The 72089-nt window shown below is 42.5% G+C and overlaps 2 protein-coding genes across 3 annotated transcripts; one reads left to right on the top strand and one right to left on the bottom strand.

Moving 5' to 3' along the window:
• Nucleotides 1-38537: 38537 nt before the first annotated feature.
• LOC122027048 lies at nucleotides 38538-40342 on the top strand. Of its 2 annotated transcripts, none has more exons than XM_042585860.1 (2): nucleotides 38538-39114; nucleotides 40168-40342. In XM_042585860.1, exons 1-2 carry the CDS (start codon nucleotides 38613-38615, stop codon nucleotides 40206-40208), a joined length of 543 nt encoding a protein of 180 aa, XP_042441794.1. In that variant the 5' UTR covers nucleotides 38538-38612; the 3' UTR covers nucleotides 40209-40342. The 2 variants fall into 2 exon arrangements, with proteins under 2 accessions (XP_042441794.1, XP_042441786.1); XM_042585852.1 differs by having other exon boundaries at nucleotides 38538-39213.
• A 273-nt stretch (nucleotides 40343-40615) lies between these two features.
• On the bottom strand, nucleotides 40616-45133 carry LOC122027039 (G-type lectin S-receptor-like serine/threonine-protein kinase At4g27290). The gene is made up of 8 exons (XM_042585841.1): nucleotides 44937-45133; nucleotides 42792-43970; nucleotides 42575-42697; nucleotides 42322-42467; nucleotides 42021-42231; nucleotides 41567-41804; nucleotides 41334-41484; nucleotides 40616-41242 (listed from the first exon to the last, which is right to left on the bottom strand). The coding sequence occupies exons 1-8, from the start codon at nucleotides 45049-45051 to the stop codon at nucleotides 40958-40960; spliced, it is 2448 nt and encodes an 815-aa protein (XP_042441775.1). The 5' UTR covers nucleotides 45052-45133; the 3' UTR covers nucleotides 40616-40957.
• Between the last annotated feature and the right edge of the window lie 26956 nt (nucleotides 45134-72089).

The raw sequence follows: 72089 nt of genomic DNA, 5'->3' as shown, positions 1-72089 counted from the left end.
CGTCATATAGGAGGGATAGATCCCATCTACATCACTCACATCCCTTTGCATAATTCGTTACATACCCAGTAATCGCCTTTATAGTCCACCCAGTTACGGGTGACGTTTGACGAAACCAAAGTACATAACTCCTTATGTAGGGATCAATGGTGACTTCTGGTCTAAGGACTAGTAGTCATACTAATAGCCACATGAGAAAGTATATGACACTCATATAACGATCCATGATACTTTCTCATGGCGGGTCATTCAGTATAGATTCTCCAATGCATACTCATGTGTCAACTTGATATCTCTATATCCATGACTTGTGAGATCAAGTCATCGAGTTGACCTACATGCTAGTCTTATTGCATTAACATTGTCCCTGAATGTTAATACTCGACTAGGAATGATTAAGAGTAGTGTTCCCTATATCATCTCACTATCGGTTCAACTAACTGATTGATATAGGTGAGAACCTTCTACTCAAGGACGCTATTATACTTAGTTTATTTGGCACCAATACAAGTAAGTATAATAACCAAAAACAAATGCCTTTATTTATATAGGAATATGATACAATAAGTTCATAATACAATCATCAAATGATTGGCTCTGGGGCTCTAACTAACACCGAGATTGTCGTCAAATAAATCTAGGTGTCCAATTCCGAGGTCTTGGCCCTGGTAGACCGAGGTCTGCTCTTTTAGGATTGGTAGCTCACTACCCCAATCTATTAGGGAACGCGCATAAGATGGTACTACGCCTGGGCCCAAGAAGAAAGTTGATTATTATTTTGAAGTATTATAAGTATAAGTTTTTGAACAAGTAAAGTAAGTTTTACATAAGTATAAAAGTATTAAAGAAGAAGTTTTTAAAGAAGTGAAATAAAAGAATAAGTTTAGAACAAACGAAATAAGTTTCATTTTGTTTTAAAAGCAGCAAGTTGAGTTTTCTTTTATGCTAGCATGTTATTTATATTAGCTTACTGTTCCTTGCTATTAGAAGAGTATGAGTAACTGTACATGTTTAGCATTTCAGTATGTTTGTTTCTTTTACTAGTAGATAAGCATGAGTAGTTTTCCTTTTGAGCATTCAGTTTTAGTTTTCAGTATATTCACATGCATATCGAGTTTTTGTGAGTTAGATAGCGCTTACTAAGCATTTTGCTTATAGATTGCATTTCCTCTTACTGCAGATAGAGGAAGGCGACAAGGTGGCGCAGATGATGTGTGATGCCAAGGCTATGGAAGTCTTGGGACTAGAAAGGAGTTCCTTTAGTCTTCTTTCCTTATTCTTTTTTTGTTTCCACATTTTGGTTATTGTAAACATTTGAGACTGTACTTTACACTCTGGGTCATTCGAGTTTATTCTTGTTCTAGGTTGCATATAGGATGAGTTCAGTTCAGTAAGTAGATATTTGTGTGTTTGATACTTATTTAACTGCGTGGGTGTTTGATAAATGTTCCAGCCGCCTGTGGCTGATGTATACTATGTTTGTATCTCAGTTTAAGGTCACCGGTACAGGGGAAACTCTGTCAAAATTTTTCGGTAGAGACTCCTCGTGATTTCGATCATACCGGTTAAGTAGAGTTAGTAGTTAAGTAACGGTCATCATTAGAGAGTAGTATAGTATAGTAAGAAGGATGGTCGATACATAAAAATCTGCACTATAAGCTTAATTAAAATATGCATTATAGGCTTAATTAAAATCTGCACTATAAGCTTAAATAAAAATCTGCACTATAAGCTTAATTAAAAATCTGCACTATAAGCTTAATTAAAATATGCACTATAAGCTTAATTAAAATCTGCATTATAAGCTTAATTAAAATCTGCACTATAAGCTTTCATAAAAATCTGCATTATAAGCTTAATTAAAATCTGCACTATAAGCCTACATAAAAATCTGCACTATAAGCTTAATTAAAATCTGCACTATTGGCTTAATTAAAAATCTGCACTACAAGCTTAATTAAAATCTGCACTATAAGCCTACATAAAAATCTGCACTATAAGCTTAATTAAAATCTGCACTATAGACTTACATAAAAATCTGCATTATAAGCTTAATTAAAATATGCACTATAAGCCTACATTAAAATCTGCACTATAAGCTTAATTAAAAATCTGAACTATAGGCTTAATTAAAAATCTGCACTACAAGCTTAATTAAAATCTACACTATAAGCCTACATAAAAATCTGCACTATAAGCTTAATTAAAATTGCACTATAGGCTTAATTAAAAATCTGCACTATAAGTGCTTCTCATGCTTCGAATTCAAGAAGAACAAAGGTCCGAAACTACTCCTACTGCAGGTGAGAAGCACTTACCTTTGCGTTCTTGGGCTTACAACCGGAAAGAAAACTTCTAGGGTTTGCAGGAATTGCAAGCTTCGACCCCTCCTTCGTGCTCACGGTTTCCCCTTGACGAGAGGATCACAACCATGTGAAGATCTCCCGGAAATCTCCCTTGGCCGGCCACCGGAGAGGAACCCTAGATCCCCCCCTTTTTTCCTTCACCCAAACAGGAGACGCTGTGCCATCGGGAGAGAAAAGGAGAGGAGAGGTTTAGGTTTTGGAAAATAATCCCTAAGTTCTCCCTTTTTATAACTTAATATTTCTGTTAACTATATTAAATAAATTCGTTACCTTTTCTAAATAGACAAATCCAACATCAACTTATCCCTTTTATAATCCAATATTCTGTTAACTATCTTAAATAAATTTGCTACCTTTTCTAAACAGACAAATCCAACATCAACTTATCCCTTTTATAATCCAATATTCTGTTAACTATCTTAAATAAATTCATTACCTTTTCTAAACAGACAAATCCAACATCAACTCCAAAAATACCAAACGAACTCCAAAAATTCATTACCTTTTCTTATCCCTTTTTGCAACTTGTTTCTTTTGGTAAAAATACCAAACGAACTCCAAAAATTGTATAAAAATACTCTAAAAATCTCTAAAATTTTTCTAAAGCATTTCTAAATATTTTTAAGTATTATTAGGACTCGAAATGAGAAAATTTGGGTTGTTACACTGTTCCGGCGACGCTGTGAAGCTCCGCCAATAACCTGCGACTACGTTTTAATTTTCTTATTGTCGGTAATTCAGTTTTATAGTTCTTGTACTAATCTTGTAATTCTTTTTACGAACTATTTGTCGATTACCCAACGAAAGCACTCGACGAGTGCCAGCCTTGGAGTATGACTTGATAAAGGCTCCGAACCAAGTAAAAAACTTGGTGTGTTAACATTGTTCTTATTTTTCTATTTCCGTTGCTTACTCAATTCAATTTATAATTTTCTGACGCTCGCTATTCACCCCCTCCTCTAGCGAACTTTACGATCCAACAGATATAACTACAACAGTTATAACAATTATGGTTTAGTAGTTACTATAATATTTAAAAAAACCTTTTAAAAGGACTAAAATTATTTGGAGTCTCTGAAAAAGGCTTTAAAAGACTTGAAACTAGGTTGTTATGGATTTCACCCAATAATCAATCGTAGATATCTAAAAGAGTTTTTATTTGATATATTGTACGTTATATTATAGTCTTTCAAAATTTATCTTTTCTAATATTCACATTATACAAATTATAAAATTATAATTGCTATAATTAAGTTTGTAGCTACTATAGCATGACCCAGAATTTAGGCCGGAGATGTGTGTCGTAAGCGAACAGTAGACAAGAAAGTATTTATATTATTTTACCAGAAATAGAATATCCTTTTGATAAAATATTGAAGTGGAGCGCCATTAATAAAAAAAACATCCTTCTAATTCTTTCCCATGAATCATTATCCACTATTATATTAATAAAAAAGTTTATTTTTCTCTACAATTTTGTTGAATTTTTGCAACTAATAATTATAATAAAAAATTCACTTACCATTTTGGATAAATAATATATGATGTACGAGAGAATTATAAAGTATAAAATAGTGTTAAATACTATCACTAGGTCGAATAATCTTAGTCAAAAATTAAAACAACATCTTTTTTTTTTTACAAATCTTCAAAGGGACTCTTTTTTTTTTTTTTTGATTTATTATGAAAAGGATGTCCCACCCTAGTTGATTTATACTTCTCTCCTTAATCTACTATTCATCCGAGTTTGAGTTGTTTTTAGACCGGTTCAAGGTTGGCCGGGACAAGTGGGCAGAGAAAAGCCAATATACATTTAAGTTTTAGTTCAATTCTTGAAAAAACAACCCAAACATTTTAAACCCTCCTCCTTCAAACTCCCTTGTTCTGCCTTTCATCGTTGTCGCCGATCAACTCCCTCATTGCCGGCTTACTTCGCTTACCTGCTGCCTTTAATCTATAATGTGTTCTCCCATATATGTGCTCATATTCTATTATCTATCTTTTAATTATCTGTTGCTACCTCATCTTATTATTTAAGATTTAAATTTTAGTGTCAATTCAGTTCCCATTCGAATTCCTAAACATCTTCCTCCTCAATCCAAATGTCATTATTATAGCAGATAAATGTTGCAATAGTTACAGAATCATAGCTACTACAATGTTCTTATTTGTGGTCCTACCATATTATAGCAACTACGATTTAACAACATTATGGTCTAATCACGTTGTAACAGCTATAATTTTGTAGCTGCTACAACATTCTTATATAATCATGTTGTAGTAGTTATGAAATCGTAACTGCTACAACATAGTGGTCAAAACTAGCTGAAATATTATTTTATTATTCAAAACTAACATAGTAATGTGTCACTAAAATATTGAGTATTTGTTTATAGAATTAAATGATGTTTAATACTTCAACCTCCCATAAAAGCTTTACTTCTCATGTATATCATAAGAAAATACAATGGAAAAGTAATGTCTCCCAATTTAAATTGTTCATAATAGCACTATAACCATATGACTGACAGATGGAGTTGATAAATAGAAACTCATTTGTCTGGGCCCTAGATATACTGTAGAATGCAAACATCATAGACCTTATATAAAATATATTTCACAATTGGGATTATAATGCTAAGTATTTCATCTTTAAAAATCAAAAGATAAGATTCACAAGAAAAGATATTGTATTGATTCTAGGACTTCCAGACTATAGCGATGAAGTTTTTTTACATTTAGATATCGCCTCCACCCCACTCCACGTTCAACATTTCATGGATAGGGAGTGTCCAAAGAATGAAGTAGAGAACAAGCTAATCAAATCAACAAACAACCATCTCCTGAATCTGATCTTTTATTTTGTCAATTTGTTATTTTGTATTTTTTTTTATATACATGTTATTTACTACTACTAACAGTATATATGGACTACTAGTAGAATCACTTCTTAATTGTGTAGATATAATTGGTGTAAGACTATATATGACTATATCACCCTACAAATGGAGGGTATTAGTATGGTGCACTCACTGAGGCCCAAGCCATCGAGCCTTGAGGGAAATCAAACTCTAATGCTGAAAGGATTTGCACAACTACTTACTGTAAGTTATTATATTTTACTGTAAGTTCATTGATTCAAAATCTATAACTATACTTATTATATTATAGGTTTAGATGTGTGAACATGTTAGAATCATAGAGTCACACAAGAACATTACCCTTCCAAGAATATGACGATGAAACTACACAATCTCACGTGTAGCTACAATAAAGATGATGATTGGCGAGTTACCTTTATCAAAAATAATAGCAACTTTGGTTCCATCAGATTTAGAGAAGCATCTATAATCAATTGATTTCCTAGCAGATGTGGAAGAGCAAATTGATAATCAAATTGAAAAACTTTGCCAATGTATCTTTTCTTGAGCAATCAGAGGATGTTCAGGAGCATGTAGCATAGGATGTTTAGAAGGAGCATATAGAGAGGATGTTCAGGATCAAGTTGTAAATGATGATCAAGAGCAAGTTGAATGTCAATGCTGCAATGTAAAAGATGATCAACTTGTTGAGATACAAACTTTGGTTGCTAAATTTAGTAAGGGAATTGAATAGGAGGATACAAAAATAAGACAATTGCTTGATTTACTAGATAAGAGTGCCAGTAATGTTGACATTAGTATTGTTGAGAAGGACAAGACTATAGGTGAGAATGACAATTTTAACTGTAAAAGACATAATCATAAATAAAAAAAGAAAAAAAAGTAGAGCTCCAAACACTGCTATAGAGAAGGGTATCATAAGAGTCACGAGCAACCCCTACCCTAGATAAAGAGGCCATAAAGCCTAATTCGCCAACACATACAAGAATAAAGAGTTGTGCCAAAAAGAGTATTTGACCACTATCGATAAAATTTGAACAAGCCTCCAAAAGAAAGAGAACTGATAAAAAAACAACTAAGGGAAAAGAGAAAAGCAAAGAGATTGTTCAACACAAAGTTCAAAAACCTCATCTCCCATCATACACTGAAGCTACAATTTCATCAAATCAACAAATCAAATGTGCTGAGATTTAGAAGATCAAAATCAAAATATTGAAGGTAGAGTTGATTATAGTTAATTCTTTTTATTGCAATGACATATTTATCTATGTATTTTTTTAGCAAGTGAAGACATGTTTTAAAAAGAATAAAAATGATGTGGTAGCAAATGCATTATTGAAGCTCAGTCAATTAAACTGAGCTGGTTGGTAGCGTAGATGCATAAATATGTAAAACAATAATGATTAATTTGTTGAAGTCTTAATAAGTGTATATTAAAACAAGAATAGTATTATTTTCATCTTTTACATGTTGTATTAACAATAATACATTTGAATATTAAATTTTTACTATTAACACTGAAAATATTTGAATGTAATTTTTCGTAGCCACTATAGATGTAATAGTTGTCAATATTATTCAATAATAATAATAGTGATAATTTATTATTATAATTTTGTTTGTTTATGTCAAGTTACGGTGTTGCCAGTATGATCCAACTATATTTTCTCATTTGATATGTAATATTTCATGATAGTATTTGATTGGCCTCGATACACCTATGGCGATTATATAAATGCATATTTTACAATTATAGCAAATGAAATTAAAATTTCTAACACACCATATTATCCATTCATATTTTGTGGGGTTGGGTTTGATGTAATTAAGTATTTGACTATTTGAACTTAATCTTATTTATTTATTTTTGGATTTAGTTCACTAAAAATTGATCTTGTTTAATAGGATATATATACTTTCTATAATGCACGCTGACGCACTACAACAAACTATGAAAACTGATGAAGATAAGACCATTCGATATATCTTCTGTCCTCTTGATAATCATGATGATCATTGACATTTAATGGTCATAGACTTGAACGAAGGTGAAATAATTCATTATAACTCTATCGACGCTATAGAAAATTACACTTCTATCTTTGAGAAAATTGTAAGTATTAAGTTCTATATTCTATTACAGTAATATTTTGATATGTATTAATTACTAATGTCATTTATGTGTAGGTGGAGTTTTTTAAGAGTTTAAATTGGTCATACTTTTACATTTAGCATTGAGGTTTAGCACCTATTTCCGCAAGAGAGTTTAAATCCATTCAAGTAAGTAGTTCCACACAAAGGAAATCATAAGTATTTGTTTATGTTTCATATTCTTAATTGCAATTAGATTCTTACAAGTTAAAAAAAATTATCTTGTAGGTTAGATTGTGATTTTTTTGTGATGCGCTATGCTAAGATTTTGATGTTTCAGAGATCAACTGAATTCAAGCAAACTGAAATAAAACCTTATAGATTTAGTATTGGACATAAAATTATAACAAATAAAAACTAGTTGGTGCAAATTTGACGTTGTTGTTTATAAATATTAATGAAAAAGAATAAAATTGTATATTTGTATTAAAAAAAGTGATATGATATTGTTGTTATAATATACTATTTGCATGATGTTAATTTGGTTGTATCAAATTTAGTTGAATGGATCAATATTGTTGTAGTTGCTACAATGTTAAGTCTATCTTGTAGCAGCTACAGAACCGTAGCTGCTATAAGGTGGTCTTAATTTGACCAATTACGTTGTAACAACTCCAAGTCCATAGCTACTACAATGTTAAGTCTATGTTATAGTAGTTATGGAATCATAGCTACTACAACTTGGACTCTATGTTTCATATCACGTTGTAGCAGCTACGGTTTCATAGTTGCTACAAAATTAAGAATGTGTTGAGTAGTTACAGAACTGGAACTGTTACAATGTGATATTGATTTGTTCAATCACATTATAGTAGCTACAAGTCCATAGCTACTATAACTTAAGTCTATATTATAGTAGATACAGAACCATAGCTGCTATAACTCGAATTCCATGTTTCATATCATGTTGTAGCAGCTATGGTTCCATAGCTGCTATAACGTTAAGTCTGTGTTATAGTAGCTACAGGATCGTAGCTTCTGTAATGTGGTATTGATTTGTTCAATCACATTATAGCAGCTACAACGTGAAGTTTGTGTTGTAGAAATTATGAAATTATAGATGCTACAACTCAAACTCCATGCATCATATCACATTGTAGCAACTATGGTTTTGTAGCTGCTACAACTTAAGTCTGTGTTGTAGTAGCTATGGAATCCTAGCTTCTATAATGTGATATTGATTTGTTTAATCACATTATAGTAGTTATGAGTTCGTAGCTACTACAAACTTAAGTTTACGTTATGTTGGTGCAGTTGGCACCAATGATCAAATCTGAATTTTGATGAATGATAAGTAGATTAAAGTTAAATATGTTTATGATCTAACCTTTTTACTGAGTACGCAGGGTTGACTAACTTGATGAGTCAAGAGGACTAGACACCAGACATGAAGTTTAGATGTGAGATTTTGGCAGGAGGTCGGGATGTTTGATTTTAGATGAGTTGAAGTCCGGATGTGCGATTCCGGCAGGAGGTTAGTATGTTTGATTCCCGATAAGTAATCCAGATGTGCGATTCTGGCAGGAAGATCTGGTGAGCCAGTTGGACATCAGGGAAGTAACTTGATACTTGGTAAGTGGAGGTAAATCACTAGAGGAGAGTGATTAAGTGAGGACGCATCTTGATTGAGGGGATAGTAGGCGTCGGTCCAATTTAGGTCCATTTCGGAAACCTTAATTGAGACCTTGACTAGTTCCTGATCTTGAAAGGACATGAACTAATTATTACTCCTTATTTTTATTGTGCTAACTTTGTCTTACAGGGTATATTTTATTTATGTTTGACTAACATATTTTGCAGGGTAAAAGAGCATAAAATACCTTGGGTGAACAGTACCCGAGGCACCTTCCAGGCGACAGAAGGCGCCTTGAGCTGTTTATAGAATGCGCCTTTGAGAGCTTGGAAGGTACCTTTAGTCGAACAATGTTGAAGACTTTGACGATGATAAGAAGCTAAAATTGTAGGATAAACTTTTGGAGTTGAAGGTGCCTTCGGTGCTATGGAAGGCGCCTTGAATGCTCAATAAAAGAGCATCTTGACTAGCCACTCATATACAACTCTTCTACAAGCTTCTACACATCCGTTTGACATTTCGACTGCTCCAGCTTTGTGCTACTACTCTGCTACACACTACTACACCTGACTTACACTGAGAAGCTGACTAATACCGAATCTAATCCGATCATCTACAAGTGTTGGGTAACGAAAGTAAATTCGGTACTTAATTTAAGCAGAAAAAGAAAGTGTAGCATGTTACACATGTCCTGATTTTTATTGTATTCGATCCCCTCTTCCAGTAGTTTCGGAAGAGTTTATTAGTGAATTATACATCGATAGGTTCACGGGACCTGAGTCTTGGAGTAAGAGTCACCGAAGTCTCTGAACCAAGTAATCGAATGTGTGTTTCTCTTTTTCTTGGTTTCTCTTTATTCCACTGTATTTGTACTTAATTTTAAAAAGAAAAATAAAAGTTTTTAAAACCACGTGATTCATCCTCTCTCTTACATGCGTCTCGATCCAATAAGTGGTATCAGAGTGAGGTTACACTCTGAATTGGTGCAACCACCAATAAAGTCGGGGAACTATTTCATTTCTTTTTGGATTTCAGTTTTTCATATTTTTTGTGAATTGGTAAAGTTTACCTCTTCAGATACTTATTTCTCATTCAGTTTTAACTCGAAATTGGTGCAACACCACTCGAGTCTTTCATATTTTTTTTTAACCTCAAACTCTGCTAATCCAAGACCTAATCTTGGGACATTTATTCTCTTCTATTTGTTTTGCAAGATAAGTTAAATAGCCCAACTCGAAGGATACAACACCACTCATCCTCTTTTCTTCAACAGAAATGATTTTCCATATTAGAGAAGAGAATAAAGGTCTACTTGAAGACGAACATTTAGCAATAGTTCACCATCTGATGAGGATATAGGGCGCCTGTAGACGAAGCAACTAAAGTACCCCTCGATCCAGAAAGATGGAATCCAGAAGATAAGAACAAGGCCCATATCAACTCAAAGGCATTAAACACGATCCGGTGCAGATTCACGAAAGAAGAACTCAACCGAGTTGGCCTGCACAAGAACGTAAAGGAGTTATGGGACAAATTCATCGAATTACACGAAGGAACCAACGATGCTAAGATAACTAAACATGACCTTCTTCTAAAATCTTTATTTAATATCAAAATACTGGACAGAGAAACTGTACGCTAACTACACACGAGGATCAAGAATATCCTTAATGGCTTACTGCTACGTCACTGCAAGTGCACGGTTTCATCGTCAGTAATAAAAAAACATCGATCTCACAGTGACTGATTATAAGCACTAGAGATGTCTCATGAAGAATTAGCTAAACAATCAATCAGATAAAAGTTGTGTTGAGCAAGAAACTAGAAATAGAATTAAGAAAGTAAATGAAAACTTTGGTTTTGCGGGTGTTCTCGGAGTTCAATTTCGTTGTCATATTCATGAATGTAAGATGGTTCACCAACTAATATCCTCAATTAACATGAATTTGTAGGAAGTTGTCGATTATTTCCTGTAGAAGACAACCGGCAAGGGACTTTGATCGACACATTAGCCACTAAATAGATATGATTCCTATGAAGTCCGTTAGCGGGACTACCTGTCTCTAGCGTCCCTCGGTCATACAACACAGAAACACATCTCTAATTAATGTACATAATGATGAAGATAATAATTTCATTCATCCATCCCACCTCCTTATAGAAACTTGCTTACCTTTCAAGATGACACCCTAGATGTTTGTTAGGGAGACTGCCTGTCACTAGCATCCCTCAGTCATACGATCTAGGGTATCCCTCTGTAGGATCCACAAGCATCACAAACATTCAATCAAACATGATAATTAAGTCCACACACATGAATCTACACAAGATCAGATAGATACAAAACATGCTAACATCATCAAGATAGGGAATTAGCATATCCATGAGTTCTTACATCGAGTCACACCACAATTACTCCCTTAATCCTAGAACAATAGATCTACTCCATGGCACAAGAAATAAGATTCGAAGACATAAAGATTACAAGCATTCTAATCCCAAATACAAGAGAAGAGAAGAGAAGAGAAGAGAAGAGAAATGCTTATCCAATGGCGATGAGTGATCTTCGGAACCAATCCTGAGCTTCCAGAGTCGATGTGGAGAAGGTGATAGCCTCGGATCACCAGATCAAGGCTGGAGATGATGGAGAATAGCACCAAGATGGATCTCCACAAAGGGAGAGCCTTCCTCCCTTAAAAAGGGGAAGAAACTCCCTTTTATAGAGCTAGGGCACGGGCACCACACGACCCGTGACATGGCTGTGTGGCTCTCACACGGCCTCCTGCATTCTGTTCTCGGCCAGGTGACACAGTCGTGTGGAGATCACACATCCGTGTTCTACTTTGTCTCTGGATGGCCTACACGGTCATGTGGCTTAGACAGCCTAGCCATTCTTGGCCTCTGGAAATCCTGCACGGTTGTGTGGACCACACGGCCAAACCTTACTTGCTCTCTAGAAGTATTACACAGTCGTGTGGGTCACACATCCAACCTATGCTTGCTCTCTGGAGATATTGCACGGCTATGTGGATCTACACGGCCATGCTCTAGATATGCTACTAGGGTGACACGACCGTGTGGAGGACACACGACCATGACTTGCTCCTGCTCTGGTGAAGACACACACGCAGTGTGCACCACATAACCAGAGTCATTTTTTCTCCTTGCTTCTTTGACATGGCCATGTGGATCACATGAGTGACCTTTGCCCAAAAGCTTCCAAGTCCACTCTTCCGCTCCCGCTACTAAGGTTTCTCTTTTATGTATGATTTATTTCCTTCCATGGTAAATGCAAATATTCTAGTAACCTTGCTTTGTATCTATTTATGGATTATACTTGTTGAGTCAGTGGACTCATATTATAACCTTGAATAGGTGAAGGGAGTGGCATTGAGATGGTGTTAGAAGATGTGAAGGTGGAGTGACTGAGAGGAGAAGATGGAATACAAGACACACTATCTAGGGCCACTATGCATGATTTTCACTCAAAATCTTTGATTATATTGAGATTGAGAACCTTTTCTTAAATAAAAAAAAATCTGCAAAATGTTTGGTTATCATTACTATGTCCAAATTATGATTCATAGATATGAGTTGTTTCACTGTGTCTTGGAGTAAGAATCGCCGAAGACTCCAAACCAAATAAAATCGAACGTGTGTTTTTCTTTTTTCTTGTTTTCTCGTTATTCCGCTGCATTCATACTTTGTTTTAAAAAGAAAAAGAAAATTTTTTAAAACCACGTGATTCGTCCCCCTCTCACGTGCATCTCGATCTAACACGTTATAGCAGCTATAGAATTGTAGCTGCGATAACTTAGACTCCATGTTTCATAACACATTGTAGTAGTTATGGTTTCATAGCTACTATAACTTTAAGTTTGTATAGTAGCAGCTATGGAATCGTAGCCACTATAACATGGTGTTGATTTGTTTAATCATGTTGTAGTAGTTACGATTTCATAATTGTACAACACAAGTTTGATATCCCCTTCTTTGGATGAATCTGTCACATGTGGTGACTAAACAAATACTTTTGCATGTCCATCAATAAGCCAAGCTATAACTCTAGAATTGATATTTCAACTTCCTAAATTAAATTTCACCAACTCCTCCCTTGCAGCTCCTCCTTTGTTAGTCTACGTTGGAGTGCTCAGGTTACTTTGGCATTGGCCTTGACCTTCTTTATTATACTTGTGTCTCAGTTCTCGCATGGTACTGGTTTTCCCGAGAAGTCGAGTGGGAGAAAGATGCCAGTTTTGATGATTATTCACATCTCGAACTGGATTTTTAGGTAGGACTCCATTCGACCCTTCCAGTAGCCGAAGTCTTCGCCGGAGAAGAGTGGCGGATGGGCTGTGTTGTAGCCTTCTTGATGGGCCATTGTTGAAAAAATATCTTGCACACACAAAAAACAAAAAAACTTGTTCCAAGACTCAGTCTTGGATTAGTAGTGTTGGATTAATAAATTAAAACACGAACTCGAGTGGTGTTGCACCAAATTTGAACGAAAATTTTGATTGAAAAAAAAATAGATCAGAAGGCGACAATTATACCGATTTTGATTGACTCTGAAAAATTAGAAAATTATCACGAAAGAAAGAAAAAATTACTTGAATGGTGGTTTCACCAATTTGAAGTGACCCCGCTCTGATACCAACTGTTGGATCGGATCAAAAGTGCTAGTGGGGAGGGGGTGAATAGCGCTCGTGGATATTTCGTTCGTTTCGGAAAACTCGCAGCTGAAATAAGACAAAGACAAATAGAACCAAGACACTAAGGATTTTTACTTGGTTCGGAGCCTAGGGTGACTCTTACTCCAAAGCTCGCACATAAGAGTGCTTTCGATGGACAATCACTAATCAATCCGGAATTACAAAAGATTATAGTTATAGTACAAGGAATTCTTTAAATGAAAACAATACTGAAAGCTCTGTATGAGAAAATCTTCTAGAAGAGTCGTCGTCGAAGCTTTCTGGTGTTGTAGAGGCATTTTCTGAGTAGCTCGAAGAAGCGGAAGTTGTTTGTTGTGTTATTCTGAGGCTTCTGGTCGAGACTCTTTATATAGGCGGTTCTGGGCGCCCGGAACCCCTTCGGGCGCTAGGACCATGTGGCTCGGCTACTCCACTCGAGCCATGTTAGCTTCCCGATAATTTTTGGGTTCCGAGCACTCGGACCGACTCTGGGCACCCGGACTAGCTCGGGGTGCCCGGACCAGTTCCAGGCACCCGGACCAGTTCCGAGCGCCCGAACTAGCTTTCTCCAACACCTTTATTTTCTGCAAAATAAAGTTACTCCAGGTAAAAATAATATATTTAATATAAGATTTGACAACCTCTGACTATCCAGTTCTGACTTTGAATTTCCATCCGGAAACCCTAGGTCGAACCGACACCTACAGTTCCCTCACCGGGGAACTCGTTCTCACCTACTCTACTCAAGAGAGTTTACCTGTTGCCAGTTAATCCTCCAGACCAATTGGACTTTTGCTCAGCGTCCGAAGCTTCCGGTCTTCGTGTTGGACATCCACTCTACGACCCGTCTAGTCTTTCACCCGGTTAGCGACACTAGGATTTCAACCTAGGGTTACCACCCCCTAGGATTTTACCCGAAGCTCTCGACCCACCAAGACTTTCCGCCTAGGGTTACCACCCCCTAGGATCTAGGGTTACTACCCCCTAGGGGTTTCCCTTTGCCTAACCACAGCTAGGACTTTTCCTCACCTAGGGTTACCAACCCCTAGGACCTAGGGCTACCACCCCCTAGGGGTTTCCCACCTGTCTAACCGCAGCTAGAACTTTTACCTAAGTACACTTTAAACTTTTCTGCAATCTCAATCAAACTCGTTAGATAATAAAACAACTTAACTTTGGACCCTTTGACATAATCAAAACACAGGTTCGATCGTTAGATGCTTCCCGCACCAACAGGAATATCTGATAAATATCGTATCGAATGTTTTAGGTTCGATCTTTACTTGTTTTGCCTTGGGTACTTCGACCTTTGCTAAGTACCCCCACACTTTCAAGTATTTGTATGATGGCTCGCAGCCTTTCTATAATTCATATGGTGTTTTATCATTTTTCTTATAAAGGATTTTGTTGAGAATGTGGTTTACCGATAATATAGCTCCCCCCCCCCCCCCCCTCCCACAAGTTTTGGGTAAGCCTGAATTTATCAACAAGGTATTTATCATTTCCTTTAGCATCTGATTTTTACGTTCGGCAATACCATTTGATTGAGGTGAGAAAGGTGTCGTTTGCTGATGGATAATGTCATATTCTGAACAAAACTCATCAAACAGTACATCATATTCTCCACCTCTATCGCTATGAATTATTTTAATTCATTTATCAAGTTGATTCTCAACTTCTATTTTATATGTTCTAAAAGCTTCTAAGGCTTCGTCTTTACTTCTTAAAAGAAAGACATAACAAAACCTCATGCAGTCATCAATAATAGTAATAAAATACTTTTTATCTCCTCTAGTTTGCATGAACTTTAAGTCACTTAGATCACTATGTATTAACTCTAGAGGACTCATTTGTTGGTGTAGCGGAATCCGACAAGAGGGGGATGAATTGCCTGCACAAATTAAAACTACCCTCCTCGGAATTTTCAACTCGAAAGTACAATAGCAATAGTAATAAAATAATTAAAGCAATAAAACAAAACAGAAAGACAGAGAAGACCAGGAGTTAACCTGGTTACAACCAAGAAGGTTGTTAATCCAGGGCGATGAAAAACACACAGTAGAAAAATCTCCTTCTCTGAAGGCGGAGAAGCCTTTTATACTCTTAAAGCTCAGAACTATTGCTAGGAATTGATTACAGAGTTGGTGGAACAGTTGATGTCTAATTTCTAGTTCCAAAGGCCTTTATATAGCCTCTAGAAATCCTATCTCGGATGTCTGAGCGCCTTTAATAGGGGTCCAAGGCGCCTCCATCAAGAGAGTGGATAAAACTTTATCCAAAAGCTCAACGTTCAATTCTGTCAGGTCCGAGGCGCCTTCAACAGGTGTTCGAGGCGCCCTCAAGCTGGAGGCACCTCCAAGCCTGATGGAGGCACCTCCAAGCTGGCTGGTAGCTTTTACAGCTTGCTTGCTTCTTTGCTTCATCTTCCGAAGTCTCGTTCTTTTGGGTGATTCCGGCCAACTAAAATAGGGCTCACCCGAACCTAATTTTCGGCCTTCTCCTCGAGCAGTCTTCCTCCCAGCTTAACGTTGCTCGAACGCCGCACACATTTTTCTCGCCCACCGGTGTACTCTTCCGCAGCTCTCTCGTCCTTCGGACGCACCGAGCCCGTCGACTCCCATCCCGTGCCTTCCTTCTCGCTAGCTGCGTCTTCCGCTCGACTTCATGCGCTCCTAAGCTCCTGCACACTCAGACACAGGGGTCAAACACAAAGCAGGACCTAATCAACTTGGTTGATCACATCAAAACACCCGCGGGGTCCAACAATCTCCCCCTTTTTGATGTGCATCAACCCAAGTTCAAGTTAGGGTAAACAATAGACAAATAGTAATTTTAAAGAGAATTACTAAATTAACATTTTAAGTGTAAATTTGCAATAAGTAAAATTGCAACTAAATAAAAGTTTAAAAGAAAAAAATTTTGAAGAAAAAAATTATCTCCTCATAGACTTGTACTAATCTCTCCCCCTTTGATCACAGCAAAAACGGGGTAAGAGTATGATATTTTAAAAATATTTAGCAAATTTTTAAGTTAGAAAATTTTCAGTAAGATGAATTTTCCAAAATTTTCTAAACAGAATGGAATTTTTTAAAATAATTTCTAAGTCAAAATTAATTTTTAGAATTTCAAAAAGAATTTCTAAGTAAACTGAAATTTTTGGAATTTTTCAAAAATATAAAAAAAAACTTTCAAAGCATTATTTAATTCTAGTTTAATGATTTTTCAGAAAGTTAATTAAACATTTTATTTCAATATTTCAGCTTCCAGGTCGTGGCGAGACACTAGGCCTTCTTGGTTATTGGAGTAACAATGTAACGACCCAATTTTCCCTATTTCAAGTTCTAAAAGTCCATAAAAATATTTAGAAATACTTTTAAAATATTCTAGAGATTTTTAGGAATTTTTAGAGTATTTTTATGCAATTTTTGGAGTTCGTTTGGTATTTTTACCGAGAGGAGAAAGTTAAAAAAAAAAATTGTAGAAGCTAGGTTTCGAACCCAGCTCCTCGGACCCAAGCACAACCGGCCCGACCAATCGAGCTAAGCTCGTTTTGTTAACTAAATATGGGAATAAATTTATTTAAGGTATAGTTTCGATTTAAACCCTAGTATAAGAAAGGAAAATTAGGTTTTGGGATTTCGGAAAATCAGAATTTCCTCTCAAAAATCCTTTCTCTTCTCACACGGCGACGCCGACTCCTGCTCGGGCGAAAACCGCAGCCTCTCCTAGGGTTTCCTCCCTCCGACGGCCTGTGAAGTTTTCTCTCCGACGAACCCTCGCGGATCCGAGCTTCCCTCGTGGAGGAGGGTCTGTGGGCACAAGGGAGGTTGAAGCTCCGAGCAAACCGGAACCCTAGAGTTCTTCCCGTCGGTTGTAAGTCCAAGAAAATCACGGTGAGTTGCTTCTCACCTGCAGTAGGAGTTGTTCCGCGAGTTTTGATTTGCGAATGAGCTCTGATTTGGTATTTCTGCGCCTTCCTGTTGTTCGGCTAGTTTTCTTTTGGTTCCTGCGATTTTGGGTGTTGCTGCCGTGGGTTTCAAAGAAGGATCAAGAGATGGTTTAATTTAATTGAGTATCTAGATTGAATTGAATAACAAGAAATAGTTACATATATGTGCAGTTGTATATAGTTCTGTATCTTAAAAGATTTCGGAGCATGTTTCATGAAGCTTGTATTATTCTTTGTTTGCTGCCGTGAAACCAAAAGGAAGAAGAGAAGGATTAGTTTAGGTTAGGCATGATGAACAGTTACAAAATTTAGGTTTTTAGTAGCAATTTATCCTAATAGCAGCACATTGGTATCCTGTTTGGCTGTCTATTGTGGTTTTCATGAAGTAATTAAACCTTGAATTGTTCCTTACCAATCTGATTAAGTATAATTGGAAATTTTAGGTCGCTTTACAATAAGGGTTAAGCTAAGAAGGTGTTATTAAAGTTTGTTTTAATTTTATAGCAAAAAGAAGTTGATGCTTCATCTTTGGTTGTCAATGCTTTTCAAATTGTGCTAGAATAAATTAGATAGTTGTGGCATAATCTACAACCTAAATGTAGCATTCCATTTTTAGTTACCCTTGGCCACCTTAGGCACTTGAGCAGTTTTATTTGTGTTATTTAGAGGGCACGAACAACCTTTAGTCTGAGTACATAGTATTAGTTTTATTTGCTAATAATTAAGCATGATTAGTTTAACATGAGCAGTTTTATTTTAGAATAGGTTTTATTTGCTAATTTAGCATGATTAGTTTTCCTGATTCATATCTGTTGTAGCATGCTTAGAGAGCTCAGTTTGTTTCCCTTATGAAAATAAGTTAAGTGTTAGGCATGTTCTGTTTCATTTACCTTAGCTGAGCATGTTTGGTTTTCATTTACTTTAGCTAAGCATGTTTGGTTTTCATTTTTCTTTAGCTGAGCATGAGCAGTGTTAGATCCCATTTTTATGCTTTTCTTATGGATTTGAGTATGAGCAGTTCTCTTTATGTTTGTTGTATGCGAGCATGATTAGTTCTTTGCTTTGCTGTTTACGAATATAAGCAGTCTTCCTTGTTTTGCTATTAGACTTTATTCATGCACTGTAGTTGTAGAATTGAATAAGCATTTTATTGAGCTTAAGTGCAGATTTTATAAATAAGCTATAAGCAAGAAAGACCAAGGTCTAGACTTGATTTCAATTCCAGAAGATTGAATATCAAAAGCGCACACAAAGTGTTTGCGTAAATGCCAAGTAAGGGCAAGTATAAAGAAGTTATAGTTAAAAAGAAAGTATTTTACTTTTAATGTCATGTACCGGACACAAGGTCCAGGACACAAGGTCCAAAGGGTGGGCTCCTATAATGCCCCTAGGCACAAGATCGCCTAAAAGAACCTTAGTAGTTTCGGGATTAGCTACCTCGACTCTTATTAAGGAATGCGCGCAAATTGGTACAATGCCGGGCCCAAAAGAAGTTTATTATTATTTTGAAGTATTAAAGTATAAGTTTTGAAACAAATGAAACAAGCTTCAAATATGTTTAGAATTAGAAAGTTTAGTTTCTTGTTATTTGAAGCATGCAGAAGTAGTTTTATTTGTTCTTGCTATTAAATTATTCAGCATGTTTAGCTTTATTTGCTTCCAGCATGCAGTTATAGTTTTAGTGGTTTATGAGCATAATTAGCTATACAATGATTAGCATTTCAGTTAGCATGATTTCCTTTGCTATTTATGAGCATGAGTAATCTTATATGTTAGCATTCAGTTCAAGATTGTAATTAAGTTTATTCCGCATTTGTAGTTGGGTTCTATTGATGGAGTGATATTGTTGTTTGCTATTTGATCCGGCGGTTAGAACAGGGGACCCCCATTCTGAGGGGTCAATGCCACGCAGGAGTCAAAGGCCCAGGTGGCCGATCGGAGGAGGGGCCGACCCCCCGGCCGACCAACCGGTGAATAGCCGATGGCAAAAGTTGCCCCGACAGAAGTCGGGGTTCCGACGCTCAATTAAACAGTAGCAGAGAGCCGAGCGGAAAGCCTAATAGAAGGTGGCACTGCTACAGTCCCTACATGACATCCTACCAAAAATATCCCTAGTATATCGATGCCAACGGCAGGCCGGACGGGATGTGAGCTCCGTCCGGCCAGCACTTAAGATAAGGGCCGTCCGGATGGACTTCCCGTCCAGCCTGCTGGCCAGACGCCCTGGCCTGTGATCGGTAGAGAGGGATAAGAACATCTTATGACAGTTGTCAAGCCCTATGGCTAGGCCGTACTACAAGTCTGACAATGGGGTGTTCTGTTGTCCCATCGACGACGTGCTGGGACTGTAGCAGTATGGCGTCAGGTAAGCTTTCTGACAGACACATACCGAGGTATGGGCTACGGACACGTATGCGCCTCGGTGGACGTGCAGGAGCTCTTTCACCGCGCTATATAAAGAGCCTCATACTTCGCCGGAGGTACGCTTAAGACATCTTTGAAGCCACCTTTTTCACTACTTGCTTGCCTGACTTGAGCGTCGGAGGGTCGCCGCCGGGAACCCCTTCCCGGCCCGACTTCTGTGCAGGTTCGCCGGAGCTTCGTACGACTAGCCGGAGATCCATACCAGCAAATCGGAGAGCACCACGTGCCCAGCGTCCGTTGAGTCAGCATTCAGACAGGATCAATTTATTTGGATTTATTTGGCGCCGTCTGTGGGAACGCTCCTGCATCCGAACGGAAAAAATGGACGAGACTGGACGACAACACACGGTAACGCTCTCCACGGAGGAACTCGACGCTCTGATCGAGTTGAGGGCCGCCAAGCTTGTGGAGCAAAAACAGAAAGTAACAGCCGAGCGGCCAGGGCAGCAAGCAACCTCAGCCTCTGGTGGCCGGGCGGAAGCACCTCAAGCCACCGTTGCATTCCACCGGGCCCTATTCCGCACCCCCGAAGCCGCACCCACTCATAGAGATCGGGGATCTTCTTCGGATGAGATGCCGAGACGAGATGACAGAAAAGGAAAAGCCCCTCGAGCGGACTCATCACCCGAGCGGATTAATCGACAATTTTCAAAGGCTATCCTCCGAGACCCTCTGCCCAAGCACTACGTGCCTCCGACGATCGGCGAATACAATGGAACCACCGATCCGGATGATCATTTAGGCAAGTTTGAAAATACGGCAACCCTGCATCAATACACAGATGGGGTGAAGTGTCGGGTTTTCCTCACCACCCTATCTGGATCGGCTCAACGCTGGTTTCGGAGGTTGCCGGACGGATCCATCACAAGCTTCAAGGACTTCCGAACGGCCTTCCTCCATCATTTTGCAAGCAGTCGGCGTTAACCTGTTCGCCATCAAACAAGAAGCCCGTGAATCGCTCCGAGCTTACATCCAGCGGTTCAACAAAGTGGCCATGGATATTCCAACGGCCACCTCGGAGACCATGATGAATGCCTTCACACAAGGCCTAGTGGATGGGGATTTCTTCCGATCGCTCATCCGAAAGCCGCCCCGAGACTACGACCACATGCTACATCGGGCCAACGAATACATCAACGTGGAGGATGCGCAAGCGGCCAGGAAAAAAGAAACTCCAACCGAGCGGGCTCCTCCTGCTGAGCGAAAATAGCACGCCGTTCATCAGCCGCCCCGAGGACCGAGGGCCAAAGCAATCCGCTCCCCCCATGCCAGGTCTCACGTGCAAGAGGTAGCTGCCGCCCGGCCCAAGCCAAAGAAGAAATGGACCCCGATGTTTTGCTCCTTCCACCGGACGGATACGCACAACACAAGGGATTGTCAAGTCTTCCATTCGTGGCTCACCCCGTGCCTCGGAATGGCGGCCGACGGTCTCCCTCAGTCGACAGGCGACAAAGAACTCATGAAGCCGATCGGACGCGAGCTGATAGGCGACAGCAACAAACTCTCGATCGACATCGCTCCCCAAGGCAGGAGAATCGTCGAACGTCCAGAGAACGGTCTCGACCATCTGCTCGGGAGGAAGAAAATAGAAGTAATACTTCCCGAGGTGAGATCAATATTATCGCTGGCGGGCCGACCGGAGGAGACTCCAACCGAGCAAGAAAGGTGAGCGTCCGGCAGCTCCAGATCCATGCAGTCGGCTGCAGCCGAGAGCGGGCGAGTGGACCCGAAATCAGTTTTGGGCCTGGGGACTTGGAAGGAATTGAAGTGCCCCACGACGACGCTCTGCTCATCAAAGCGGTAATAGCCAACTACACTATTCACCGCGTTTTTATTGACATAGGAAGCTCGGTCAACATCATATTTAAAAAGGCGTTCGATCAACTACAAATTGACCGAGCCGAGCTGCTGCCCATGACAACCCCGCTCTACGGGTTTACGGGCAATGAAGTCCTGCCGGTCGGGCAAATACGGCTAGCCATCTCACTGGGAGAAGAGCCGCTTAGGAGGACGCGGACAGCGAACTTCGTGGTGGTGGACTCTCCCTCATCCTACAACGTCATTTTGGGACGACCGGCGCTCAGCGAGTTCCGGACGGCCGTCTCCACCTTCCACCAGAAGATCAAGTTCCCCGTCGACGACAAAGTAGGAGAAGTACAGGGAGACCAATTGGCAGCTCGGCGATGCTACATTGAAATGGTCCGAGCAGAAGCAAGTTCCGCTCGGAAATCGCCACGGATCGAGGTGAATGCTATAACTGAAAAACCTCCCTCTTTAGTTTATGAAGAAAAAGAGGAAGTGCAGATACACCCAACCCGATCGGAGGCTACGACATTCATCGCGTCCGATCTGGAGGCCAACCAGAAGGAGGAGGTGATCCAATGCCTCAGAAGAAACCATGATGTCTTCGTCTGGTCGACACATGAGCTGCCCGGAATTTCACCAAGTATTGCGCAGCATGAGCTCCACGTCCGACCGGACGCTCGGCCAGTCAAGCAGAGAAAAAGAGATTTCAGCGCCGAGCAGAACGCCATCATCCGGGCGGAGGTGGAGAAGCTTCTGGAAGCCGGCCATATACGCGAGGTGCAGTTCCCGAGCTGGCTGGCGAACGTAGTATTAGTCTCCAAGCCGGGCAACAAGTGGAGAGTATGCATAGATTTTCGGGATCTCAACAAAGCCTGCCCGAAAGACTTTTATCCTCTGCCCCGGATAGATCAGCTAGTGGACTCTACGGCCGGCTGCGAATTAATATGTATGCTCGACGCTTACCAAGGCTATCATCAAGTGCCGCTCGCCCGTGAAGATCAAGAAACTTATTGCTATAATGTGATGCCGTTCGGATTGAAGAATGCGGGAGCCACATATCAGCGCTTGATGAATAAAGTGTTCAGAGAGAAAATCGGGCGAAATCTGGAAGTGTATGTGGACGACATTCTCATCAAGTCCATCCGAGCGGCCGATCTCTTCAAAGACATGGAGGAAACCTTCCGAACGCTACGCAAATATGGAGTCAAGCTAAATCCCCAGAAGTGCCTGTTCGGAGCAAAAGGAGGGCGTTTCTTGGGGTACATAGTGACCGAGCGGGGCATCGAAGCAAATCCCAGCAAGGTGAAAGCTCTACAAGACATGCCGCCTCCAAGAAATACAAGGGAAGTGCAGCGTTTGACCGGTCGGATAACTGCTCTGTCCAGATTCATCTCCAAAACGGTCGACCGGAGCCTTCCTTTTTTCAAAATCTTGCGCAAGGCCACTAAGTTTCACTGGGATGAAGAATGCGATCGGGCGTTCGAAGACTTGAAGGCATATCTGAACTCCCTCTCGGTATTAGCCAAGCCGGCTGCGGGTGAGCCATTATGTATTTACTTGTCTTCAACCGAGCAAGCAATTGGTTCGGCATTAGTGAGGGCGAGCGGAGAAGAGCCCGTGTATTTCCTTAGTCATATTTTAAAAGATTCTGAATCTCGCTACACTAGGCTCGAGAAGCTGGCTTTCGCTCTGGTCCTCGCCGCTCGGCGTCTTCGTCCATACTTCCTGGCGCATACCATCATTGTCAAAACCAATAGCCCGCTCGGGCGTGTATTATTGAATCCAGAAGCGTCCGGGCGGCTCATTAAATGGACGATAGAGTTAAGTGAATTTGACATCCAATACCAGCCCCGCTCGGCAATCAAAGCGCAGTCCTTGGCTGATTTTGTGACTGAAGTGCAGAATTCAGAGCCGGAAGCCATGTGGAGAATATTTGTGGATGGATCGTCCACTCGACTCGGAAGCGGGATTGGAATACTGCTGCTCTCCCCTCAAGGAGAAAAGATGCATTTATCCGTCTGGCTGGATTATAAAGCCACAAATAATGAGGCAGAGTATGAAGCCCTCATAGCTGGCTTACAGGCAGCTCGGTATGTGGGAGCCGGTCGGGTAACGCTTCATTCGGATTCACAGTTGGCCGCGTAGCAGCTCTCTGGTTCCTTCGAAATCAACAGTGCTCGGCTCAAGCTCTACGCTGAAGCCTTTGAGAAACTTAAGGCCTATTTTAGAGAGGTCATTGTCCAGAAGATATCCAGAGCAGAAAATCAAGCGGCCGATGAGTTAGCCAAACTTGCTAGCTCAATAACGTCGATTGCCATACAGCAACCGATCGAACAAGTATTATTGGTGGCGCATGTCGACCGTATGGAAGGCCTTACGTTCCCAAGCGATTGGAGGACACCCATCACGGAGTTTCTGCGCTCGGGCGCCACACCGTCCGATCAGAATGAAGCCCAGCTGCTAAGGAGGAGAGCCGGTCGGTTCACGCTCATCGTCGATCAGCTTTACAAGAAGGCTTTACAAGCTCGGAGGACTCGGCTTACATCCTCCAAGAAGTACATCAAGGATCATGCGGAGGACATCCGGGCGGACGATCGCTGGCTAAGAAGATCCTATTGGCCGGATACTTCTGGCCAACCTTACAAGCAGACGCCGCTCGGACCGTGTCGACGTGCCTTTCGTGCCAGAAGTACCATAACTCCTACCACCGACCGGCAGAGGAAATGAAGGCATCGACGGTCTCATGTCCGTTCGATCAGTGGGGAATGGATATTGTTGGTCCATTTCCTATGGCGACCGGACAGCGGAAATTTCTGCTAGTGGCGGTTGATTATTTTTCCAAGTGGGTGGAGGCCGAGCCGCTGGCCAGGATCACCGAACAGATGGTTAAAAAGTTCATATGGCAGCATATCATCTGTCGGTTCGGCATCCCTCGCCGACTGATTTCCGACAACGGACGGCAGTTCACCGGAAAGTTGCTCGAAGATTGGTGCCAAAGCTATGGCATCGAGCAACACTTCACGTCCGTAGCATACCCCCAAAGCAATGGTCAAGCCGAAGTAGCTAATCGGGAAATTCTTCATATTCTGCGCGCTCGGCTCGACTATATGGGAGGAAGCTGGGTGGATGAAGTGTCGGGCGTCCTATGGGCCATCCGAACGACTCCAAAGGAAGGAACGGGCGTCACGCCTTTTCATCTGGTATACGGCGGCGAAGCGGTGATTCCCATCGAAGTTGGCGTCGAGTCCGCTCGGATCCAGAATTATGACGACAACAACGCCGAGCGGAGGAACATGGAGCTGGATTTGGTTGACGAGGAACGAGCCAAGGCGTCCGTCCGGCTGACGGCGTACCGTCAACGGATGAAGTAAAACTACAACAGGCGCGTAATCCCAAGATCATTCCAGGTCGGCGATCTTGTCTGGAAGAAAGTGAAGCCGGTCGGCGACGTCGGTAAGCTAGAAGCTCCGTGGGCGGGTCCTTTCAAAATCATCGAAAAGCTCCGCTCGGGCGCTTACTATTTGGAGGATGAAGACGGACGACAGCTGGACCGACCTTGGAGCGCAAATCATCTCCAGCCTTATCGAGCTGGGTGAAAGGTGCACTGATGTAATTCATTTTTGTGTATATTCTAGTCGCCCATGTCCTTGTAATGCAGGAAGAAGAAATAAATTAAAAGGATGGCTAGTATGCCCGCCGAGCGGCTGTGTTAAAGGTTAGCCGTGAAGACCGTCGAGCTCCGACGTTAAATATCGAGAGATGAGCCGACGTCTATAAACTTCCGAGCGGAAGACCGTCGAGCTCCGACATTAAATATCGAGAGATGAGCCGGCGTCTATAAACGTCCGAGCGGAAGACCGTCGAGCTCCGACGTTAAATATCGAGAGACGAGTCGGCGTCTATAAACATCCGAGCGAAAGACCGTCGAGCTCCGACGTTAAATATCGAGAGACAAGCCGGCGTCTATAAACGTCCGAGCGGATAGCCATCCACGTGATGCATTCCGGCGATAAGGGCCGACCGACGCCAGAGCCTGTTCTTTAAGGGCAACATACGACCGAGCGGCTCGCTTAGCAAAAATATATGAAAAACTCTATGAGGTAAGGTGCAAAGCAATAGATGGTTAATAGGAATTAAGGTGAACGACAATTATTTCGCGCGCCGAGCGGCTACGCAGTTGCATGGCAAAAGACATTTTTTGAAGACAATCGGATTGAGTCCGCCTTAGAGTTTGAAGCCGAGCGGCTTGAATCCGTGTTAGAGTATGAAGCCGATCGGATGAGTTTAAAAGAACACTTTAAACATGACGAAAGAAAAATTTCTCGCCAAAACAAAAGTTGCAGGAACGGAAAGATGATCTATTTGCGTCAAACGCTGGGCAAGCAAAAGGAATTACAACAAAAATAAGTTTGGCCGAACGACGATACAAAAAGGTTGATAAAAAACACGCCTCACGCGTCAAAATCAAAAAGAGCATCTGGAATGGCGCCCATCACGGTAGCCAGATCCTCTGGGGGGATGGTCAGCTCGGCGGGAAGGTGGCCTTTGGTCTTCAAGTAATCCACCGTCGCCTTAATCACCTCTTCGAAAGTGAGGGAAATCTTGTCGGTGAATTTCTCTCCGAAGTCGTCCGAGCGGACAAATGCCTTCCTCACTTCGTCATAGCGAGCCGACTCCCCCTCCTGATACTCTTTGAGCGCAGCTCAGGAAGCATCATTGGCGACACGGAGATCCTTCAAGTCTTCTTCAAATTTAAGAAGATCGGCCGAGCGGCCCTCCTTCTCGGTGGCCAGAAGGGCATCCAGATCCTTGATGCGTTGCTCTAGCCCTCTGATCTCCACCTTCATTAGGTCCATGTCATCAATGGCCTTGTGCTTCCGAGTGGTCGCCGTCTTGATCTCCTTATCCCGTTGTTTGACTACAGCTTCAAGCCGAGCGACCTCGCTCGACAGATCGGAAGTGCGTCTCCGTTCGGCTTCCAAAAGTTTTTTGCTCTTCTCCAAAACAGCCTTGGATTGCCCTTGGTTTGCCTCCGAAAGTTTAAGTTTTTTCATTTCTTCCTCCAGCTCAGCCAGTCGATTGTTGACTGCGATCTGCTCTACCCAACTCTGCGAATGAAGGCAGTTAAGTTAAAAGCGCAAATAAAAAATATCAGTAAAGCAGAAAGGCATACCCCGGTCGCCTGCTGCAGGTTACTGTCCCCTAGTTGACTGGGGGGCATAAGCGCGACGCGTACGCGCGCGTCCTCCCAAACTTTGGCGAGCGGACTGGTGAGGGTGATCTGCTGTTCGGGAACAGATGGCCGATCGACGGCTAGTAGGTATTCCTCCGAGGGAAATCTGAGGACAGTTTTTATCACCCTCGGGCCGCTCGAGTCATCTTGAGACGCAGCAGCATGGCCAGAGGACTCGCCGATCGGACGGTCGCCCAGTCGCCTAAGACGGCGTAGAGTCTGAGTGGTGGAAGGTTGAGCCTCAGCGATGGTCGGCGGCAAGTCAAGCTGAGTCAGAGTGTGCTCCGAGGAGACCGCCTCAAAAACCACAGGAGCTTCATCGCTCCGCTCGGCAAGCTGCTCCCCTGGAGGAGGCTGTTGAGCGGCTTGCTCTAGCCGACGGCGTTTACGAGTCACCAAGGGTGCCTCATCAGCCAATCGGCCCTCCTCCTCAGCCTGGACAGATGTGATATGGGCCACGGCCTCGTCAGTGGAAACGCGGGCGGCCGAAGCCTCGGGAGCAACTTGAGTTCCCTCGCTCCCTTCAGTTGTTGAGCCGGCCAGAACCAAACCCCGTTCGGCTGCCTCCTTGTCCTTCACCGCCTCAATATTGGCGGCTTTCAGCTTGAGCTTTTCGGTTGCCTTTGCACGCCACATAACTTCAGCTGCAGAAACAAAGAATAAATCAGTTAGAACAAAAGAAAAAGGGGAGATAAGAATCGCTTACTCATGCTACAAGGCAGATCGGCTTGGATGGGGGACAAGACGAATATATACATCACTCCAGGGAGGAGCAACTTGTCAATATCGTAGCGTTGGCCGACCAGCTGGTTGGCCGCATGAAGATACGCCGGATGGCTCTTGAATTTGCCAAGACCCGGTTGGTTCGGCACCGCCGTCTGCCACTTCGTTCGAAAGGCCGGCCGTTCGGGAAGACGCATAAAAAAGAAATGCTCCTTCCAATGCTTATTGGAGCTCGGCATATTGGTAAATAGGACGAAACCCGACCTAGATTGAAATATGAAGGTCCCCCACTCGGATTGTTTTGGGTAGAAGAAATAGTGGAAGATTTGGGGGTCCAGGGGGATATCATTCAACTTGAAAAGTACTATCACCCCGCTCAGCAACCTAATCGAATTCGGGACTAATTGGCCGAGCGGGAGGCGAAAGTGGTTGCATATTTGGATGATGAACGGATGTGGAGGAAAGCGCAACCCGGCCAAAAATTGATCACGGAAGAAGCAAATGGTGTCGGGCGGCGGGTCATTCGGCCGATCGGAAGGAGTGGCTACAATTATTTCGTGGTCGGTCGGAATTTCATACGTCCGAATAAGACGCCATGCGTCTTCTTCATCGAATCGGCTCTCCATAGTCGTATACCATAGACCAGGAGCGCCGACTATAGGCATAGAAGTACTCGCCATGGTCGAAACAGAAGCGATAATCGACAGAAAAACTAAAAGAAAATGCCGATAGAATGCAAAAGGAAGCAATACAGGAGGCGGGTAGCAGAAAAGGAAGGCTTACGGGTGCTAGAAAGATCGAGGAAAGGAAGAAGATGGCTAGCGCACCAAACAGGCAGGGAATGAGGATCGCCGGAGCAGAGAGAGCAGCGTGAGGGCGAAGTCGATGAAACAAGAAGGCAGCGGAGAGAATTGGCCGCGAGATTTATAACGTTAGCGTCGAACGGCCGTGGCCGTCCGATTCAGGTCACGGAGAACGAGGTTATCATCTAGCCATTCATTTTAAACGACTGCTGTCCCATCGGAGGTAACGCCACCGCCATACGCTGACAAGAGCAGGGTTACCACGTGTTAGCAGGACACTGGTCGCATTTAATGAATGCACCTTACCGTGCGTAGCGCACGTGATTGGCAGTGAGTGAAAGGATTTGATAGGAATTTCAAGGGAATACATGGCATGAGCGAGACACCACCGACCGTATGTGCAACTCTATGCCTAGCCGAGCGGACTAGTATAGCGACCGTAGTCCAGTCAGATCGGCAGTCCAGTCAGTCGGACTTCGCCTCCTTCGACTAGACTTGAGGGGGAGGCAAGTGATCCGGTGGTTAGAACAGGGGACCCCCATTCTGAGGGGTCAATGCCACGCGGGAGTCAAAGGCCCAGGTGGCTAATCGGAGAAGGAGGGGCCAACCCCCCGGCCGACCGACCGGTGAATAGCCGATGGCAAAAGTCGCCCCGACAGAAGTCGGGGTTCCGACGCTCAATTAAACAGTAGCAGAGAGCCGAGCGGAAAGCCTAATAGAAGGTGACACTGCTACAGTCCCTACATGGCATCCTACCGAAAATATCCCCAGTATATCGATGCCAACGGCAGGCCGGACGGGATGTGAGCTCCGTCCGGCCAGCACTTAAGATAAGGGACGTCCGGATGGACTTCCCGTCCAGCCGGCTGGCCAGACGCCCTGGCCTGTGATCGGTAGAGAGGGACAAGAACATCTTATGACATTTGTCAAGCCCTATGACTAGGCCGTACTACAAGTCTGACAATGGGGTGTTCTATTGTCCCATCGACGACGTGCTGGGACTATAGCAGTATGGCGTCAGGTAAGCTTTCTGACAGACACATACCGAGGTATGGGCTACGGACACGTATGCGCCTCGGTGGATGTGCAGGAGCTCTTTCACCGCGCTATATAAAGAGCCTCATACTTCGCCAGAGGTACGCGTAAGACATCTTTGAAGTCACCTTTTTCACTACTTGCTTGCCTGACTTGAGCGTCGGAGGGTCACCGCCAGGAACCCCTTCCCGGCCCGACTTCTGTGCAGGTTCGCCGGAGCTTCGTACGACTAGCCGGAGATCCATACCAGCAAATCGGAGAGCACCACGTGCCCAGCGTCCGTTGAGTCAGCGTTCGAACAGGATCACTATTATTAGGGTAGTTTCCTTCTTTTATTTGTGATATTATACTGCGTGGTTGTGAAAATATATGTTCCAGCCGCCTGTGACTGAGTATAGTTTGTTTGTATTGATGATTTAGTCATCGGTACAGGGGAGACTCTGCTGAAATTTTTCGGTAGAGATTCCTTGTGGATTTTAATTATACCTGTTAAGTAGAGTTAGTAGTTAAGTAACGGTCACTCTTAGAGAGTAGTAGTAGTAGTAAGAAGGGTGGTCGTTACAAACAACCACTTCCTTAGACAAAACTTCATAAAGAAATTCTTTGTTTAATTTTCTCTCTTGAAAGCCTTAATTAAATAAATTAATTTAGCACAGATTTCAGAACCCAATAGAGGTTCCTTCCTACAGGATTATTCAAAAATTTAGGGGGTACATAGTTCTTGGGCACTCTTATAAGTTGACCCTGATGGTTTCTAATGTACCAATTCAATTTTTCATAAATTCTAATTTTTGATCTTGGAAATTTATTTAAACATGCATTATTTTTTTAATTTTTCAACTTCAATTTTTAATTTTTCATTTTCTGATTTTAGATTATCGTACATCTCAAGTGGACATGTTTTTGCTAATTTCATTTTCAATTCAGTATTTTCTTTCTCTAATTTAAATAGATCTTTAGAAAGAGATTTGATAAATTTAAACGACTGAGTAGGGGTTAGAGCACGTACCTTACTTACCTGACTTGGTGATGCTCCCCCTTCACTGCAGCTTTCCTTTTCTGATGTTCCTCCCCCTTCATCTATGCTCATTTCTAAGGTTGACTCTTCTTCTAGTTGATGGCTTGCCATTAGCACTAATCCCGAGAATTCTTCGAGATCTGACTTGGAGGATGACGAATCTCACCAAGTGGCCTTCAGAAAAAAAAATGTGGAACCACCACATCAACGACCCCCTAGAGTCGGTCCCACGGATATGAAGGGAGGTAAATACAGGTACACAGCTGAAAGCGCATAGCCGGGATGCTAACCCCAGGCAATGACACCCTGAGGATCGAACCCTGGACCTTTCGGCCACGAAACCATGCGCCCCCAGTTGTGCTACGCCCTGGGGACTCACCAAGTGGCCTTCAGGTTCTTGTGCTTGGAGGATTCTGATTTCTTGTACTTTGTCTTTACCTTCTCTTTCTCCTTATTCTTTAACTTTGAGCAGTCATCCTTAATGTGCCCTTCTTCGTTGCAATTATAGCAACGGACTGTCCTTGTCTTTTGATGATGTTTACTCGACTACGATCTAAATTTGTTAGATTTAAAAAACTTATTAAAACGTCTTACCATTAACGTAGCTTCATTTTTGTCAATCGACGCGTCATAGTCAGAAGCATTTGTTTTTGCCTTTGAGACAATGTTCTGACTAGTCTTCTCTACTCCATTGGGCTCTGCAACTCGAGATTCGTAAAGTTCAAAAATAGAAAACATATTTTCTAAAGTAATTACCTCGAAGTCCTTAGAGATGTAAAATGTATCTACTAAGGACGCCCATTCTGGAATTCTGGGGAAGGCGTTGAGAGCGTACCGGATCGAGTCCCGGTTCATTACTTCTTCTCCAAGATTGGTTAGTTGCGTGATCAGCTCTTTGATCCTTGCTTGGAATTGCGCTACCTTCTCGCCATGGTTCATCCGGAGGTTCGTAAGTTGAGTCCGGAGGATGTCGCGCCTCGCTAGCTTTGCTTCCGAGGTACCTTCGTGAAGCTCTAGGAATTTTTCCCAGAGGTCTTTCGCGGAGTCGTAGCTTCCGATTCGACTTACCTCTTGTGGTGGCAGCACGCTAAGCAGGTGGAACTTTGCCTTTCTGTTGGCGACAAATTCGGCTTGCTCTTTCTTGCTCCACTGATGCTCTTCTTTGTCTTTCGGAACTTCAAAATCATATTTCATAGTTAGTAAAATATCGAAGTCGGTTTTAAAGAATACCTCCATCCGGCGTTTCCACGTCGCGAAGTCTCCGTCGAACTTCGGGGGATGAATATTCGCTCCGGCCATCGTTTTGATCGTTGTGCTTCAGTCGGCGGTTAGTCCTTCTGAGGCGATCTCGCTTTGATACCACTTGTTGGTGCAGCGGAGGCCGACAAGAGGGGGGTGAATTGCCTGCACAAATTAAAACTACCCTCCTCGGATTTTCAATTCGAAAGTACAATAGCAATAGTAATAAAATAATTAAAGCAATAAAAAAAACAGAAAGACAGAGAAGACCGGGAGTTAACCTGGTTACAACCAAGAAAGTTGTTAATTCAGGGCGATGAAAAGCGCGCAGTAGAAAAATCTCCTTCTCTGAAGGCGGAGAAGCCTTTTACACTCTTACAGCTCAGAACTATTACTAGGAATTGATTACAGAGTTGGTGGAACAGTTGATGTCTAATTCTTAGTTCCAGAGGCCTTTATATAACCTCTGGAAATCCTATCTCGGATGTCCGAGGCGCCTCCAATAGGGGTCCAAGCCGTCTCCATCGAGAGAGTGGATAAAACTTTATCTAAAAGCTCAACGTTCAATTCTGCCAGGTCCGAGGTGCCTTCAACAGGGGTTGAAGGTGCCCTCAAGCTGGAGGCGCCTCCAAGCTGGCTGGTAGCTTTTCTAGCTTGCTTGCTTCTTTGTTTCGTCTTCCGAAGTCTCGTTCTTTTGGGTGATTCCGACCAACTGAAATAGGGTTCACCCGAATCCAATTTCCAGCCTTCTCCTCGGGCAGTCTTCCTTCTAGCTTAACATCCCTCGAACGCCGCACATGTTCTTCTCGTCTACCGGTGTACTCTTCCGCAGCTCTCTCGTCCTTCGGACGCACCAAGCCCGTCGGCTCTCATCCCGTGTCGTCCTTCTCGCTAGCTGCATCTTTCGCTCGACTTCCTACGCTCCTAAGCTCCTGCACACTCAGACACAGGGGTCAAACACAAAACAAGACCTAACCAACTTGGTTGATCACATCAAAACACCCGCAGGGTCCAACATCATTAACCTTTCCACCGAATGAAAAGGTAGTCTCATCATTTTTGCTTCCATGCACACTTCACATTTGTGTGTTTCTTCCACATTAACATTTGGTAATAAATTTAACTTGACGAGATGTTTCAGAGTATTATTAAGGACATGCCCAAGTCGATCATGCCATAAATTAAAACACTCAACAACGTAGTTGGAAGCTTTTATTTTATTATCATCAAAATCACGGTGTACAGTCATTACAACCATTTTGAACAGACTCTGTTCTAAGTACCCCTTACCTATGAACACACCATTTTTCGTAAGTACAAAGTTGTTTAACTGGAACACTAGTCTGAAAATGCCTTAACAAGTGTTGATCTAGAAACTAGGTTCTTCCTAATGTCGGGAACATGGAGCACATCAATGAGCGTTAGCTCTTTCCCAGACGTCATTTTTAGAACAACTTTCCCGAGTCCGACAATCGGGGATGTCGTGGAATTGCCCATATAGAGCTTTCTTCCACTTATTGGAGTATAATTGGAGAACATCACCTTATCAAAACATATGACGTGTTGCTCCAGTATCAATCCACTACTGCTTAGGGTTATCCGTTACCATGTTGACTTTAAACACGACTGTAGTGAGATCCAATTCCATGTTGTCAGAAGTTGCGACCTAGTTCGCAGCATCCTTCTGAATCTTGGTTGGTTTCTTCAGGTGTCTGCAATCTTTGGACATGTGTCCTGGCTTTCCGTAGTTGTAGCATGTGCCCTTGAATTTCTTGCCTTGAGCCTTCTTTTTGGATTACTTCAGTTTTTTGGTGTTTGGCTCAGCCAGGTTGGACATCTCATCGACTGCCCACTTCGTTCCTCTAGAGTCGGATAACTTTCGATTATCTTCCTCTATTCGTAGCCTCAAGATTAGGTCTTCAAGTCCCATCTCTTTTTTCTTGTGTTTTAGATAATTTTTTAAATCATTCCACGACGGAGGAAGTTTCTCGATTACCGAGGCTACTTTGAACGACTAGTTCAGCTTTATGCCTTCGGCGTCCAAATCATGCAGTATCAGTTGCATGTCTTGGACTTGAGATGTCACACTCTTGGAATCCATCATCTTGAAATCTAAAAATCGTCCGATGATGAATTTCTTTAATTCGGCGTTTTCAATTTTGTATTTCTTTTCAAGTGATTCCCATAGTGATTTTGCTATTTCCATCAAACAATATACGTTATACAACGTGTTGTCCAATGCGTTGAGAACATAGTTGCAGCATAAGAAATCTCCGTGCAACCACATATCGCATGCAACCTTACTATCGGACTTACCTTCTGTAGCAGCTAGCGGGTCTTCATGCAAAAATCGTACGAGGTTTAGCGTTGTTAGGTAGAACAACATCTTTTGTTGCCATCATTTGAAGTCAGTTCCGTTGAACTTCTCCGACTTTTCTCCATGTGGAATGGCAGTCAAACTGTCGTTCATCCCAGCCATCAATTTGCACAATATCGTTTTACAAGTATTAGGTCTTGAACAAGCTCGTGCTTGTAGTCATTTTATGACTGTCAGCATTACCGGAGATTGCCGCCGGGAGGATGTAAACTGATATTGAATATCGTCAAGGCTAGTGTTCAACACTATCTCTGTAAAATGATATTTCTTCACTATAGGTTCTTATGAATAGCATCAATTCGTTTTCCAAGATACAACAACGTTATCTTGAAATAGCAGCACTTCAAATTTTGAGATCGACGAAACTTATCATAGGCTTTTTGGACTCCGAATGCAGAAGATGGGATAAATGAATTGATTTTCTTTTCTCTTATACTGTTTTTCTATGTTTTTTCCAACATCTGGAGGGTTCTATTTATATAGAAAAGAGGTGAGGATTCATTTGATCTGTTTAATCTAGAGGGTTGTATCCTTTCAGATAACCCTTGATTTGAGCCTTCAGATCTGAAGGGTTGTAACCCTTCAAATCATTTTTTAATCTCAGCCGCCAAATTAACTCATTCAATCTGATGGTTCAGATCAGGTATGGTCGCCAATGGTCAGATTGCAACTCTTCGTGATCAACACTTTAGATTGTGTCACTTATGATTCATCACCCTCTTTTATTCAATGGTTGACATTCGTTTTGCCCAGTCATATCTCCCTCTCCTGTGCCACATAAGCACATGACACATCATCCAAGTGACATGTCATCATCACCTAGAGCATAAATTTTAGCTCCTCAATGCTCCTCGTAACGATGTGAAGTGCAAAGTGCGCCAATAAAGCGCCCATTGCATGCGTCGAGTGTATGTGCGACGGACTCCCAGGTGGGAGCAACTGCTCGCCCATGGGAAGAGAGCACTTGTGCTTTTTGTGTTAACTATATTAACACAACAGTACTGGAAGCAGTCACTCTTGGAATATTCAGATGTGGGACTATTCCCCATCTACTTCCTTAACGTTATTTTGAGCTTAACTTTAAACAATTAATTTCTCATTCACCCATAATCGATTTTGAGCAAATTAATAGTCTATATTCATCTATGTGAAGTGTAGATTTCGATTTATAAGTTAATTCTGACTTTCATTGATTGATCACACCTTGATTTTTCTTTGCAAAAATCATATTGGTCGTTTTAAGACCCAATATCCATCACTATGTTGGTTAGTTTTTATTTCATTTATTAGAGTTGTTAGATGTGCTTGCTTATTTTTGGTATTTTTTTTATAGTTTGTTGTTAGCATGCATACTATCATATTTTGATATTCCAAAGGCTAGTAGTCGCCCGTGATTTACCTCCTCCGTGTTGGCCCTGGGACGGGTTGGCGAGGGCGAGCATATTCACCTTTTTGCCACCATATTTTGATATCGTGATTTCAATTTGAAGCATACATGCATAACTATGTCCTTTAAGCAAAATCTTGATGATACTATGTGGATGCATTTCCTTGTTTTTGATGATTCATATTCTCCTTATCATGTAGTAGGATTATAGAAGCATAGTTGATTTGATGATGATTCACAAAGATGCCTATTTGTTTAGTTTCATCGTTTCACTTACACTTATTATTTGTATTCAAAGGGTTGATTTAGTATGGCATGGCCACGATTCATCTTGTTTTACTAGTACCTTGGCAACCATAGATGACCCTCTTGCAACATCTTAGTTACTAGATTATGCTTGGATTTATGTCAACCTCTTTGGAAAAAATCAAAATCTCAAATAAAAAAATGAAAAAAAAATGAGAAAAGAGAAAATGGAAAAGCAATAACACATTTTGAGTGTCAAGAATGGGATAGAAAATAGTTGTCATAGGTGGAAATGATAGAATGCCCTTTTGAGACCGAGTTAGGTTACTTAGGAAATATTTGTTAATTTCTCTCAATACCGAGCATACCTTTAAGACTTGATGTTAGGAAGAAGGGACAAACCTCATGTATGGCAGATAAGTGCTTACCGCTAGAAACCTTGAAAATACAATGAAATGCTGACTTTGTTAAAGACAGAACTTGAAAACTCTAGGAGCAAACTATGCACTACACACTTTCTTGTTAGGCTTAGTGAAACAAATTAAATGTCTTCGCTTAATAATAATACTACATGATAAAAGTGGATGAACTTGTTGGAATTAGGAGATGTCATTCACATGTGTTTTTAATATTGATGTTTGCTTGAGGACAAATAAAGAATTGGTTTGGGGGATTTTGATGTGTGCATTTTATATCGTGTTTTTATCATAGTTTGACATGCATCTCATTTCATTTCATATGCATATATCTCATGTTTTCATCTATTCATTCTTCATTCTGCTACTTTTCTAGTTCGGAGAATTGCTCATATTTATTTTCTTTAATAGGGTGCGAAAGGGAATGAAAATAGAACTAAATGAAGCATTTAAAGCACTCAGAGTTTGCCATGGTCGTGGTCACCATTTGGTAGCATGTATCCAACTCTAGCTCTTCACAACCTCCTCCACGGGCCAAATTTCAATCGTCATTGTTGTTGCTATGTTTCAGTTCTTCACAGTTTCTGCCATGGGCCCTGCCATGCTCATGGCCATGCCCGTGGCAGACTCCGACATTAGCCACGACTGTGGTGAGTTCCAGCTCAACCATAGACGCCACCACGGGCTTCGCCACGCCCATGGCAGACTCTGGTAGACTCTGACATTAGCCACAGAGGCCGACATGGACTCCACCACGCCCTTGTCGGGCACCCGGGAAATAGGGTATAAAGCCATTTTCATATTCGAAATAGGAATCTTGATTGGGAGTCAGCTAAGGGCTCCTAGATAACATAGGAGAGTGGATTCAAGGAGATTCAACACCCTCAACGTCCAGATTGGAGATTGGAGCATCCAGATTCAACTCTTTGCAACGAAACTAAGTTGTCTTCTTCTTCGTATTTTTGAATTTCTGAACATTTCCTTGTTGTAATTGAATTCATGATGAATTTCAATTGCAATCCCATGATTATAGAGTAGTCTCTTTGATTCTAAGACTAAGGAGTAACCTTTTGGGAGGTAGACACTTATTTGATTAGAATCTCTATGATTGCATGTTTCTTGTTCGATGAAATGTATGTTTATGATCCAGGCCTACTATGTACACACGATCTCGATGCCAAAAGTACAAAATTCGTATCACTCAAGGATTTAGGGATGAATTAAAAAGAGAATTCAATCCTCTGACGCATAGAAACCTAAAACGTGATGAGCAATAGACTATTATAGAACTTAATAGATTTATACCAATTCGTTGCCACATAGGAGTAGGTATCTCAGGGGTTGCGAGATCACGTGACAGAGATCTCCCTAGGGAAGTAATCTCCAAGCTCTATCACTCAAAGTTGCCAATGAATTGGAACGGATATACAGGTATAGTCCCAAGAGTTCACATCGAATACATAGAATAATCTACCTACCTAAATTATCATTAAGGATATGAAACTAAATAATAGATTAGATGTTTATATTTATTGAGGTAAAATCAAAATCTTGAAATCGTTTCTTCCAATAAATTTCACTCTTCTTTCTTTTTCTTCTCACTTAATTATCTGATTTCTCTTTCAATTCTTTGATCTTTCACTATCAATTTATAGTTTTCTCATAAACCAAACCGAAATTTTGTCTAGACAATTATATTTAAATAGTAAATTAATATGTGATCATCAACCTTTGTGCATTCAATTCTTATATTACTTGACGACATAAATCGTACATTTACGATTCGACACACATCATATATTAATGAAGAAAGAGAAAAAAAAACTTAATTAATAATAATAAAATATGATATAATTTATTTAAATATAGATAATAATATAATAAGGATGAATTCGAATTTTTAATCTATAGGTTTAGTATGTTAATATTTGTATTGAATTTTGATAAAATATCTACAAGTATTAGAATAATAATATGTTTTTAATTTTCTTATAAGGTAAATGTAAGAATATTTTGTTAATGAAAATACGACAAGCCACTTTATAATATTTTTTTAATATAGATTAATGACCGCGTAGTAAACAATTAAAGGACTTATCCATTTGGAGATTTCTATTTAAGCACAGAATTTAATTCTTGTTTTTTTTTCATTTAAGATTAATGAAAAAAATCATTTTAGTGTGAGCGTTGTTAACTATAATTAAGCACTTCCAATTGCTAAGTGTGTTTCACGTCTCTCTCTCTCTCTCTCTCTCTCTCTCTCTCACGCACACAAAATCTCTGTTTTCTTCCGATGGCAAAGCTCTCTCCTTTCCCCTTCCTTGCATTTCCGACAGCCTTCTTCGCCTTCCTTGTCTACTCCTGTTCCTCTTCCTCCTTCTCCTGCTCGGCGGCGGAGGCCTCTGAAGCTACCACCATCCACGACCTCCTCCTGAACCACGGCCTCCCTGGCGGGCTCATACCCAAGGACGTCGAATCCTTCTCCCACGACGCCACGTCCGGCCTCCTCGAGTTCCGCCTCTACCGCCCCTGCTACGCCCAATACTACGACGGTCTCGCCTACTTTGATAGCGAGGTGCGGGGCAACCTCAGCTACGGTGCGCTGCGCGGGGTGGTCGGGTGGTCACAGGAGGAGCTATTCCTGTGGCTCCCGGTCAAGGGGATCGTGATCACCGATCCGTCCTCTGGCGTCATTCTCTTCGACATCGGGGTCGCGCGCAAGCGCCTCGCTGTCTCGGCCTTCGAGGTTCCGCCGGATTGCCACCCGGTAGCGGAACAAGCGGCCGCCAGAATAGGTGAGTCGGCGAGATCGAAAACGAAGCGATCTTGGTGGCCGGCGGTTCGTTTCTTGCTGGATTAGGATTCGATTTCGGTGACCGTTTCGAATGCGAATGGTGTGATTGCTGCTACACTCGTTGGCCATCTATTTCCTTGATATTTTCTACTCTTTCCTCTGAAACGGAAGTTTTAGTGTTTTTTTCTTGTCAATATCGTATTTACTAAAGATTGAATTTTCTTTTCCTCACTGCTAATCCGTCGAATGTGTATTCATAACCAATGGTGTGATTTGCGTAGTTTGGTTCTTCAGTGCAAGATTGAATTTGTATGACTCCCGTTTTACATGTGTCAGTTTCTTAATTACATCAGAAAGTTCTTCCCTTTCGTATGTAATCTAGATCTGATGGTGTGGTTACAAACCATTGGTATTTGGTATGTTTGTTTTGATGATCTTCCTTTGTTGCTCGAGATGTATGGTTAAAAAGTTAACTTTTGGCTTTCCTTTGGCCGATCAGTCTTTCTTTAGTGTTTGTTTTCTGCATAATAGTGGAATCTGATTTTAGTATTGATCTAATTGATTCCAGAAACGTTTCCTTTTGCATGTTTTGGCTTTTACTTCGCCAGATAGGTTGAGTTCGATGCACATGAGTCTTCCTTATAAGCAACTTGTTAATTATTAGCTTGATTTCGTTGTCAATGGGGCACCAACTTGCTTGCCAAATGCTTGGAAACTAGTTCAACCCGTGCCCTTCATCCTGTCATGATACTTCCTTCATCCTGTCATGATACTTCCGCATACGTTAGAAAAAATATTTATTTAATTAATTCTGCAATTCCATTCCCTTAACTTTTCGTGTTCTTCCTATCTTATGGTTATTTTCCCTCTTGGGTAGCTCCTCTTCCCCGTGTTTGTTGTGCAGTCCTTTTCTCTACTTTTGTTTCTTTCTTGTGCTGATTGTGTGTGGCTTTGTTCTCTTCTCCTTCAAGTCTATTCTACCAAGTATCAATATTATTTCACTACTATTCGAGATAAACTCATTAAATGTGTTGTTCTCTTGCTTGTTTTGCAGAGTCATTGGGAAGATCTGGAGGAATTCTTCATCAGAGATAAATATCAGAAGAAGAAAAAAAAACAGCACTCCAAAATTTCCCTTTCAGCATTCAACATTCATTTCTCTTCTAAGTTTATCATGTACTGTAAATGCAATAATGTTCTTTAAACCATTTCATGGCCTTTTCTTCATCTCTTCAATCGATCAATCAATAAACGGGGGAAAAAAGGAATAGTAATATCTGAAGGTATTTTTTTTATAGGAATGGTGAGCTGTGCCAACTTAATAAGCTGTTCCACATTAAATTCCAATAGCTTTCATGCTATTGACGGCGAGGCATTAGTTGATAATGGTCCAAATCATCAATAATGGCATTTTGTCATATTCCAGGACAAATATGGTCATTCTTTTAAATCAGTATGCTGGTCCAGGTCATGTGTTGGGTTCTTGATTTTTCCAATAATGCAGATATGCATCTTGCAGTGACATGTACCATATATAATGCTCCAGTTCAGAGTATTATTTGGTTGATATTATGAAGATCTGTATCTGTCACTTTTTGCCTTTATTCCACCAGGCATCAGATAGGTGTATAGTCACTCACATTAAGCACTGTTTAAGTTTATCAAGGTGAATTGTAATGATAAATGGCTGATAATTAGTAGACAAGTTTATCGAACAACCGTTTATCAAGGTCATTTTAATATATCCTAATTACAAGACATTTGATGCAACTGAAGTAATCACAAGTATACGAAAAACTTAAGGAACTTGCAGATAGAACCTTGCTATGAAGATCACTTGAGCTTCATCGCCCTTCCAATATAGTTATTGTGTACTCGCTAGAAGAGAGAACTGTTTCCGTGCAAGATCTAGCAGTGTAGATCCCAGGACGGTTAGGTTGACCCAGCATTGTTGAGTCACTGCTTAGCATCACGACTACTTGTGCCATTGATGGCCTGTCTTCGCTCCCTTCTTGCACGCACAATAAACCGACTTGAAAATACCTTAATGCTTTAGACATAGTGGAAGAATCTCCATTTGATTCGACAAGAAGTTTTGTGGATCTACCTTCTCCCCATAGCTTCCATGCCTGTGAGTATTTAATTTTCACACGGTGTTTGAATTTTTAGTAACTTGTATTAAACTGACAATCTTGAGAAAGATGTATGAAGGTACTCAACCTGTCCTAATAGACTTTGAGGTTGATCTGCTTTAAAAATCTCGGTGCTCTTTTTTCCACTCAAGATCTCCAACAATAAGACACCGAAGCTGTAAACATCTGATTTTTCAGAAAAGTGTCCACCCATTGCATATTCTGGAGACATATAACCACTGTATATGTATGTCGAAAACATTAGCATGTTAAACTCAGTCGAGTAGCATTTATCACCAATAACAAATGAATGGTGCTTACCATGTCCCAATCACTCTATTTGTGCTTCCTTCAGTTTGTCCTACACAAAATGTTTTTGCTATTCCAAAGTCTGAAATTTTTGGGTTGAAATCGTTGTCGAGGAGAATATTGCTGGCCTTCAAATCTCTATGAATGATTTTTAATCTGGAGTCTTGATGGAGGTAAACGAGGCCTCGAGCAATTCCTAGTATGATGTCAAAGCGCTTTTGCCAATCCATTAATGCACTCTTTCTTCTATCTGTTGAATGTTCAGTCTAGGTTAGTCATTATACTAAGATCCTCTTAAACTTGTCTTGATAGATTTGTGTGTGCACATACGGAAATGTTCTAAGCTTTAAAATAATTCGAGTTTTGTCATAATTGCATTATTGCATATGTATTGATTCTATACAAACAGGACATGGTGCGTGAGATGCATTTCAGAAGGTATAGAGTAGTCAGTTTCAGTGCTAACCAAATATGAAATTGTCCAAGCTTTTATTTGTCATGTACTCGTAGATCAGGATTCTTTCCTCATCCTCGATGCAGTAACCCAGTAGACGAACAAGATTTCGGTGTTGTAGCTTGGCAATGATCGAAACCTCAGTCTTGAACTCATCTGTACCTTGTTCAGAAGCTTTGGACAATCTTTTCACAGCAACCTCTTGTCCATCTGCTAATTTACCCTGATATCTTAGAGACTGAATGTTAGTTGTCAAAAATAATGTTAAGTGCATATATTAACTTACAAATAAAAAAAAATGTAGCATCTTCACCTTGTAAATAAATCCAAATCCACCCATTCCAATTATATTGTCTCTTGAAAATTCATTTGTGGCAGCTCTTATCGAAACCATACTATATAATGGCAAGTCGAGCTCTGTTTCTTTGGGAGTGGAGGGGTCTACTATGTCTGGTTTAACTATTCAGAAATGAACGAGTTATACAAGGTAATAGCTTTTAGAAATCACAAGCAACCGTTGTTTAATTTCTTTTGCTCATATGAGCAATGAATAGTAGTAAACATACCGAGCTTGCTTCTTCTCTCCAACCATAAAAATGAACCAACACATAGTAACAGTAGAAAGCTCAACACTGGAATAGTAACTTTTATCACTAATGATTTCTGCTTTCCTGAACTCCTTATTGAATCTGCACATGAAGTTGATTTTAGTTCTGCTACATTTTAGTTCATAAAACTAGAAACTGAAAGCTGAATGCATAGTTCTGCACAGGAAGTTGTTACCTAATTCAGAAGCTGCAAGCCGAACGTATAGATCATTGCCGCCTTGTGCGAAAACCCTAATATCCATCAGGTCAGCAGGCCAAGATAAGCACATGTTGTCTCTGATCATAGCAAATGCCACGCAAGAACAGTTCCTCGAGCACAGACTTTGGCACTCTTCGAGTGTCATGTTGCTCAGTATACTGGCGTTGTGAGTGGCAGGCAGCTTCACATTCGACAGATGCAAAAAACCATCTGTCGAACAATTCAAATCTGTTTTCCTCACACAACCATCTGTATTATCTCTGAGGTTCCAATCTTCAGCTGACTTGGGAGTGAAACCCTGCAAGCATTGGCAGATAGGTGAATAGCTGGTTGTGCAAATGCCATTTGCTCCGCATGTCGCGTATTGGTCACAAGGATCCGAAGGAACCGACCAATAAAGAGCCCATTGATTGCTTGTATTGGACCAGAACAACCGCTGCAACACTCCACCGTCGTCGAGAAATGCTCGGCCTAGAACATTCTTGTCCACCCCTTCAAATGTGTAGTATATTTCATTTTGGTCATCGACAAATTGAAACAGAACAAGGCCGTTTGAGTTCAGATCAGGCCGGCCACTCCAACCTTTCCCGTCCCATGGCCCCGTTCGAAAGACTCTAGAGGCTCCTCTCCATATATAGACTTCAGGTACTCCATGAGTGTCCATTCCATAGGAATAATCCCCCGGAGAAGGATCAGACACACTCTTCCACGACGTGAGTTGCCTATCGAGTTTGGTTCTGAAGTCCACTCCAATCTTCATTCCAGGCAAAAACACATCGCATGGATGATCAAAACTTTGCCACAAGATGTTACCTGATGCACTTTCAGCCAAAATGAGGTTCCCCGAGTCTAAGAGCTTGAGTGAAGGATCACTAGCATTTACTGAGCTGATCGACCAGACGACATTCCCAGCTTGATCTAGCAGTAACAGATCTCCGGTTGTGGTAAGATTCAACAGTCCTGTGGAGGTGTTAAGAAGAGGGGCCATCCTGTTAGCCACCCACACCACAGGGTGGTCAGGGATCTCCTTGTACCATATTCCCACGTATCGATCGCTCGAATTCCTCGGTCTGAAAAATCCCAGCTCAAAGGTTTCTCCTGCCGAGGTTAAGGTTTGGCCATCCACCAAAGCATTGCCAGGGTATAGTGTGTCCCCTGCAATGAAAAAACAAACAAAATTTACTCCAACAAATGTGGTAATATTATTTTACTATATTTTATTAAGAATCTAGACCTTTTATTAATTAATTTTAATGAAATTTAAAATTAAATTATGTTAATATCTTTTTATTTTCCGATACTGAAAATAAATTTAAAAAATAAATTTAAAGTTTATTGATAATTTTCTCCTATTGTTTTTAATATGCAAGTTCTCTTTAGAAATTTTTATAAATATCTTACGGTTGATGACATTAGAAAGAAAATCTTTAAAATAAACTATAGTTTCTCTTCTTATCAATTTAATATCTAATATAAAAAATTAAACTAATTATTATTATTTTTTAACTATGGTTCAAATAGCATGGATGAAGTTGGTGATGCATCGCATTCGACTGACTCTACTGCTGACGATAAAGATGAATGAATGTCAGCGAGTTTAGTTTTTTTTAAACAAAAACATCATTATCATCTATATAACTCTGTGCCAATAGACCCTAAAGTTGTTGACTCTCATGTGCATAAATATTATCCAGCTCGTCATTCTTCTTTTTTTTGATTGTATATTGTCAACGCAACTGATTTTGTTGTTGTTGTTGTTTTTACTTGGTTCACACTCAAAAAGTTGAAGAAACTTAATGCAGGTAATTTCTTCCTCGCCAAAATGCCAAAGCATGATAAAAGAAGCAGTATTTTTAAGTTCGATCTCTTCGAATTTACCATCTTAATTAAGTTTCCTGTAATTGATTATCAACAAAATAAAACCAACAAAAACAGAGGAGGAACAGAGAGAGTTGCAGGCGTTCATGGCATCTCTACAAGAGTTTAGCATTTAATTGCTCAGAGTAAAGGAAAATTTGTCAGCCAAAATCTTGCTAGAGGAGAAAATGAACTTAAAGACCACAAATTTGGCAGCCAAAAAGTTCAGACAAAAAGTTCCCAAGTGAAAGATTTGATCCTCACCTGTCTGACCGAGAGCAGCCATAGCTCCTGCAGAAATTGCAAGCACTATCCAAATCCCGTTGAAGAACATTCTTTGATCTTTGCTCCTTTCTCCGCACAAATAAGAAGAGAACATCAGTTTCTGATCACAGAACCTCTGCACAAATGGCTCGCCTTGCAGTAGAGAATAGGGCAAGTAAGAAACACCTGGATAACTTTATTAAGTTAATCATCTCCCGACTCAGTCAGTCGTTGGAGAGGTATAATATAATCCAAACTGTATAGATTAGTGTGCATGACAAATGATGGAAGTCATCTAGCAGGCTTAGTTGACATTTTTCATCTTCAAGGTCAGACCTTGACTTTTCACGGATGGTATCTTATCAATAAATCATTAGGGAGATATTTGGGTCAAATTGAGCAAGAATGTCAGTGTTAAAGAAAATGTATGGCAAATTCCTTGATTGAGATAATTCCCTTCTTACATATGCCAGTGATCTCAATCTTTTACCAATTCAACACATTTTCTGTCTGATCAAAATTTTGAATTTCAGTTAATGGGGCATAGAACTTGCTAATTGCGGAGATAATCGACTAATGATGGATGTTCCGGCCCAAATGCTATGGATGATCAAGCCACCGGTCAACGAAAGAGTTGACGTGAGCATGCTCCGGAGATCGTCGTGAAGGAGATGAAAGAACCTGGGACACACTCACATTGAGGATTAGACTGATCATGGGACGGATCTCAGGGTCACTTTGACGCTCAAATTAGGATTTTTCTTGAGATGATGTGTGGAAAAATAAAGAAAGATGAGGTGGATAGAACCCGGTAGAGTTAGTGAAAAAATTGGATCCCTTGTCTTACCTCTGTTAGTGCTTATATAGTTCTCCAGCATCTCCACATCAGTAGGAATATCATCATCACAGGAGCCGAAGAGGGGACTAGATCCGACAACCGTTGGTTGTATTTTCACTCATCTAATGCCACATGTCAATAGGAGGGGTATCCAGGAGATCGAGTCTGACAACTTCATAGCCGCCCCATCATTTCTATGTACCACGCATCCTAAAATATTTACAATTACTGCCTGTGATCCTGCGTAGGGGTGCAGAAAATGATATCAGTACAAAGTGGCCTTGAAGAAGACGATGCCGAGATTCTCTTTTGAAGGAGACTGTCGGTGATTGAAACTGAGGAAAAAATGTCATCCAGGATGATAGGGAAGATTTAGAGGGAGTCTGCTAGTGAGACTGAAAGGAAGTCTGAGACTGAGACAGAGTCTGCTGTTGAGACTGAGACTAAGAGAAAGTCTAAGACTGAGATAGAGTCTGAGACTGAGACTGAGTATGCTACTGAGACTGAGAGGAAGTCTGAGACTGAGATGAAGTACGAGATAGAGATGAATTCTGTTGCTGAGACTGAGAGGAAGTCTGAGACTAAGGTGGAGTCCAAGATTGAGATGGAGTTCGAGACTGAGATGGAATCCGAGAATGAGATAAAGTCTGTTGTTGTGCTATTGAGATTGAGAGGAAGTATAAGACTAAGATGGAGACTGTGACTAAGATAGAGTCAGAGACTGAGATTGAGTCTTCTACTGAAACTGAGAGGAACTCTAAGACTAAGATGGAGTTTGCTGTTGAAATTGAGAGGACATCTAAAGCTGATATGTAGTCTGAGACTGAGATGGAATCTACTACTGAGACTAAGAGGAAGTCTGAGACTGAGATTGAGTCTTCTGCTGAAATTGAGAAGAAATCTAAGACTAACATGGAGTCTGCTATTGAAATTGAGAGGAAGTCTAAGGCTGAGATGCAGTCCGAAACTGAGATGGAATCTACTGCTGAGACTGAGAGGAAGTTTGAGACTAAGATGGAGTCTGAGACTGAGATGACAAACGTGAGGGTATGAGCAGATTCGATAAGATCTGAGTGCCACCTAAACAGCCCTTGGATTATGTTTAACTCATTGCAAATTTAACTGACAGGTCAACAAGACTCTTGACCTTCATGACATATAAGTGTTGAAGGAAACTACTGTTGTGATTTGATTACGCTAACATAGTAATCTATAATTGCACCAATAAATGACAAGCATGCAATAAACGGTAATAAGAGTAAGTTAAGAATTTGTGTATCTCCAGTTGAAGCGTCGGGCTTGCCGACTGTCTTTAGAGAATTTATTGCTGCCCACGGTGCAGAGGCTCTCCGGCAAAATCCTCCCAAGATCCGACAACCGCTCGCGCCATTCGTAGGTGCACTCCAAGACGAACGCCGCACTCGGACTCAACCTCAGATTGCAGAAACCAAGCCTCAGAACTCGAATTCGGAAAGAAGAAAGGAGAAAGCAGAGAGCAGAGGAATGCTTTGCTTTGGAGCGAGTTGAGAAGGAAGTGAGGCAGTGTATTTATACACTTGAAGCAGTGCACAGGAACCAAAGTGTACGTCGGTTTGAAGAAGTGTGTTGCTTCTGCTTTCTCACGCGGAGACCAGCCAGGTGCGTCTCTTCACTTCGCTTTCTCAAATGATGACCAAATCACGCGGACAGATACCATCAGGTGCGAACCAAACCGGACTCAGGTAGCCAAATCAGACTGGCAAAAACAAACCGAGCCGCCCGTAAGCGCGAGTTGGGGATTTGCACCCCCCCCTGCGCGCGATGTTCGCGTGCGTCGCTCCCGATTTATGGATTTCCGGTTCGAACCCCCCTGAAACCACCTGATTTGGGCTCGGCCCGCGCATGCGTGTAGGTCCCCTTAATTTTGCTAAGCATGGATGGAAGGACTCCATATATAAAGCCTTCCAACCTTTTTTTCTTAGCAATGTGGGACTAAAAGCTTACACTTATGCATTACCAAAAGCAAAGGGAATAATGTGAATTAAAACTCAACAATCCCCCACTAATTCAAATTATTTTAGTCGAAAACAAAGATATGTTCTGAGGCTTGGTTGCAATGAGCTTTTAGTAAAAATACCTTCCGGTTTGAATTTTCACCTAAGTACACCAATCTTTTTCACATAGGTTTGAAGAGAACTGAGTCTTGATCTTAAACCTTTTATATGTGAAGATCAATTGGTAACAACTCATCACTGGCGACGGTTGAATCCTTCTGGATTGGTGCATTACGGTCATGCCACCGAATCTTGTTTCATAAGTGCTAAGGAGAGTTGCCTAGACTCCCCACACTGCGGCCCCACAGTTACACTTACATAGGTGAGTTCTCCAAGGATGTACTGTAAGTATCCTGTCATTAAGACCTTGAACTCATTAAGAGCTCCTAAGCTCATCCTTACTAGCAGTCAAGCATCTATCCAGGGAAGAGACTATGAGATTACATCTCAATCAATTTGATGCTTACGGTTCACCCTTATAACTTGTTTGTACCACATTGAACCTGCTTCTTGGGATCTCCAATCAGATAGGTTGGGTTGCCGTTATAGGTGAAACCAGGATAAGCCTCAGTCTCATTCCCTTACTGGATCTCTTGATTTTCTCAGAATCAAGTCCTTTAGTGAGTGGATCAGCAATATTGTCTTTTGAATTTACAAAGTCCAATGACACCACTCCAAGAGACACTACCTCACGAATAGACTTTAATCGTATTCGTACATGTCTCTTCTGTTTCTGGTTATACTTGGAGCTTCTAATCTGAGCTATTGTTGTTTGATTATCACAGTGTACTGAAATAGAAGGTATTGGCTTCATCATCAAGGGAATTTCAGAAAGAAGACCCTTCAGCCAATCAGCTTCAGTTACTGTGGTATCCAAAGCACACAATTCTGCCTCAGATGTAGAACGGGTTATAATCGTCTGTTTAACAGACCTCCAAGCAACTGCACCACCTCCAAGTGTAAAGACATAACCAGTAACACCTTTACACTCAGCCGTGTCCGCTATCCAACTAGCATCATTATATCTCTCCAGGACTACAGGGAATCTCCCATACCACAAGCTCAAGGATATAGTGCCTTTTAGGTATCTGAGTACTCTGTCTAATGCATCCCAATGCGTTCTGTCTGGACAGCTGGTAAACCTGCTCAATTTTGATATAACAAAATAAATATCAGGTCTAGAACAATTTACTAAATACATTATACTACATATTATTTGTGAGTATCTTAATTGAGACACTGTCACACCACTCTTTTTCTTGTGGAGAGTTTTTGAAGGATCATACGGTGTGACTACAGATTTAACTTAACTATAGTTATATTTCTCTAATACTCTCTCAATATAGAGTGATTGAGAAATTGCTATTCCATCAGTTGATCGAGTCAACTTCAGCCCTAAAATCATGTCAGCACAACTCATATCCTTCATTCCAAACTTACCACTTAAGAGGGTCTTAGTCTCATTAATAATAGAAAGGTTAGAACCAAAAAGTAGAATATCATCTACATATAAACATAAGATAATACAACTATCACCTTTCATTTTAGCATACACACATTTATCAGAGTCATTCATTTCAAAGCCCACCGATAGCATAACACTATCAAATTTTTCGTGCCACTGCTTTAGGGCTTGCTTCAAACCATAAAGAGATTTAACTAACCTACAGACTTTATTCTCATTTCCAGAAACTACATGTCCCTCAGGCTGATCCATATATATCTCTTCTTCAAGATCTCCATTAAGGAATGCCATTTTGACATCCATTTGATGAACCTCAAGATGATATATGGATGCCAATGCTATCAACACTCGGATTGTAGTAATTCTAGTAACAGGAGAATAAGTGTCAAAATAGTCAATCCTTTCTTTCTGTTTAAATCCCTTAGCAACTAGGCGGGCTTTGAATTTATCTACTGATCCATCAGGTTTTAGTTTTCTTTTAAACACCCATTTACATCCTATAGTGTTACACCCAGGAGGTAAATCTACCAACTCCCAAGTGGCATTAGAGATAATAGAGTCCATTTCATTTTTAATGGCCTCTTTCCAGTGCTTAGCTTCAGGAGAAGCCATAGCATCTCTATATGTCACAGGGTCACCTTCTATATTATAGGTGATAAAGTCCTAGCCTAAGTCCGCAGACACACGTTGTCTCTTGCTTCTTCTCAGTTCTGTACACTCACTAGATTCATCTAGTCTAGAGTGACTTGAGGAAGGTATACCTTCTATGGATAATCGGGCATCTTCGGAAGTAGGCTTATCTCTAGTAGGAATACTAGATATAGACTGAGGTGTTCTTGTCTTCATAGGAAATATATCCTCAAAAAATGTAGCATCGTGAAGTTCAACAATAGTATTTGCATCTATTCCAGAAATTTCTGATTTAATAATCAGAAATCTATATGCAATACTATTTTGAGCATAACCCAAGAAGATACCATCTACGGTCTTTGGACCAAGTTTTTTCCTTCTGTGTTCAGGTACTAGTACTGTAAAGCCCGAAAAATTCCCAAATTTATTTTAGAATTATTCTATGATTTTTCTGGAATTATTAGATATTTTTCCGGGATTTTCTGAGTAGCGGGAGTAGCAAAAACAAATAGGTCGCAAAATAGCTTAGGCGGGAATCGAACCCGAGACCTATGGTGTAAGGGATAATGTTAGTAACCAGTTGAACCCAGCAGGGCCGTGCTGAAAGGAAGGAGAACCAAATATATTTATATTAGAGTTGGGTTCATTAAACCACTTAATATAAATAATAAACTTAAGTGGGGTTTGGTTTATTTTGGTTCGGCACCTCTTCACCTCACGACACTTTCTCTTCCAAAACCTCACCGCCGCCTCTCCCTTCTTCTCCTCTTCCTCACGCACGGCACACCAAGGCAAGGGTCCATAGGATCATCTTCCGGCGACGACTCCAACACGAAAGGGGTTCTTCTCCGCGAGAGGAACGCGAAGACGTAAGCGGTTCGTCGAGCGGACAGTTTTCCGGAAACACCTAGCGAATAGAATCGTAAGAAAACCTTACGATTGAGGTAAGAAACCCCTCACCTGCAGTATAATTGCTCTCGCTTGTTAGTTTTGGCGTTAGTTCAGTAATTTTATAGTTTTCAGTTTTAGGGCATGCTTTTAGTGCACGCCAAGCATTCGGTAGAATGCCCAGTTCAGAAGGATGTACCAATAGGCGTCCTAACAGCATATAAAATGTAATAGAAACATTTTATTCAGTTTATTATTAGTTATTACAGCTATATGGATCAGATATCCATTGGGTGGGCTCCCACAGTAGCCTCTAGGTTCAGATAACCTAGCTCTAGGTTCAGATAACCTAGAACAGCAAAGTAAAATAAAACAGTATTCAGTATTTTACTTTATTCAGTTGGCACTGTACATGGATCAGATATCCATGGGCTGGACTCCCACAGTCGTCCCTAGGTTCAGATAACTTAGTAACCCTGCTGGATTCGGAACTTGCAATCCCGGGTCTCGTAGGGATGCGCGCACAGTAAGCACAGTTGCCAGGGCCCCAGCAGCATGTTTAGTATTTTCATCTATTATATGTATAGTTTTCAAATTTGGAACCAGTGATGAAAACACTAATTTAGCTTTCAGTTCAGTTCAGGTTCAATTTACATGATTTGAGTTCATGTACAGATTTAGACATATGCATGACTAGCTCAGTTTCATGCTCAGTTTATATGTTATGCCATGTTTCAGTTCCAGTTTATGCTTGGTTTGATATGCCATGCCATGCTTGCATGTTCAGTATGTTTTTTCAAACAACATGATTTAAAATCATAATTGCATCGTATGCATGATTTAGTGAGGTAGATGGTTTCTTACTAAGCTTTAAGCTTACAGGTACTACTTTTCTTATACTGCAGATACAGGTAAAAGAAAAGTGGACTAGCGGAGGCTGGAGGGCGATGCTACAATGATGTGTGTGTGCAAGGGGTCTGGAATAAAGATCCTAGGGATCTAAACAGCTTAAATTTCAGCATTTAGGTTTCAGTTTGCTTAATGTTCACTTTTGAGCTCGTTAAATGTTTTAATCCAATAAAACTATGCACTATTCAGTTTGTCAAGTTTAGAATGCATGTAGGTTCATGTTAGAATGTTTTTCATGTATTTAAAATTCATATCTGTGAGTTGTGGCACGTTTTAGTGCCGGAAAGTCCTGAAATCAGAAACTCTGATTTCATATCAGAGTTGGATCGGTCTGCCGACCGATCCGTTACAGTATCAGGATCCAGGATCGGTCAGCCGACCGATCCAGAGGCATACAATATACTACTGTATGCTATCTGATCGGTCGTCCGATCGATCCAGCACCGAACAGAGAGTTCGGGACGAAATCTGCAGTCGCTGATCGGTCGGCCGACCGATCAGTGAGCAGCTGGATCGGTCGACAGACCGACCCAGAGGCGAACAGAAACATAAGAAGTGCACTGATCGGTCTACCGACCGATCAGGGTGCTTCTGGATCGGTCGGTAGACCGATCCAGTTGTGAACAGAACGCAGCAGAAGCACGGAGGCTCACTGATCGGTCTCCCGACCGATCCAGAGGGTGCCTCCGTGCCAGTATCAGCTGGAACGATCTGTGAATCGTTCCGAAGGCTCAATCGACTTACGGATCGGTTGAAATGTCTGATTACAGCTAGCAGGACCTTCAAGAGGCATAGATTGTCTCTCCTAGTATGTGTACAACACTTAGGTACTCTTAGAATGTCAAGTTGAGACTTTACAGTAATTAGTTTAGCAAATTTCAAATTTGCTCAGTTTTCCGCACAGCATTTTCAGTAGTTAATGTAGCGATCCGGCTCACAGCCTAGTACCCAGGAGTTGGGTCGTTACAGAGTGGTATCAGAGCAGGGTTCCTTACTTCCTACACACACATCAGCATTGTGCCTACAGCTTCCAAGTAAGAACATCTCTCACTCAGTTTGTTTTCAGCTTTCATATCAGTTATGTGTGCTTCCATGTTTGCTCTCATGTTGGTAGTTAATTAATTTATGTTTACAGTGATAGTATTTAACATGTTACCAGTAGTTAACTATAACATGATAGCTTAGTTATATATATGTGTTCTCTGCTATTTAGAAAATGGTACGAGGACGTCCAGCTAAGAAAGCAGCAGCGACTGAGCCCCAGCATGAGGCAAGCGGTTCGGTGCCTCCCCCTACAGCAGCAGCTAGCTGAACAGCAACAAGAGATAGCCTCCTTAAAGGCTAACCACAGACTACTCCCAGTCACTCCAGTACCGAACCTCACGACTCCGGTAATCACAGAGGTAGTACCGGCTCAGCCTGCTGGTCCCAATAGCAGGGGCTAAGAGAGAAGCTTACCTTATCCAGTGGCAGAGAATTAAGCCGAGAACTTCTCAGGAACCATGGGATGCTCGGGCATGGTTTAAAACACCGGAAAGCACGATGGAACTTCTAGACGGCCGAGCACGAAAAGGTGAAGTGTGCCTCCTTGCTTAACAGGAGACGCACGCATGTGGTGGAGCGGATTAAATCGAAGTGGCCAGTCAGATGACATGGGTTAACCGAGAAAGAATTCTTCGAGGAATTCTTTCACATGCAGGTCACGAACCGACACTATGACGAGTTTACAGAATTTCGTCAGGGCAACCTATCAGTTCAGGAGGCCGTGAAGAAATTCAATAGGTTGGCCCGTCTGTGTCCAGAACTAGTCAACTTAGAGAAGGAACGAGTACGCTTGATGCTGAAGATGCTCAGACCAGAGATCGCAATGAATGTGGCTGGTGGCGTTCATAGGCCACAAACCACAGAGGAGCTAGTGAGTAGTGCTCTGATCACCGAGCACTATCAGCACAATATCACCCAGCAGAAGCAGGTTTCCACAGAGCCCAAGGGACAAGCTAGCTCAGGTACTCAGCAGAAACAACAGGGACATAGCTCCAACTGGAAGGGGAAACGCAAGGCAAGCAGTGACCCAAAAGGAGGACCAGCTGGAAAACATTCCAGACATCCCAAATGTACTACTTGTGGGAAACATCATCCAGGAGTTTGCCGCAAGGGTACGCGAGGTTGTTTTGAATGTGGACAGGAAGGGCACATGGCTAAGGTTCAACAAGAACAGTCTTCCTCCGCCTCACCGACACAAGATGGAGCTCACCACCCTACACCGGATGTATCTTGTCTTAGATGGTCCACGATCACCAAGGCGATTAGAAGCCCCACGCCTACCACAAATGCCGGATTTTCTCACCGACTGAGAGGACGTAGCAAATGCCTCGACAGTTGTCACAGGTCAGATCAATATTTTTCAGCATAATGCAACTGTCTTATTCGATACTGGGGCAACCCACTCTTATGTATCCAGGGCATTTGCCGAGAAACTAGCAACACCTCCAGAAGTACTCAATAGTCAGTTTCTGACAACGCTACCCTCAGGAGACATTATGGCATCTACGCACTGGCTCAGAGCAGTGCCAGTCATTATAGCAGAGAGCTTTTTGGTGATCTGATAGTGCTAGAAATGACTGACTACGATGTCATCTTTGGAATGGATTTTCTGATCAGATACGGCGCTTCTATAGAGTGCCGTAAACAGAAGGTCATATTCCAACCTGAAGCAGGAGTACAGTTTGAGTACACGGGGAAGCCAAAGAGGAAAGCCAGGAAGTTTCTCTCAGCATTGAAAGCACAGCAGCTATTGGATTCAGGATGCGTGGGATTTTTAGCAAATGTAGTCAACACCAGCCAGGACAAGAACCAACAGCTATCAGAGGTTCGAGTCGTTTGTGACTACCCAGCAGTCTTCCCTGAAGAGCTACCAGGCTTAGCACCAGACAGGGAGATTGAATTCGAGATAGAGCTCATTCCCGGCACAAATCCAATTTCCAAGGCACCATATCGCATGGCTCCCGCAGAACTGAAGGAACTTCAGGAGCAATTACAGGAGCTTCTTGACAAGGGTTTCATACGCCCTAGTCACTCACCATGGGGAGCACCTGTGTTGTTTGTGAAGAAGAAGGATGGAAGCATGCGCCTATGCATAGACTACCGTGCCTTGAACCAGGTCACAATTAAAAACAGATACCCTCTTCCCAGGATAGATGACCTGTTTGACCAGCTAAAGGGAGCCACAGTGTTCTCTAAAATTGACCTCAGATCAGGATATCACCAGGTTAGAGTCAAGGAAGGTGATATACCTAAAACAGCTTTCAGGACCAGATACGGACACTATGAGTTCGTAGTCATGCCTTTTGGCGTGACAAATGCTCCAGCTACTTTCATGGACCTCATGAACAGGGTATTCAGAGAATACTTAGACAAGTTTGTCATCGTGTTCATCGATGACATTCTTATCTATTCAGGCACTCAGGAGGACCATGCAGAGCATCTGAAAACAGTTTTGCAGATCCTTCAGCAGAACCAGTTGTACGCCAAATTCACGAAATGTGAATTCTGGCTAGACCAGGTAGCCTTTCTCGGTCACATCATCTCCAAAGATGGTGTTATGGTAGATCCCAGCAAGATAGAAGCAGTAAGTAACTGGAAGAGACCCAGGAACGCCAGTGAAATCAGAAGCTTTCTGGGATTAGCAGGCTACTACAGGAAATTCTCCAGGATAGCCTCCCCACTGACAGCTCTCACCAGGAAGAACAAGAAATTTCAGTGGACAGAGGACTGCGAGAACAGCTTTAGCGAACTAAAACGGAGATTGACCAGTGCTCCTATTTTAGCTATACCAGAAAACACAGACAGCTTCGACATCTACAGTGACGCCTCTAAATTGGGATTAGGAGCAGTACTGATGCAGCAGGGCAAGGTGATCGCCTATGCCTCCAGACAACTCAAGGATTATGAGAGGAACTATCCTACTCACGACCTTGAGCTTGCAGCAGTGGTGTTCGCTCTCAAGATTTGGAGACATTATTTGTACGGAGCTCGGTGCAGAGTGTATACAGATCATCAAAGTCTGAAGTATTTCTTTACTCAGAAGGATCTGAATATGCGACAGCGTAGATGGTTAGAACTAGTCAAAGATTATGACATAGATATCCTCTACCATCCAGGAAAAGCTAATAAGGTAGCAGACGCACTCAGCAGGAAGTCCAGTGCTACCTTATTATCTTTAGCAGCTATGTCACCACCCCTAAGGAAGGAGATTACGGCCTTTAGTCTCGAGCTTATAGTCGGACAACTTTCCACTATGACCTTAGAGTCTACCTTGCTTGGTGATATTCAGTCAGCTCAGGATCAGGACCCTGAAATTCAGAAAATCAAGCAAGGGCTAGCAGAATCGGAAAGTGGAGAATTCAGAGTGTCCGACAGCGGGGTGTTGTATTTTGGCGACAGACTCTGTGTTCCAGATCAGGAGGAGCTACGGAGACAGATTTTAGACGAGGCTCACAGGACTCCCTACGCGATGCATCCAGGCTCCACCAAAATGTATCAAGACCTGAAGAAACGCTTTTGGTGGCCCGGGATGAAGCGAGACATCGCCAGATATGTTAGCATCTGCCTCACCTGTCAGAGGGTCAAGGCAGAACATCAGCGACCAGGAGGAGTTCTGCAGCCTATACAGATTCCAGAATGGAAGTGGGAGGATATCTCCATGGATTTCATAGTGGGACTACCCAGAACCACGAATGGTTTTGATGCCATCTGGGTAATAGTTGACAGGTTGACTAAATCAGCCCACTTTCTAGCTATCAAGATATCCTACTCCATGGAGAAGCTAGCTCAGTTGTATCTCCAGGAGATCGTCAGACTACATGGAGTCCCACGAACCATCATTTCAGACAGAGACAGCAGATTTACATCACACTTCTGGAAGTGTGTTCAGTCAGCTATGGGCACCCAGTTAAAATTCAGCACAGCTTTCCATCCTCAGACAGATGGTCAGACGGAGCGAGTAAATCAGGTACTCGAAGATATGCTCCGAGCTTGTGCCCTAGATTTCAAGGGAAGTTGGTGCAAATATCTGAGTCTAGCAGAATTTGCATACAACAACAGCTATCAGGCCACTATCGGCATGGCTCCTTATGAGGCACTCTATGGGCGGAGGTGCAGATCACCAATCTGCTGGTATGAGAGTGGTGAACAGAAGGAACTAGAGCTTCAGACAGATCTAGTAGCAGCTACCACAGCAGCCATACAGCAGATTCGCCAGAGGATAGAGACAGCACAGAGCCGTCAGAAGAGCTATGCTGATACACGACGCAGACCCCTAGAGTTTTCAGTTGGGGATACAGTTTTCCTCAGAGTAGCTCCCATGAAGGGAGTCATGCGCTTTGGGAAGAAGGGCAAGCTAGCTCCCAGATATGTGGGACCATACCTTATCACGAAGAGAGTGGGCAAGGTAGCATATGAGCTAGAGCTACCTCAGGAGATGTCAGCCGTCCACAACGTATTTCATGTTTCCATGCTGAAGAAGCATATTCCATACACCAGATGTGAGTGAGATATTAGGATCATGAGTTATGATCAAGGTGCATTGTCCTGTGCCTAGATGACCAAGTAAAGAAATTACGGAACAAGGAAACCATTGTTAAAGTCACGTAAATCAGCTAAGATTTGGGCCTAGAGTCAGAGGTTTTAAAAGCATTTTAAAATTGTTTTAAGAACTTTGACGAACTTTTATAGTGATTGGATGTAAAGCCCGAAAAATTCCCAAATTTATTTTAGAATTATTCTATGATTTTTCTGGAATTATTAGATATTTTTCCGGGATTTTCCGAGTAGCGGAAGTAGCAAAACAAATAGGTCGCAAAATAGCTTAGGCGGGAATCGAACCCGAGACCTATGGTGTAAGGGATAATGTTAGTAACCAGTTGAACCCAGCAGGGCCGTGCTGAAAGGAAGGAGAACCAAATATATTTATATTAGAGTTGGGTTCATTAAACCACTTAATATAAATAATAAACTTAAGTGGGGTTTGGTTTATTTTGGTTCGGCACCTCTTCACCTCACGACACTTTCTCTTCCAAACCCTCACCGCCGCCTCTCCCTTCTTCTCCTCTTCCTCACGCACGGCACACCAAGGCAAGGGTCCATAGGATCATCTTCCGGCGACGACTCCAACACGAAAGGGGTTCTTCTCCGCGAGAGGAACGCGAAGACGTAAGCGGTTCGTCGAGCGGACAGTTTTCCGGAAACACCTAGCGAATAGAATCGTAAGAAAACCTTACGATTGAGGTAAGAAACCCCTCACCTGCAGTATAATTGCTCTCGCTTGTTAGTTTTGGCGTTAGTTCAGTAATTTTATAGTTTTCAGTTTTAGGGCATGCTTTTAGTGCACACCAAGCATTCGGTAAAATGCCCAGTTCAGAAGGATGCACCAGTAGGCGTCCTAACAGCATGTAAAATGTATTAGAAACATTTTATTCAGCTTATTATCAGTTATTACAGCTATATGGATCAGATATCCATTGGGTGGGCTCCCACAGTAGCCTCTAGGTTCAGATAACCTAGCTCTAGGTTCAGATAACCTAGAACAACAAAGTAAAATAAAACAGTATTCAGTATTTTACTTTTATTCAGTTGGCACTGTACTTGGATCAGATATCCATGGGTTGGACTCCCACAGTCGTCCCTAGGTTCAGATAACCTAGTAACCCTGCTGGATTCGGAACTTGCAATCCCGGGTCTCGTAGGGATGCGCGCACAGTAAGTACAGTTGTCAGGGCCCCAACAGCATGTTTAGTATTTATATGTATAGTTTTCAAATTTGGAACCAGTGATGAAAACACTAATTTAGCTTTCAGTTCAGTTCAGGTTCAGTTTACATGATTTGAGTTCATGTACAGATTTAGACATATGCATGACTAGTTCAGTTTCATGCTCAGTTTATATGTTATGCCATGTTTCAGTTCCAGTTTATGCTTGGTTTGATATGCCATGCCATGCTTGCATGTTCAGTATGTTTTTCAAACAACATGATTTAAAATCATATTCGCATCGTATGCATGATTTAGTGAGGTAGATGGTTTCTTACTAAGCTTTAAGCTTACAGGTACTACTTTTCTTATACTGCAGATACAGGTAAAAGAAAAGTGGACTAGCGGAGGCTGGAGGGCGATGCTACAATGATGTGTGTGTGCAAGGGGTCTGGAATAAAGATCCTAGGGATCTAAACAACTTAAATTTCAGCATTTAGGTTTCAGTTTGCTTAATGTTCACTTTTGAGCTCGTTAAATGTTTTAATCCAATAAAACTATGCACTATTCAGTTTGTCAAGTTTAGAATGCATGTAGGTTCATGTTAGAATGTTTTTCATGTATTTAAAATTCATATCTGTGAGTTGTGGCACGTTTTAGTGCCGGAAAGTCCTGAAATCAGAAACTCTGATTTCATATCAGAGTTGGATCGGTCTGCCGACCGATCCGTTACAGTATCAGGATCCAAGATCGGTCAGCCGACCGATCCAGAGGCATACAGTATACTACTGTATGCTATCTGATCGGTCGTCCGATCGATCCAGCACCGAACAGAGAGTTCGGGACGAAATCTGCAGTCGCTGATCGGTCGGCCGACCGATCAGTGAGCAGCTGGATCGGTCGACAGACCGACCCAGAGGCGAACAGAAACATAAGAAGTGCACTGATCGGTCTACCGACCGATCAGGGTGCTTCTGGATCGGTCGGTAGACCGATCCAGTTGTGAACAGAACGCAGCAGAAGCACGGAGGCTCACTGATCGGTCTCCCGACCGATCCAGAGGGTGCCTCCGTGCCAGTATCAGCTGGAACGATCTGTGAATCGTTCCGAAGGCTCAATCGACTTACGGATCGGTTGAAATATCTGATTACAGCTAGCAGGACCTTCAAGAGGCATAGATTGTCTCTCCTAGTATGTGTACAACACTTAGGTACTCTTAGAATGTCAAGTTGAGACTTTACAGTAATTAGTTTAGCAAATTTCAAATTTGCTCAGTTTTCCGCACAGCATTTTCAGTAGTTAATGTAGCGATCTGGCTCACAGCCTAGTACCCAGGAGTTGGGTCGTTACAAGTACCTTTGCAAGGCACCCCCACACTTTAAGATATTTCAAACTTGTTCTCCGACCTTTCCAAAGCTCATATGGGCTTTTATCCCTAGACCTCATGGGGATTCTATTTAACACATGGCATACAGTGTATAGAGTTTCCCCCCACATGAAGTTGGGTAACCCAGAACTGCCTAACATGGAATTAATCATATCTTCAAGGGTTCGATTTTTTCGTTCTGCTATACCGTTGGATTGAGGACTATATGGAGCAGTTACCTCATGAATTATACCTGTATCTTGACAAAATTTTTGAAACAGGTTTGAGGTAAACTCTCCACCCCTATCGGACCTTAACCTCTTAACAGATTTATTTGTTTGATTCTCAGCTTCAGATTTAAAAATCATAAATTTATCTAAAGCTTCATCCTTAGTTTTCAGCAAATAAACATAACAATAACGAGAGTGATCATCAATGAAGGTGATGAAATACCTTTTATGATCTCTCGTTATTACACCGTTAAACTCACAACAGTCAGTATGGATCAATTCTAAAATATCAGAATTTCTCTCAACTGATTTGAAGGGTTTTCGGGTTTGTTTATATTGCACACAAACTTCACATTTTTTCTTATCATTTATAGCATGCTTAGGAATCATGTCTAGGTTCATCATCCTTTTCACGGTATTAAAATTGACATGTCCTAATCTGTCATGCCATATATCATAAGACTCAATGTTATATGAACAACCAATATCAGTAGATTTATTCAAGGTAGCATTTTCTACATTGAGTTTAAATAAACCTTCATTAAGGTAACTTTTTCCAATAAAGGTTCCTAAATGTAATATTAAAACTTTATTACATTTAAAGTTCAACTCATAACCAGCACGGACTAACTTTGACCCGCTAATCAAATTCCGACGGACCGCTGGAACATGATGCACCTCATGCAGTGACAGGACTTTTCCAGAGGTGAACCTCAGGTCAACTTGTCCTATCCCAAACACCCTGGCTGCAGAATGGTTCCCCATGGTTACGGAAGTGCCTTCAATTACCTGATAAGTAAGGAAGGTAGAGCGATCAGCACAACAGTGCACATTAGCACATGTATCAACTAACCATTCATTAGGTTGATAGATCAAGTTTAGTTCGGGTTTGAAGGTAACAAACCTATTGCTGGTGTCGTCACTAGCAGTCACGACATTTGCTTGTGCCTTGATGTTGGATGTATTGCTTTGGTTTTTCTCCTTGTCCTTTCGCTTAGGGCAAAATTTGGCATAATGTCCAATTTGTCCACATGTCCAGCACGACTTGGTTAAATTTTTCTTTTGAACCTTTGGTTTGAGTTTCATCTTGTTCTTCATTTTCTGATTTTTGAATTTCTTCTTGTCAGATGAGACTACTACATTTGCCTTTGGAATAAAATCCATAGGCATTCTTGTATCATCAATTTTATGTTGCTTCCGATGTTTTTCTTCGATATTTAAGGCAATCATCAAATCTTCTAGAGAGATTTTACCTCTCCGATGTTTAAGAGTCATGCCAAAATCTTCCCAACTCGGAGGCAATTTTTCGATGATTGATAAGACCTGAAATTTTTCGGGTAATGACATATCTCCTTTGGCAAGACCATGAATTTGAACTTGGAATTCATGTGTCTGCTCAATTACAGATTTGCCTTCAACCATTTTGAAGTTTAGGAATTTTGCCACAGTGTACTTTTCTAAACCAGAATCTTCAGAGTTGTATTTTTTATCCAAAGATTTCCACAGTTCTTTAGCTGAAGAGGTTGAACAGTACACATCAAATAGTGCGTCTGAGAGGACAGACAGGATCCTCCCATGGCAGAGATAATCCCTTTGCTTAAGCCTCTATAAGGCAGCACTATAGGCAGGTTCCTCTTCATTAGGTGAAGGAGGATCTATTTCTATAACGGAGAATAGCCCTAGCGTAGTAAGTCAAAATTTCATCCGTTGTTGCCAACGTCTGAAGTTTTGCTCGAAAAATCTTTCAGGTCGGGAGCTAGCCTCATCAGACCCCGTTACCCTATCATTCATCATGTCTATTGATGCTACAATAAATTCTCTAAAATTGTTGTGATTTGATTATGCTAACACAGTAATCTATAATTGCACCAATAAATGACAAGCATGCAATAAACGGAAATAAGGGTAAAGTTAAGAATTTGTGTATCTCCGGTTGAAGCGTCGGGCTTGCCGACTATCTTTAGAGAATTTATTGCCGCCCACGGTGCAGAGGCTCTCCGGCAAAATCCTCCCAAGATCCGACAACCGCTCGCGCCGTTCGTAGGTGCACTCAAAGACGAACGCCGCATTCGGACTCAACCTCAGATCGTAGAAACCAAGCCTCAGAATTCGAATTCAGAAAGAAGAAAGGAGAAAGCAGAGAGCAGAGAAATGCTTTGCTTTTGAGCGAGTTGAGAAGGAAGTGAGGCAGTGTATTTATACACTTGAAGCAGTGCACAAGATTGCTTCTGCTTTCTCACGCGGAGACCAGTCAGATGTAGACCAAATCACGCGGACAGATACCATCAGGGTGCGAACCAAACCGGACTCAGGTAGCCAAATCAGACTGGCAAAAACAAACCGGGCCGCCCGTAAGCGCGAGCTGGGGATTTGCACCCCCCTGCGCGCGATGTTCGCGTGCGTCGCGCCCGGTTTATGGATTTCCGGTTCGAACCCCCCTAAAACCACCTGATTTGGGCTCGGCCCGTGCATGCGTGTAGGTCCCCTTAATTTTGCTAAGCATGGATGGAAGGACTCCATATATAAAGCCTTCCAACCTTTTTTTTCTTAGCAATGTGGGACTAAAAGCTTACACTTATGCATTACCAAAAGCAAAGGGAATAATGTGAATTAAAACTCAACAACTACCATATTACAAATCTCCCATTTAAGTCTAGTCAAAAGAGGCATAGTACAACTAACTGGATTGTGATGAGTTGTCATATGCTTCTGAGGTTATTTTCATTGAGTACCTTGGAGGAGGCTTTGACTACGATAATAGAAGGGAAGACTAAGATTGAGGCAGCAGTTACGAGTTGGAGCAAGAAAACCAAGATATATTCTAACAAGGTTCAAAGACTAGAATGGGAGCTAACTATTCTCAAGCCTCTTTAAAGCCTCAGAAGCATCGACCAAAAAGGCACAGGAGTAATCTTGAGCTCAACATGAATTGGTAATTGAAATGGCAAGGTCTACCGCTATAGAAACTCAAATATTAAGGCTAGAAGGAATGAAATGACCATGATCTCGGAAATAGAAACCCTTAAGGTCCAAATGGTGTCGGAGTCAAGATTTACTGCAAAGAAAGAGAGAGTCATGAACGTACAAATGTAAGCTGCTCGGAAAGAACTGAACGACTATAAAACAGATAGGAGAAATTGACAAGCAGAGCAAAAGAAAGCCTTTTTGACTTCCGCCGAATTTTACGAGATATTGTCTACTAGATCCAGCAACATGTTAATCCATGGATTCATGGGTGCTCTCTGCTAGTGTGGTGAGAAAAAATTGCTACCCAAAGGAGTGGACATCTCTATGTTAAGTCTTCAGCAAGTCTGGGATGAGCTTCCTGATTCTAAGAAGAATAATTGAAAGAAACTCCCCACTCTTATAACTCTTTTTAATTTTGTCTTTTTGTTAACTCACAACTGTCTTTGGTCATCTTGTGTTTTGGCTGCCAGTGTATTGAGGGATATTTTGTTTAGAAACTTGCCTTTTTACTAGATGTGAATGGTGTATTATTGTGACTTGCTCTAGTGAGATGGGAAGGCAGCTACAAGAAAGTATATTAAAATGAAACTATATAAAATTGATAGTGAACTTATCTATTGGTATGATTTGAATTGATAATTCCAAGTTATCTCATAATTGAGGGCTAGAGATATGGAGAATGCCTAGCGTTTTGTTAAGAACACCGAGAATGCTAGCATTGGGACTAAGATAAGAACTGAGTCTATGATCAAAATACTGAGAGTATGGGAGGTTGAGATTAAATAGGAGGGAGTATGTGATCGAGATTACTAGAGAGTCTGGCATTCAGACTAATAGTGTGTCTATGATCGAGACTGTGAGAGAGTCTGGTGTTGAGACTAAAGAAGAGTTTGTGGCCGAGACTGCAAGAGAGTCAGGCGTTGAGATTAAATGAGAGTATGTGGCCGAAACTACAGGAGAGTCTAGCATTGAGACTAGATGAGAGTCGGTGGCTGAGAATGTGAGAGAGTCTAGCTTTGAGACTAGATGGGAGTCGGTAGCCGAGAATGCGAGAGAGTCTGGATTTGAGACTAAATGGGAGTTGGTGGCCGAGACTACAAGAGAGTCTGGTGTTGAGACTAAATGGGAGTCTATGGCTGAGACTACGGGAGAGTCTAGTGTTGAGACTAAATGGGAGTCTATGGTCGAGACTACAAGAGGGAGAGACTCTATGGTTGAGACTGTGAGAAAGTCTGGTGTTGAGACTAAATGAGAGTCTATGCCAAGACTGCGAGAGAGTCTGGCGTTGAGACTAAATGAGAGTCTATGCCAAGACTGCGAGAGAGTCTGGCGTTGAGACTAAATGGGAGGCTGTGACTGAGAATGCTAGAGTCTGGCATTGAGACTAAATGGGAGTCTATGGTTGTGATTGCTGGAGAGTCTAGTGTTAAGACTAGATAGAAGTCTGTGGCCAAGACTGCGAGAGAGTCTTGTGTTTTCACAGATAGTGTCAATTTATTCCGGCTAAAATACCTTAAATGGTCAAGCCGCTAGTCAACGAACGAGTTGATGCGCCCGCGCTCCGGAGATTGTTAGTGAAGGATATGAAAGAACCTAGGGCACACTTGAATGGACGGTTAGACTAGTCGTAGGACTGATTCTAGGGCTACTCCGATGCTTAAGTTGGGGTTTTTCTTGAGATGGTGTGTAGAAAAACAAAGAAAGAAGAGGTAAATAGAACCTGGTTGAGTTAGCAAAAAGATTGGATCCCTTGTCTTTACCTCCGTGCGTGCTTATATGATTCTCTTAAGAGCATCTCCACATCAATAGGAATACCTCATCACAGGGGTCAAAGAGGGGATCAGATCCGACAACGGTTTGGTTGCCTTCCCACTCATCTAGCGTCATGTGTCAGTATGAGGGATATTCAGGAGACCGGGTTTGACAACCTCGTAGCCGTCCCATCATTCCTAGGATGTCATGCATCCTGAAAGATTCACAGTTACTACCAACAAGCCTATATAGGGATGTAAAAAATGACATAGAGTGGCCTTGAAGAAGACGATGGTAGGATTTGCTTTTGAAGGAGAATGTCGGCGACTAGAATTGAGGCAAAAATGTCATGTGGGATGACAGGGAAGATTGAGAGGGAGTCTTTACTGGGACTGAGAGGAAGTTTAAGATTGAAATGGAGCCTACTGCTGAGACTGAGAGGAAGTCTAAGATTGAGACAAAGTCTGCTGCTTAGAATGAGAGGAAGTCTGAGATCGAGATGGAGTCCGAGTCTACTGTTGAGATTGAGAGGAAGTCTAAAATTGAGATGGAGTTCAAGACTAAGATGAAGTCTGAGACTGAGAGAAGTCTGAGACTGTGATGAAGTCCGAGATTGAAATGGAGTCTGCTGCCAAGATCGAGAGGAAATCTAGACTGAGATGGAGTTTGCTGCTGACACTGAGAGAAAGTTAGACTGAGATGAGGTTTAAGACTGAGATAGAGTCTGAAACTAAGATGAAATCTGCTATTGAGACTAAAAGGAAGGGTAAGACTAATATGGTGAATGTGAGAGTGAGCAGATTCGATCAGAACTGCTCAGTACTCTTGGATCAAGTTTGACTTATTACGAGTTTGACTGAGCAAGACTCTTGACTTTCATGATACGTAAGGACCGAAGAAAACCACCGCATCAATGGAAAAACATTACCTCTTCATTAGAGTTTGACCTGACCATATTGAGACAAATAGCACACTTTGATCTTAGTCACCCAAGTTATAGAAGACTGAGTAACATGTAAGCCAAGGGTATCTATATTTCGAAGGCATAAAATTATTTATCATTTTCACATCAGCATATTTATCTAACAAATTAAATTTGAGCATCGGCGAGGGTTTGTCTTAAATATTCTCAATATTAAGCTTCTTTACACGAGTTAAGGATGACATCGTAGTTCATCCCGTTGTCAACTAGAGTTAAGCTCTTTGTTAATTGCCTAGGGCCAACAAAACATCAACACAAGTAGCATGTATACATGCCATTTTTAAGGTCAACTGATCTTGATTTAAGCATACATAGATAAGGTTTAAGCAAGTATTTCTTCTAAGCGAAACCAAATATTTAACCATATATTATGATACTTTTCTTAATTATTTTCTGCAAAAGACTTTGACATTCTACTTGAGATTCAATTTTTTGAAGTTCGGTGAGTTTCTTTTGGTAGCGATGTATTTAATGTAATGCCATTTGATGTGAGCATGAGAATTTTTTATAATTGATCTTATGTGATCCGGCGGTTAGAATAGGGGACCCTCATTCTGAGGGGTCAATGCCACGCGGGAGTCAAAAGGCCAGGTAGCCGACCGGAGAAAGATGGTTCGACCTCCCGGCCGGCCGACCGGTGAATAGCCGATGGCAAAAGTCGCCCCGACAGAAGTCGGGGTTCCGACGCTCGATTGAACAGTAACGAAGGGCCGAGCGGACGTCATGATCATCCGAAGGCAATATAACATACTGCTAGTAGTCCCTACATAACATCTTACCGAAAATCTCCCCAGCATGCCGATGGAGAGAGAAAGCCGGACGTGAAGTGAGTGCCAGCCGGACGGACGCCCCGTCCCACCGGCCGGACGGACGCCCCGTCCCGCCGGCCGGACGGACGCCCTGGCCTGTGGTCGGTAAAGAAGGATGAACATCTTATGACAGCTGTCAAGTCCTATGGCTAGGCCATACTCCAAGTCTGACAACGAGGTGTTCTGTTGTCCCATCGAAAACGTGCTTGGACTGTAGCAGTATGGTGTCAGGTAAGCTTTCTGACAGACACATATCGAGGTATGGGCTACGGACACATATGCGCCTCGGTGGACATGTAGGAGCTCTTTCACCGCTCTATATAAAGAGCCTTATACTTCGCCGGAGGTACGCGTGAGACATCTTTGGAGCCACTTTTTTCACTACTTGCTTGCCTGACTTGAGCGTCGGAGGATCTTCGCCGGGAACCCCTTCCCGGCCCAACTTCTGTGCAGGTTCGCCGGAGGGTCGTGCAACCAGTCGAAGATCCACGTCAGCAGCTGGGGAGCGCCACGTGCCCAGCGTCCATTGATTCAGCATTCGGACAGGATCAAATTGGCGTCGTCTGTGGGAACACTCCTGCATCCGAACGGAAACAATGGACGAGACTGGACGACAACACACGGTAACGCTCTCCACGGAGGAACTCGATGCTCTGATCGAGTTGAGGGCCGCCAAGCTTGTGGAGCAAAAACAGAAGACAACAGCTAAGCGGCCAGAGCAGTAAGCAACCTCAGCATCTGGTGGTCGAGCGGAAGCACCACCTGCCATCGTTGCATTTCATCGGGCCCTATTCCGCACCCCGGAAGCCGCACCCACTCATAGAGATCGGGGATCTTCTTCGGATGAAATGCGGAGACGAGATGACAGAAAAGGAAAAGCCCCTCGAGCGGACTCATCGCCCGAGCGGATTAATCGCCAATTTTCAGAGACTATCCTACGAGACCCTCTGCCCAAGCACTACGTGCCTCCGACGATCGGCGAATACGATGGAACCACCGATCCGGATGATCATTTGGGCAAGTTTGATAACACGGCAACCCTGCATCAATACACATATGGGGTGAAGTGTCGGGTTTTCCTCACTACCCTATCTGGATCAGCTCAACGTTGGTTTCGGAGGTTGCCGGACGGATCCATCACAACCTTCAAGGACTTCCGGACGGCTTTCCTCCATCACTTTGCAAGCAGTCGGCGCTATCAAAAAACCAGCGTTAGTCTGTTCGCTATCAAACAAGAAGCCCGTGAATCGCTCCGAGCTTACATCCAGCGGTTCAACAAAGTGGCCATGGATATTCCAACGGCCACCTCGGAGACCATGATGAATGCCTTCACACAAGGCCTCGTGGATGGAGATTTCTTCCGATCGCTCATTCGGAAGTCGCCCTGAGACTATGATCACATGCTACACCGGGCCAACGAATACATCAATGTGGAGGAAGCGCAAGCGGCCAAGAAAAAAGAAACTCCAACCGAGCGGGCTCCTCCTGCCGAGCGGAAACAACACGCCGCTCATCAGCCGCCCAGAGGACCGAGGGCCGAAGCAATCCGCTCCCCCCATGCCAGGTCTCACGTGCAAGAGGTAGCTGCCGCCCGGCCCAAGCCAAAGAAGAAATGGACCCCGATGTTCTGCTCCTTCCACCGGACGGATACGCACAACACAAGGGATTGTCGAAGTCTTCCCTTCGTGGCTCATCCCGTTCCCCGTAATGGCGGCCGACAGTCTCCCTCAGTCGACAGGCGACAGAGAACTCATGAAGCCGATCGGACGCGAGCTGATAGGCGACAGCAACAGACTCCTGATCGACATCGCTCTCTAAGGCAGGAGAATCGCCGAACGTCAAGAGAACGGTCTCGACCATCCGCTCGGGAAGAAGAAAATAGAAGTAATACTTCCCGAGGCGAGATCAATTGGAAGGAGTTGAAGTGCCCCACGACGACGCTCTGCTCATCAAAGCGGTAATAGCCAACTACACTATTCACCACGTTTTTATTGACACAGGAAGCTCGGTCAACATAATATTCAAAAAGGCGTTCGATCAACTACAAATCGACCGTGCCGAGCTGCTGCCCATGACAACCCCCCTCTAGAGGTTTACGGGCAATGAAGTTCTTCCGGTCGGACAAATCCGGATGGCTATTTCACTAGGAGAAGAGCCGCTCAGAAGGACACGTACAACAAACTTCGTGGTGGTCGACTCTCCTTCATCATACAACGTCATTTTGGGACGACCGGCGCTCAGCGAGTTCCGGGCGGCCGTCTCCACCTTCCACCAGAAGATCAAGTTCCCCGTCGAAGACAAAGTGAGAGAAGTACGGGGAGATCAACTGGCAGCTCGGCGATGCTACGTTGAAATGGTCCGAGCAGAAGCAAATTCTGCTCGGAAGTCGCCACGGATCGAGGTGAACGTTATAACTGAAAAGCCTCCCTCTTTAGTTTACGAAGAAAAAGAGGAAGTGCAAATACACCCGACCGGATCGGAGGCCACGACATTCATCGCGTCCGATCTAGAGGCAAATCAGAAAGAGGAGGTGATCCAATGCCTCAGAAGAAACTATGATGTCTTCGTCTGGTCGACACATGAGCTGCCCGGAATTTCACCAAGTATTGCGCAGCATGAGCTCCACGTCCGACCAGACGCTCGACCAGTAAAGCAAAGAAAAAGAGATTTCAGCGCCGAGCAGAATGCCATCATCCGAGCGGAGGTGGAGAAGCTTCTGGAAGCCGGTCATATACGCGAGGTGCAGTTCCCGAGCTGGCTGGCGAACGTAGTATTAGTCTCCAAGCCGGGCAACAAGTGGAGAGTATGCATAGATTTTCGGGATCTCAACAAACCTTGCCCAAAAGACTTTTATCCTCTGCCCCGGATAGATCAGCTAGTGGACTCTACGGTCGGCTGCGAATTAATATGTATGCTCGACGCTTACCAAGGCTATCATTAAGTGCCGCTCGCCTGTGAAGATCAAGAAAAAGTCAGCTTCGTGACGGCCGATGGCACCTATTGCTATAATGTGATGCCGTTCGGATTGAAGAATGCGGGAGCCACATATTAGCGCTTGATGAATAAAGTATTCAGAGAGCAGATTGGGCGAAATCTGGAAGTGTACGTGGACGACATTTTCATCAAGTCCGTCCGAGCGGCCGATCTCTTCAAAGACATGGAGGAAACCTTCCGAACGCTGCGCAAATATGGAGTCAAGCTAAATCCCCAGAAGTGCCTGTTCGGAGCAAAAGGAGGGCGTTTCTTGGGGTACATAGTGACCGAGCGGGGCATCGAAGCAAATCCCAGCAAGGTGAAAGCTATACAAGACATGCCGCCTCCAAGAAATACAAGGGAAGTGCAGCGTTTGACCGGTCGGATAACTGCTCTGTCCAGATTCATCTCCAAAACCGCCGACCGGAGCCTTCCTTTTTTCAAAATCTTGCGCAAGGCCAATAAGTTTCAGTGGGACGAAGAATGTGATCGGGCGTTCAAAGATTTGAAGGCATATCTGAGCTCTCTCCCGGTATTAGCCAAGCTGACTGCGGGTGAGCCACTTTATATGTACTTGTCTTCAACCGAGCAAGCAATTGGCTCGACACTAGTGAAGGCGAGCGGAGAAGAGCCTGTGTATTTCCTTAGTCATATTTTAAAAGATGCTGAATCTCGTTACACTGGACTCGAGAAGTTGGCTTTTGCTCTGGTCCTCGCCGCTCGGTGCCTTCGTCCATACTTCCTGGCGCATACCATCATTGTCAAAACCAATAGCCCGCTCGGGTGTGTATTACTGAATCCAGAAGCGTCCGGGCGGCTCATCAAATGGACGACGGAGTTAAGTGAATTTGACATCTAATACCAGCCCCGCTCGGCAATCAAAGCGCAGTCCTTGGCAGATTTTGTGACTGAAGTGCAGAATTCAGAGCTAGAAGCTATGTGGAAAATATTTGTGGACGGATCATCCACTCGGCTCGGAAGCGGGATTGGAATACTGTTGCTCTCCCCTCAAGAAGAAAAGATGCACTTATCCGTCCGGCTGGATTATAAAGCTACAAACAACGAAGCAGAGTATGAGGCCCTCATAGCCGACTTAGGCAAAGACGGCATGTGGGTGCTTGGCCGGTAATGCTTCATTCGATTCCCGCTGGTCGCCAAGAGCTCGTACCTTCGAATCAATGTTCGCTCAAGCTCTACGCTGAAGCCTTTGAGAAGCTTAAAGTCATTTTTAGAGAAGTCATTGTCCAGAAGATACCCAGAGCAGAAAATCAAGCGGCCGATGAGTTAGCCAAACTCGCGAGCTCAATAACGTCGATCGCCATTCAGCAGCCAATTGAACAAGTATTGTTGGTGGCGCACGTCGACCGTATGGAAGGCCTTACGTTTCCGAGCGACTGGAGGACACCCATCATGGAGTTTCTGCGCTCGGGCGCCACACCGTCCGATCAGAATGAAGCCCAGCTACTAAGGAGGAGAGCCGGTCGGTTCACACTCATCGACGATCAGCTTTACAAGAAGGCTTTCTCATGCCCGCTGTTGAAGTGCGTGAGCTCGGAGGACTCGGCTTACATCATCCAAGAAGTACATCAAGGATCATGCGGAGGACATCCGGGCGGACGATCGCTGGCTAAGAAGATCTTGTTGGCCGGGTACTTCTGGCCAACCTTACAGGCAGATGCCGCTCGGACCGTGTCGACGTGCCTTTCGTGCCAGAAGTACCATAACTCCTACCACCGACCGGCAGAGGAAATGAAGGCATCAACAGTTTCATGTCCGTTCGATCAGTGGGGAATGGATATCGTTGGTCCATTTCCTATGGCGACCGGACAGCGGAAATTTCTGCTAGTGGCGGTCGATTATTTTTCCAAGTGGGTGAAGGCCGAGCCGCTAGCCAGGATCACCGAACAAATGGTCAAAAAGTTCATATGACAGCACATCATCTGTCGGTTCGGCATCCCTCGCCGACTGATTTCCGACAACGGGCGGCAATTCACAGGAAAGTTGCTCGAAGATTGGTGCCAAAGCTATGGCATCGAGCAACACTTCACGTCCGTAGCATACCCCCAAAGCAATGGTCAAGCTGAAGTAGCTAATCGGGAAATTCTTCGTATTCTGCGTGCTCGGCTCGACCATTTGGGAGGAAGTTGGGTGGATGAAGTGCCGGGTGTCTTATGGGCCATCCGAACGACTCCAAAGGAAGGGACATGCGTCACGCCTTTTCACCCGGTGTATGGCGGTGAAGCGGTCATTCCTGTTGAAGTCGGCATCGAGTCCGTCCGGATCCAGAGCTATGATGCTGGCAACGCCGAACGGAGGAACATGGAGTTGGATTTGGTTGACGAGGAGCGAGCCAAGGCGTCCGTTCGGCTAATAGCGTACCGGCAGCGGATGAAGCAAAACTACAACCGCTGCGTAATCCCCAGATCGTTCCAGGTCGGCGATCTTGTCTGGAAGAAAGTCAAGCCGGTCGGCGATGTCGGCAAGCTGGAAGCTCCCTGGGCGGGCCCCTTCAAGGTTATCGAAAAGCTCCGCTCGGGCGCTTACTATTTGGAGGATGAAGAAGGA

Source organism: Zingiber officinale, chromosome 1A (assembly GCF_018446385.1).
Source record: "Zingiber officinale cultivar Zhangliang chromosome 1A, Zo_v1.1, whole genome shotgun sequence".
In the NCBI taxonomy this organism is placed as follows: Eukaryota; Viridiplantae; Streptophyta; class Magnoliopsida; order Zingiberales; family Zingiberaceae; genus Zingiber; species Zingiber officinale.
The sequence above is the reverse complement of the archived record's forward strand: the minus strand, read 5'-3'. Positions and strand labels throughout refer to the sequence as shown.

Excerpts from the sequence above, each read along its gene's own strand:
- LOC122027048 (XM_042585852.1), top strand. The coding sequence starts at position 38,613 with ATGGCAAAGCTCTCTCCTTTCCCCTTCCTTGCATTTCCGACAGCCTTC.
- LOC122027039 (XM_042585841.1), bottom strand. The coding sequence starts at position 45,051 with ATGTTCTCTTCTTATTTGTGCGGAGAAAGGAGCAAAGATCAAAGAATG. Across the intron at positions 43,971-44,936 it reads GGCTGCTCTCGGTCAGACAG|GGGACACACTATACCCTGGC; the intron begins GTGAGGATCAAA and ends TTTTCATTGCAG. Across the intron at positions 41,485-41,566 it reads AATAGAGTGATTGGGACATG|TGGTTATATGTCTCCAGAAT; the intron begins GTAAGCACCATT and ends ATACATATACAG.